Source organism: Chroicocephalus ridibundus, chromosome 21 (genome assembly GCF_963924245.1).
Source record: "Chroicocephalus ridibundus chromosome 21, bChrRid1.1, whole genome shotgun sequence".
NCBI lineage: Eukaryota > Metazoa > Chordata > Aves > Charadriiformes > Laridae > Chroicocephalus > Chroicocephalus ridibundus.
Window position 1 is genome coordinate 1,845,899 of NC_086304.1, and position 68,730 is coordinate 1,914,628.

At 55.0% G+C, this 68,730-nt stretch overlaps 1 protein-coding gene and 1 long non-coding RNA gene across 7 annotated transcripts; one reads left to right on the forward strand and one right to left on the reverse strand.

The window, feature by feature from the left end:
- Window positions 1-3,388: 3,388 nt before the first annotated feature.
- Window positions 3,389-13,264, reverse strand: LOC134526108 (nuclear envelope pore membrane protein POM 121-like). The gene is made up of 4 exons (XM_063357612.1): window positions 13,139-13,264; window positions 12,335-12,889; window positions 6,330-8,765; window positions 3,389-5,809 (listed from the first exon to the last, which is right to left on the reverse strand). Exons 1-3 carry the CDS (start codon window positions 13,262-13,264, stop codon window positions 7,860-7,862), a joined length of 1,587 nt encoding a protein of 528 aa, XP_063213682.1. The 3' UTR covers window positions 3,389-5,809; window positions 6,330-7,859.
- Window positions 13,265-14,666: 1,402 nt separating this feature from the next.
- On the forward strand, window positions 14,667-39,693 carry LOC134525783 (uncharacterized). 6 transcript variants are annotated; one of them, XR_010073855.1, is made up of 7 exons: window positions 14,667-14,847; window positions 24,652-24,698; window positions 30,452-30,550; window positions 31,000-31,369; window positions 36,192-36,469; window positions 38,388-38,787; window positions 39,441-39,693. It is a non-coding gene; the product is annotated as an uncharacterized LOC134525783 (long non-coding RNA). The 6 variants fall into 6 exon arrangements; XR_010073850.1 differs by having other exon boundaries at window positions 36,192-38,787; XR_010073852.1 differs by having other exon boundaries at window positions 36,192-38,787; window positions 39,500-39,693.
- Window positions 39,694-68,730: the final 29,037 nt, after the last annotated feature.

The window sequence follows — 68,730 nt, forward strand, 5'->3', positions numbered from 1 at the left end:
CTCCTGGCTGCTCCCGAGCGTTTATTTTACCGCCCGCCCCACTCCAGCTTTGAAGCGGATTTAACCAACAGCAATAAAATGATATGCCCGGTATAAATCTTTAATCAGAACATGGGGGTTTGTTTTTTGTTTTTTTTTTTTTTTTCTCCCCCCGCCCTCCCTCCTCCCCGAGCTTTCGCTGCTGTGTACGACCAGGAGGCGAATCAAAAGCGAGCGGAGTAAATTATTCATGGGGCCGCTATTTCTGCTTTCCCTATACGTGGGGGGGACTCGGAGGCAGAGTTGGGGGGCGAGCGGCCGTTTCGGGGGCTGTTAATATTCGCCCCGAGAAATTGGGCCGCGGCCCCGGCGCCGAGGAGGTGGGCGAGACCGCCGGTAACTTTTCGGTTCTGCTCTCCCATCGGCGCGCTGGGAAAAGCTGGGACGAGCCGCTCCGTCTCCTGCCCAAAATCCAGGGGAAGATGCTCCAGCTCCGTCCCCGCCGAAAAGCATCTCCCCCGGATTTACACCCGCCGGGATGCGGGCGACAAACCGGCGCCTCTTCCCGTCCCCCACCGCATCCGCACCCACCCGCACGCGCTGTTTATCCGCATCCACCCCCTCTTCCACCCCCCCCCCGAAAAAAAAAAATCTCAACCAGGCGACTCAGAAGCCGCGCGTGGCGGGGCTCGGCGGGGGTTTCGCCGCGAAGGTGACGCGGAGGCGTCGGGAGGATCTAAACATTGCGGCAGAGCTGCCAAAGCTGGGGGGAGAAGGGCGTGGAGTCTGCTTTTGGAGGGGAGAATATTATTATTATTATTATTATTATTATTATTATTATTATTATTATTATTATTATTATTATTATTATTATTATTATTAATGTCAGCATCGGTATTATTGTCTGAGGAACGCTTGGGCCTACGTATCGATAAATGTCTGCCGCGGCGCATTGTTCTCAGTCCTTAGTGGAAGCAAAACAAAAAAACCCTCTTCCTTGGGGTTCCGTGGGTCATTTTGGGGTTTTTTTTTTGGTGTGTTTTTTTTGTTTGTTTTTTGTTTTAAATATATATTTTATTTTATTTCGGAGTTCACGCTCCACGGCACAAGCTGTAAAAAAACGACAACGACAAAAATAATAAAAAAAATACCTTTCAAACCGGCAAAAAACAGCCAGGCCGAGGCCTTTCTGTTCACAATCCTCCACCCCAGCCTTGAAACCTGAAGTAGTGAAGGATTTTGCCGAAAATAATGGATCATTTTCCCATTTACCCATGATTCAAGGATTAATAACTAATCCCATCAAAGGACATCTGCTTAGATTGTTCCTTGTCAGTGAAAGTAAATAGAGCCTTTTAGTCTTTAGACCTAAACTCCTCCGAGGTTATTATGCCGGGGGAACCTCCTACGAGCCGGTGCTTTCTCTTTCGCCCCCGCTGTGACTAACCCCGGAGGGAGAAAGCAAACTTTGCCGGTCCCTGGACATAAAGGTTATTTGCTAGAATGGAGGAGACTTTTATGAGAGGCCGGGTAAGCTGAGACCCTCACCCTGCCCGAGGCAGGGGGCTGCAGCCCCCCCCCCGGCCCCCCAAAGCCCTTTGAGTCCCATTGTCCTCCCTCTACCGCAGGTTTCCCCCTTTCAGGTCGGGGATGCCGCCGTTTCGCTCTCCTCCCCCCCCCCCCCCCCCTCAAAGCTTCTCCCCAATTCGCTCGGGATCAGCTCTTTTTGCGGGGGTCGAGCGGGGAGAAAGGAGAAATTGGTTGGGTCCGAAAGAAAAACCTCCGGAAAATGTCCTTAAGGACGCGGGGAGGGACGGATGGGCCTCGACACCCCACCGCGACCTTGGGGGCGATGGCCGTCCAGGGCTCGAGGGGCAAAAGGCCTGGGAAATAACGAACTTCTCGTGAAATAATGAACTTCTCGTTAAATAACGGGCCGTCGGTGGGTGGCTGGGTGTATCGACGGGGGGGCTCCCCGCGCTTCTTCACAAAAAGCTGCTTTTTGGGGGGGGGAGACTCGAGACTTTCACGAAGGAGCCCTGGGCCCAGGAGGGCCTAACCCCAAACGCGAGCGGATCGCCCCGGATAAGAAGAGCGCTGTCTCTTCCCCTGCCCGGGAGCTACTCGTTAGGGAATACTAACGAACGGGCCTTCCCGGGGCAGGACGACCCCCCCAGCGGAGGAGACGTCCCATGGGGAGAACCTGGAGAAGGTCCCGGTGGGACCAGCCCGGTGCCGGGTGGTTGGAGCCGCGCGTTGTAAGCGTTTCAGAACAGCTAAAATTAGACCTTTTTTTTTTTTTCTTTTTAATTATTATCTTCCCCCCCTCCCTTTTCCCATAGTGTCTCATCCATACGCACCAGCTGTGGGGTGTTTTTTGGTTTGGTTTTTTTTTTTTCTTTTGCTCTCGCTCCGGCAAAAGCTTCCTGGGAGATAGAGACAAAAAGGAAACGCTGCTCCACCCTCTCCCCGGCGCACGCGAAATACGAGAGTAATTACAAATCGGGGCCCCAAACCCAGACCCTGCTCCGGTGCTATTGAGGGAAATCTCTTTTCAAAAATCCGAAGGGAAACCATGCCCCGTCGGCCTTTTGCCGTGCGGGGGAAACCGGGTCCCGCGCTGCCTTCGCCCTCCGGACCCGTAGATCCGATGCTTCTGGCCATCGCGACTCGGTTCCCAGCTCCGGACCCGTAGATCCGATGCTTCTGGCCATCGCGACTCGGTTCCCAGCTCCGGCGAAGGGAACAATTGCAGGCAGAGCCAGCGGGAGTTCAAAAGGAGCAATACTGAATTAAACGATGGCAATTTCCCTTATTTTCTGCCGCTTAAAGGTGCACGCTGGGAGTGTTTAAATATCCTTGTTATCCCCTTCAATACCTAGAGAAGGGGTTGGGGTTTTTTTGGTGTGTGTTTTTTTTTTTTTTTTTTAACGAGCAGGGCTGTAATCAGGCCGCGGCCGTGCCAGGCACCTCTTGCTAACAAACGCCAATTCTCCAAAAGAGCCGTCCAGATCCCATCCAAAGCCCTTTGAAGCAGAAGAAAAGGCACCTGCTGGACTAGAGTGCGTCGGGCAGCTGTGCGAGCCGGGGGGGGGGGGTGCCGGGGGGCGTGGGGGGGGTGGTGGTGGTGAGGGGGGGGGGACACGACGCACTTTACCCCGTTTTACCCAGACGAGACAGAGCCCCCCTCCAGAGGAGGGAATTTTTGTGTTTGATTTGGGTTGGAAGTTTGGTTTATTTATTATTTTTTTTTTTAAATTTTTTTTTTTTATATTTTTTTCCGACTGGTGTGGGGACGAGCTGAAAGTGAGGACATCCCCCCCCCAGCCCCCATCTCAGGCCAAGATACATCGATACACAATGAATTTCCTTCTTTTCTCCAGCCCCCCCCCTGCCGCCCCCACACCTCCGTTCCCCTGTGACGCTCCCCAGGTTATCGGGGCGCTTTTGAAGGCGGTTTAACCTTTTGGGCGAACTATTAAAAATCTCCGCCTGGGGTAGGAAATATTTGCTGGGGGGAGGCAGGAGGAAGGCAGGAGGTTTTCCAGCCCGGAGCTGGCTCCGGGTTTATCTCTCCATGGTTGCAGGTGGACGCTTTGGTTGAGGATGGAGCAGAGGATGCCCAGGACAGGCAGCAGCCAGGGAGGGGGGACGCGGAACGACCCCGCGGCTTCTCTGCCACAACACGCAACCGCTTGCTTCAAAAAAATGCAGCTTTTGTTGCAATTTTTCTTTGTCTGGGGGATGCTGGAGGGGTGGCACCGGGCGGCCCAGGCGGCGGCAGCAGAGATGCCCAGCGAACGCAGGCGCTTGCGGTAGAGAGCGGTACCCAGAATTGGGCTTTTTTAGCGCCGAGACAAAGATTTCTTTAGAAATCGCCCAGCTCCAGGCCTCCCCCAAATCTCCGAGCTGCCAACCAGACACCCGGACCCCAAATTTTGACACCACTGGGCGCCACCAAGGAGAATGGCAGACAAAACCCCCGTATCTGGACGTCACACCCCGTCAGCCGTCCGCGCTTCGAGAGGCAGCGGCCGCCGGGGGCTTCGAGGGGCCGCGGTTTATAGAAAATAAGCACGTGTTCGTCTGGAGTCACCGTGCAAATACTTAAAAAGCCCCAAAATCTTCTTTGAACCGTACGTGGCGGTTCTTCCCCAGCTCAACCCTCTCCCGAATGGAGCCTTTCTGAGCTGGTGGGCCTAAAAAAAAAAAAAAAAAAAAAAAAAGAGGGAATTTCCCTTAAAAAATCCCACCGGAGGAACACGCGGGCTGCAAACCCTGGGAGGTGCTCACCGGGGTCCAGCACCCGTCTGTGAGCAAAAGCATCACCCGTTTCTTTGCCCCGAGGGGGGCAAACCTGCGGGCAGAGCGTTCTGGGGGTGGGTATTTTGCCCCTCCGCCTGCACGGGGGGCAGGGAGAACATCTCCCCGCGGGGGTGTCCTGCGCCGGGGGGGGGGAGCCCAGAGCTGCTGGGGGGGGTGGGGGGGGAATGGAGCCGGTGTGTGCGCGCGTGCAGCTGTATGGAAATCACGCACCCATGCGTGCCATGGGTACGGGCATGGGGCACACACGGATAAGGGTTATATGCACCCCCCGCCCCGCCAAGGGTTTCTGAGCAATTTGGGGGGAAGGGAGGGGGGGTGTGCTGGTGAATCGGCCCCCCCTTTGCAGCCAGGCATCCCCCTCTTTGCAGCTCCCTGGGTCTGACCTGGGCTGGGGGCTGCAGGTGGGGAAGGGTCTGGGGGTCGGGGGGGGGGGGCATAAAGCCCAGACCCCACAGGGCTGCAGGACCTTGCAGGGACTCCTCAAAATAAAATCCGGGAGGGGGGGACGGACACACACACTGCACACCAGTCCCCGGGGGGGGTGTGTGCCCGGGGTGGGGGACACACCTCACACACCCCCCCGCCTTGTGCTCCGTACACCGTTGCTGGGCAGAATTAGGGGTTTGCTTTAGGTTTGGGGGGGGGGAGGGGTTGTACTAAATATTGTTGTAAAAAATACAAGTATTTTTTAATCGGTGCGGGGGCTCCGTGCGGGGGGCGGGGGGGGCGCTGCGCGCAACTACCGCGGGGCTGGGCGGCCCCCGCGGGTCCCCTGCCTCCCCCCCCCACCCCGGGGACACCGACGGCCGAAACTCCCGTTTTTCCGAGGTGAAAAATCCTCCTGGATCATCTGAGATTAAGTACCGACCCCCCCCGCCCCGCCCGCCGCAACCCGCAACTTGCCTTCCATGGGGAGAGCTCGCTTAAAAAAATAAGTTTCAAACGCCCGTTGCCCTGAAATAACGCCCCTTTTCACGGCAAATGACGGGCGCTGGGGAAAAGAGATTAAAAAAAGATAATAAATAAGTGGGAGCCGAGACGGGTAGGAAACTCCTGGGCTGCGGCAGAGGCTGCGAGCCTTCAAGCGGAGGAGCCAGCCCTTGCTCCCTCAGTCCAGAGGGAATTCCGACAAAAACCCGAAACAAACCCAAAACAAACTGGGGGGAATTTACGGCTCTCTGCCCCCTTTAAGGTTCGCTATAAGAGAAAATCAAGCCCAGCTTTGCCAGCCAAAAAAACAAAAAAAAACCAAAAAAAAACAAAAAAGAAATGAAGGTGCGGGCACCCAGCGCGGAGCGGAGCGGCACCCGAGCCTCCTCTGAAGGCAAAAGTCGCCAATTTCTTTAACTGCTGCTTTGGGGTAAGGAGGGGAAAATAAAAGAATGCACTTTTTTTAAGCGTAATGCGATGGGCGAAGCCGCCGTCCTCGCTCGCCGAAGCCTCTCGGGTCTGGAATGAGGATTTTTTTGCTGGGAAAACGCTTCATCTCGTTGGTCGTCGGTAACTGCGAATTTACCAAGAGAGGGGGGGAACCGAAAGGGATTTATTTATTAATTATTTTTTTCCACACACACACCCCCCTCCCTTTCCAAACAGCGTTCCCTGCGTTTCGAAACTCACTGGAGATTTGTAGAAACCGGCGGGTTTAATTCCCCGAATATAAATAATAACCAAATCCAAATATAAAATGCCAGGGGAAAGGAGGTGCCCAGGGTAAAAGAAGGTCCCTCAGCCTGTCGCCGTGCAGGCTATTTTCCATTTCTGGCCACTCACGGTAAATAAACGAGTGAAAAATAATTAATAATAATAATAAGGAGAAATCCTGGTAGCTCAGGAATTAATGAGGGCTGGGGCAGAGGAATGCGGGGAGAGCAGCGACCCGCACGGGGCTGGGAAAAGCGGCTCAGTTGCCGAGCTGCGAACGCGGGCGCTGAAAAGGGCTTTTCCCAATTAAAAAAAAAAAAAAAAAAAAAAAGAAAAAAAGAGAGAGAGAAAGAAAGAAGGAAAGAAACCCCTGCAATTACCTCTTTCCCCACGTCTGTTGCGCTTGCCTGCGGCTGGCAGCGGAGAGGAGCAGGAATATCCCGGCCGCACGGTACCGGCCGGGTTTGCCACCTCCCGGGAGCTTTTGGGGCGGTTTTGCTGACTTTGGATATTTTTTTTTTTTAATATACTTTTATTATTCCAAGCAACCCCCAAAACACGCTTAGCGGAAGGAATCGATTGCGGATTACATTTCCGTGTCGTTATTTTGAGGTTTGGGTAGCCGGCGAAATAGAGAAAATGTTATTCACTGGAGGGGCGGAGGGAAAAAACAAACCAAAATAAATACAAAATAGGGAAGAAAATTGGAGAATAACTTGAAATGGGCATTATTCGTCTTTAATAAGCCCTGATCAGGGTTTGTGGAAGGAGGAAAACAAAGTCATTTCCCAAATAGAGGGGGGGTAAAGCAGAGAGCCAGGTATAACTTCATAAAACGCCACGGTGGGAGACGATGCCAATGTGTGTCCCCCCCCCCGCCTCCGACCGCCGCCGTGGGGGAAATCCGCTTCCCGTGGGGACACCCCCAGCTTTGCTCAGCATTCAGTAAATTCCAGGGGGGACTTTGCTCCTAATCTGTGTTTATTAAGGCAAAAAAAACCCCAAAAAACCAAAAAAAAACCCCGAAACCCCAAACCCCACCGCCGACGCTTATAAAAACCGCAGGTAACTCTTGATTGCAACAAGGGGAAGGCGCGATCGAGCGTGAGCGCCGGAAAAAATCGCCGGTTTACGGCGGATTTCTTTAAAAAATAAAATAGAAAAAGTCAGCAAGTTACCTTTAAAATACTCCCCGCAGCTTGTGTGCGGGGCCGGCCCGGTCCCAGGAGGGGCTCCGGTGCCCGGCCCCCGCCGTTCCCCCCCGTTCCCGGGTTATTTCCCAGGCTGCAGCCCGCAGCGATGCCCGGGGCACCGCCTGGGCTTTGCCGGGGGGTGGGGGGGGGCTCCTCGGAGTCCGCGGGGTTGGGGGCACGACGGTTGGGCCGTGCGTTTATTTCGAAAAGAGAGAATTTGATTTTAATGAAGGAGCAAATTCGGAGCAACCACGCGCGTGTCTGTCTTCCCCCCCCCCCCGCCCCCGAGAGCTCTTTGTGCACCCCCTTCTTTTAAACACCCCCCAAATAACCTTTTCCTTCGCCCCCTTTCCCCGCCCGCCTCACCCCAATTTCCAGCCCCAAACCCCGCTGCCGTTTCCTCGCCCGCCGCCTCCCAGCCCTCCCCGGCTGCCCAGAGAGGTTGCCATATTTGCATATATGGTAATGAGCCCCTAATTGCCGGGCTCGCTGTGCTTTGCCCATCGATTTCGAGCAATCCATAGGTTAAGGAAGCTTGGAAATAGCGCGGCTCCCCCCACCCCACCCCCCGTAGCCACCCCCCCCTCCCCACCCGCCGCTTTTGCGATGGAGCTGGCCCCGCATTTGCATCGCAACTTTTTTTTTTCTTTTTTTTTTCCTTCTTCTTTTTTTTTTTTTTTTATTATTTAAATATAACACGTATACTTTACGTATAGGCTACGTGGAGGCTCCTCGGCCGCTCCTATATATCCTTACGCCCGGCACGGCCCCCGCTCCTCCGGCTCGGGGCCGCCGCCGAGACCCGCGGGCTGCGGAGGCTGGGGGGGAGCCCCGGGGGGGTTGAGGGGGGGTGTGTGTGCAGGTAAGGGCACGGAAGGCAGCAAAGGGCAGGGGAGGCAGGCGGGCATGGAAGGCGAACCGGAGAGGGCAGGCAGCGCAGGCAGGGAGGGCAGAGCAGGCAGGTGAGCAGGGTCGGGAGGGCAGCGCAGGCAGAGAGGGCAGGGCAGGCAGGGAGGGCTCTGTAGGCAGGGCAGGGAAGGCAGCGCAGGCAGGGAGAGAAGTGCAGGCAGGGAGGGCAGCGCAGGCAGGGAGGGCAACGCAGGCAGGGAGAGAAGTGCAGGCAGGGAGGGCAGCGCAGGCAGGGAGGGCAGCGCAGGCAACACAGGCAGTGCAGGCAGCGCAGGCAGGGAGGGCAGCGCAGGCAGGGAGGGCAGCGCAGGCAGCACAGGCAGGGAGGGCAGTGCAGGCAGCGCAGGCAGGGAGGGCAGTGCAGGCAGCGCAGGCAGCGCAGGCAGCACAGGCAGGACCGGCCGGCCTTAGGGGCGCATCCCCCGCCGCGGGCTGAAGATCCCCGGGGGTCACCCCGGGGGAAAGAGGGGCGGCCGGGACGGGTTTCCCCCCGCCGACGCCGGGCTTAACCGCGGCTGCCCCCCCCGCCCCCTCCCTCCAACCGCCCCCCACCCCCGGCCGTGCCCCGCCGCGGAGCCCCCGCGGAGCCCCCGCGTTCCGCGCCGGGCCGGCCCCGCAGCCGGACAAAACAATGTGAGACTTGGCGGAACAAAAGCGGCGGGGCTTGGGTTGCTGAACACGTCTGAGGCCAGACGAGCCGCGCGATTTATTGGACTCGGTGAGAAAATCATAATAAAAAAAAAAAAAAAAAAATAAAATAAGGGGGGGTGGGGGGCGGGAAAGCCGGCGGAGGGCGGTGGGGGGAGCGAGGGGCTGGAGGGATCCATCTCTCAAAGCATCTTTATTCCGGGGAGGCGGGTTGGGGGTGCCACGGGAGCGGAGGGGGGGGGGGGATGGATCTCCGGGGCTGGGGGTGCGGGAGTGTCGTGTCGTGTCCCATTCCGCCCCCCCCCCCCACCCAGGACCGGCTGCGGGGTCGGCGTGTCCCCCAAAGCCCTGGGGGCAGGTGGGAGCCTTCCTCCCTCTTCCCCCCCCCGCGTCCAGGCATCCCTTCATCTGAGCTAAGAAAGTTTGGGGATGGCCCGGATCGCCCCCCCCCCCTCCCCCCCGCCCCGTCCCGGACTTTCCACGGCGCCGGGTGGGGACCCCAGCTCCGGGTGTGTGGGGGGTGCACTGTCCCGTTCCGTCTCCCCCCCCCCCCCGGCTTGGGGACCGAGTTTTGGGGTGCGGAATCCCCCCCCCTCTCGCCGCCGCTTCGGGAGAGCCTGGCAGGATACGGCCATTCCCGGTGTCGTCCTGTGTCGTGTGTGTCCCCCCCCCCCCCCAACGCGTGTCCGTGGACTCATTGTTGCTCTCTGCACCCGTGGGGCTGGCGGGGGTGGGGGCTCCCCCAAATCCCCCCTCCTGCAAGCGGCTGCCCCGCGGGAGGGGCCGGGCGTTGCGTGGGGACACGGACACGAGTGGGGGGCCGGGCCACCCGCCAACCCCCCCCCATCCCGGCTGGGCTTTGCTGCTCTGTGCTGGGACGGGGGGAGGATTGTATTTTTTGGGGGGGTGAAAGTGATGCTGTGGGATCCTCGTTATCGAATAAGCAAATCCTGATGGATGGGGCTGAAAAACAAATTAAATCCGCGTTACAACAGACCCAGCGCGGAGGTTACGCGTCTCCTGAGCGCGGCCGGGTGCGGAGCGGAGGAGCAAAGAGGGGGTTTCCCCCCACCTCGCGAACTTCTCTTTAATTTCTGTCGTCCCCCCCCCGCCCCCTCCGCCCCAGCAGGTCCGAGCTGCTCCCCTCAATTCAACCCCCCCCTCCCGTGGATATCTCTGCCTTCGGGCGGCCCCGCCGAGCCTCCCCCGCGGCAGGCCGGGAAGGGCACCCAAAATAAGCGGGTTTTGGGTTTTTTTGGTTTTGTTTTTTTTTAAGTAGTAATTCGAGGGCAGACGTGAACCTCGGAGGTTGGCCAGAACCCACCTCCCGGGCTGCAGCGGGCCCGGCCACCGCTGGAAAATCCCGCACGGCTTTTTTTTTTTTTACATATATATATATATATATATATATTTTAATCTGCCAAAGAACATTTTAATTTTCCCTATTTTTTTTTTTTTACATTTTTCTTAAAAAATACGCATCCCTGCGGTCTGTCCTTAATTCTCCCCGTCGGTGCGGGGAAGGGAGGGCGGGTTGTGCTAAAACGGGGGAAAAATAAAATCAGCCAGCGATTTCTTTTTCGGTCGGTGCGTGGATTCCCGTCTCTGCAAAAAAAAAACAAAAACAAAACAAACCCACTTGCTGCCCACCAGGTCAGGTCCTGCCCAGCTCAGCTCCGATTTAACACCCCCCCCGACCAAAAAAAAAAAAAAAAAAAAGCTTTGCTTTATGGTGTGGGCGCAAATTTTCGGGCTGGAAAAAAAAAAAAATCTCTTCAAATCTGCCGTTAAAACGGTGCGATCCCGCGATCGCGGCGGCGGCTCCTGGGATTTATTTGGGGGTTTTGTCTGGGCTTCGCTTTGCCGAAAGCGACTTTATAGAAAAGCAGCAAAGCGTGGAGCGGGTTTTTATTCGCTCATGAAACTCCAAAATACACCCCGGCGTCTTCTGCAAATCGCTCGTGTCCTTCCCGAAATCCTCCCGGATCGGGACGTGTCTAACGCGATGTTAAAATATGTATATATTTAATAAATAAATAAATAAATAATGCAATGTCATCGGGATAATCCCAGGGAGAATATAAATTTGAAAGCTGAATCCGTGTCTTTGCGGCGGGGTCTCGGGATAAATAGCGATATTCGTCCTGTTTCTTCAATAGGCGGGTTAAAAAAAAAAAAAAAAAAAAAAGCAGCTATAATTTCTGGAGGACCCTAAAATACAAATTTAGGTTTTTAATTTTTCTTTTTCTTTTTCTTTTTTTTTTTTTTTTTTTTAAGGGGAAACAAAAGGAGAATAAAAAGAGGGCAAAGCGTGCGGTGGTGTCGCCGAAATCCCGTTTCGGCGCGGGTGGGGAATGGTTAAAGCCGGGCCCGCCGGGCCCCCGCGGAGCCGCTGCGCGACCGGCCACGGGTGGGGGCTGACTGGCCACCCCCCCCGGCTCTGTAACCGTCCCCCTCCGTCCCTTCTCTTCCAGGACACCCCCGCGGCTCCGGCTCCGCTTCGCCCCGGGCTGGCCCCCGCCCGGCGGCTCTGCCCACGCGTGGGGACAGCGCGGCCCAGGTGGGTCACGGGGGACCGCGGGGGGACAAACCACGGGGCGGGGGGGGCACCGTCCCGGGGGGGGAGGGCGACCGGCTCTGGGAAGGGCCTAAGAGAGGGGCTGCGATTCGGGGGGCGGTTTGGAGGCAAGGGGGTGCCTACCCGATGCACCTGCAATCCCCCCTCCCTGCGAGCACCTGGCAGAACGTTCCCAAAATCCATGTTTTTTCCCCCCAAACAGGGCTGGAAGTGTGGGGGGAGTGGGGGGAAGGTGCAACACCCCCCAACCCCCGCAAGCCCTTTGGTGCGGGCGGGGGCTTGCAGAAAAGCCAGGCAGGAGGGCTGCTGGATGGTCCTGGGGGGGTAGAGACAAGGTGCCGGGGACCCCCCCGGGCAGGTTCGGGCCCCCCCAGGGCTGAGATGGTCCCCAGGACCCTCCCTGCTCGCCCCCCATCAGTGTTATTCCCCTCACATCCCCTGTGCTCGACTCCCTGCTCCCAGTCAAGTTCTGGGCCTGATGGGAGCCAGACCAGTGGGCTCCCACTTTCCCACTGGGAGCAACTGGGAGTGAGGGCCCCGATGGGGGAACGTGCGGCTGGTGGTGGCAGAGGGAGAATCAGGCTCCGGGAAGGAGGCAAAACTCAGGAACAACTTCCCACCCCAACCCCACAGCCCCAAACCCGGCTGGTTTTACACTCGGAAAAAAAATTCCGAGGCAAAGAAGAATTTTAAGAGAAGAGAAAAGAAAAAACCCAAACAAACGACTGTTCTTTTTTGAGGAAAAATCGGTGTTATTAGTTTTGATGCTGTCTGTATTATAAAAGGGGAAATAAAAGGGTAATTAATAGAGAGGTTGTGGGGTTAAAAACACAGAAATAAAATAGAATTTGGTTCCCGTCTGGGGTCTGCACAGTGTGGCCGGGCCCCGGCACCGGTCGGACACCAGCACCGAGTGCTGGTCGGACACCGGCAGCCATGGGTTGCAGGTGGGGGGCTTCCTCTTCCCCAGGAGGGGCTGAGCCCCCTGGGAGGCCAAAGAGGTGGAGGAAGGCTGGAGAGATGGTGATGGTCATGGTGGTCATGGTGATGGTGATACTTGTGGTGGGGACGGATGGCGGCCGGTGGTGATGAGGGTGGTGACGAAGATGATGGTGCTGAGGGTGGTGGTGCGGAGGGTGGTGCGGAGGGTGGTGGTGCTGGTGAGGAGGATGGTGGTGGTGCTGATGGTGCTGAGGGTGACGGTGGTGGTGTTGAGGGTGATGGTGGTGTTGAGGGCGGCGGTGGTGATGAGGGTGGTGGTGATGAGGGTGATGGTGATGAGGATGGTAGTGATGGTGATGAGGGTGATGGCGGTGATGAGGGTGACGGTGGTGTTGAAGGTGGTGGTGGTGATGAGGATGATGAGGATGGTGGTGCTGAGGGTGATGGTGGTGCTGAGGGCGGCGGTCGTAATGACAGTGGTGATGGTGGTGATGGTGCAGATGGGGGTGCTGGGTGGCGGCGATGGGTGGCGGAGGGGGGGTGATGATGGGGAGGACGATGGTGGTGGTGGGGGGTGACAGGGAGGGGCGGGGGTGTGCTGGGTGGCGGCGATGCGCGTGTGCGCGCCCGCTCGGGGCCCCTCCCCCGCCCATTGATGAACTGATAGGCGCTGCAGAGGGGTGGGAGTCAGGGCAGGTGACGTCAGGCGGGGCCGAGCCAATGAGGGGCGGCGGCGAGGGCCGGGAGTGTGAAAGCATGAATGAAAAGTGCCGCGCGTCGCTCCCCCCGGCGCAGAGGCTGCGGGCAGCGGCGGGCAGCAGGTAGGAGCCGTGCCGTGCCGTGCCGTGCCGTGCCGTGCCGTGCCGTGCCGTGCCGTGCCGTGCCGTGCCGTGCCGTGCCGTGCCGTGCCGTGCCGTGCCGTGCCGTGCCGAGCGGCGGGCCCCGGCAACCCGGCCCTGCGGTTCTCCGCTCCGCGGGAGAAACGCGGCGCGGTGCGGTGCCGGGTGGGGGGGCGGTGTTTCGGAGGAGCGGGGGCTCCGAGCATCCCCGCAGCGTGGAGGTGGCGGCCCGGAGGAAGGAGGGATGCAGGTGAAAGAGGGATGGATGGATGGATGGATGGATGGAAGAGCTCCTTTGGCGAAGGGAGGGAGGCAGGTGGAGGCAGGAAGGAGGGATGCGGGGCTCCCGGAGGAAGGAGAGGGATGCGGGTTCCTCCCCTGAAGAATGGAGGGATGCGGGTTGCCCTGAAGGGGAGGAAGGGTGGAGGGATGCGGGTTCCTCCCCGGAGGAAGGAAGGGTGGAGGGACGCAGGTCACCCCGAGGAAGGAGGAGAGGGATGCAGGTGCGTGCGTGTGTCCCCCACCCGGCGGAAGGAAGGATGGAGGGATGCAGAGCCCCCGAAGGAAGGATGGAGGGATGCGGGTTCCCCGCAAAAGAAGAAAGGACGGAGGGATGCGGGGAAAGGCAGGCGGGGGATGCGGGGAAAGGCAGGCGAGGGCTGCGGGGCCCCGCCGGAGAAAGCGGCAGGTCCCCCCCCTCCTCTCCCCGCAGAAGAAGAGGGATGCGGGGCCCCGCCGGAGGAAGCTGCGGGTCCCCCCCCGGCAGAAGAGGAGGGATGCGGGTCCCTGCCGGGCTGCGCGGTCCCTGCGCGCAGGGCCGGGGTCCTGAGCCGCGAGCGGGAGTCGCTCCCTTCCTTCTTCCCTCCCTTTCATCATTTCCTCTGTGTTTTCTGTGTTTATTCATCGCTTCTGTTCCCCCAGATCTTGGCTGAATCCAAAGCATCACAAGTTATTATTTATTTTACCCGGCAGGGTTGTTTGGTTTTTTTGGTGTGGTTTTTTTTTTTTTTTTTTCGCAGTCATTTTGTTTAGCGAGCCTTAAATGCATTTATGGGTGGGGAAATGTCCTTTTGGTCTTTCATGCATATTTTAAGTTGCGGGCGCAAATTATATTTGCTTTGATTATTACCCGTTTGAACGCATTAATTTGCTAGTTATTAAAAATAACGCGGGGCTTAATTCTCGGCACCTGCAGAATATCATTTGGTTTGCAAATGAAACAAATTTAACCTCGGCAGAAAATAGGCTGCTCCTGGTGCGGTTATCCTGAAAATTCTGCTGCAAAATTGCATTTGGCGAGGGGCCTGATCCTGCCCGTCCCATTGATGCTCAGGAGAGCTTTGCCCTGGGTGGCAGGAACAGGGCCAGGGATGTAGCTGCGTGCGGATATTATGGATCTGGCTGCTAATATTTGCATCTCTTTTTATTCGTTTTCCTCCCTCGTTCCTTCCTTAAAAGCCCCCCCGACCCCCCTGGAGAAGAAGAGGTTGGCTTTTTCCTGCTAATGCTGTAGACTTCAGGGGTTGGTTGTTATCTTTGGTTATCTAGCTGTATGAGTGGTGTCAATTCTTCATAAAGCTAGATAACCGAAAGTAAAAATAACCCCATTACACGCCTGAGGAGGATGTGGAGAAGAAAGGAAATTCATCAAAAGGAAGAGGAGGAAAAGAGAAAAAAAAAAAAAAAGAAATGGAGAAAAAAAAAAAAGGAAGAGAAAGGAAATGAGAGGCGGAAAAAAAAAACTGGGGGAAAAAAAGACAACTTTTTGAGACTGGAATTAAAACCCGAGGTAGGATTTTTTTTTTTTTTTTAAAAAAAAAAAGAACCTATTTGCCTCCTTTGATTTTAAGAAAGAGTTTTCTGGTTCTGTGCATGCGAAGAAAACGTCTGTCTTGAGAAAGACAAGGATGTTGCCGCTCTCTCCTCGGCTGTTAACTGTAATTGAATTAACAAAGTAAAACTTCCAATCAGATTATGAATTAGTTAAGTCCAGGACACAGACCACAGCTCAAGGATGAACTTCCATTGCGTAACCAGTCGTATAGCATCAGAGAATCCATAAATCAATACAGATTACGGTGTTGGATTATCTGTTTAATAAAGCAGCAACAGAGCAATGTTTATTAATGCTTGTTTTGCAAATACGAGCGCTGGATTCCTTTTCTTTTTCTTTTTTCTTTTTTTTTTCCCTCTTCCCCCCACCCCCCTTCCTATCTGTTATACGGTCGATTTTCTTCCCTGACAGCTATAACTTGGTATCAGGATTAGAAAGAAGGTTATGGTGATTTGGAAAATGGTTTCTTGCAGTTTTCTTTGTTTTTCTGCCCTAGCACCTCTATCCAAACGCTTTCTTTCTTCTTTTAACCCTTTGTCTGTGAACATTCCTTTGAACGGACTCAAGATTCCAAGATCGGGGATTTACAAAAAAAAATACATAGATCTAACTTGGGTGTGAAACCGCGTGAGACTAATCGGGGAACTTGTTTTTTTGCCTAATTTATTCTCTCTGCAAATTCATCCTTACCCCTTTCACTGGATTATATGTCAACCTCTTTCTTACGGAAACTGAGATTTTTTTTTATTTTTTTTTTTTTACCTGCTCTACTGTTGAAGGGAATTTTGGGTCAAAGAGGTGAACTGGGTGCTTCCCACTGGCTTTTAATGGTTAGACTGGTTGCCTTAGACGCCCCCCGCAAAACGCAGCCACCTATTTGGACAGGTGTCTCGATGTTGCTTAGAAGAACACAAAGATCTTGTGCCGGATTAAGGTTATACGTTATCTCGGAATGGGGATTCCAAGGGGGGGGGCAGAATATATATATATATTTCATAATAATAAAGAACAAATACGGGTGGCAGCAGCTGAACTGATTTGGGGAAGGAGCATTTATGGCATTGCAACTTTATGAAAACCGTCTTGTGAGAGATGTAGAAAAAGAGCTGACTTTTGACCTGTGCTGGACCCGCTCGTTTCGCTCGTGTGCTCATCAGGATTATTTTTTTTTTTAAAAAAAAAAGGGGGAAAAAAAATGAAAAAAGAAAAACAAAAAAAAAAAGGAGCAGAAGAAACTGTCCCTGGTCCCTTGTCCAGGGAAAGGCTGTAGTTCTGGGTGTAACGCGAAAGATTTCTCCTGCTCATACGATTACTTTAAATTAATAAACAAGATATTTTTTCCCTCCCGCACCCCTGGCCCTGTAATTCAGCGTGATTTAGTGCATGCGTTAACTCCCTGGAATGACCTGCGGGGGGAAAGCTTCAGGAAAACCTCCTTCCTGCCTTCCCTTCGGGGTTCACCTGGGTGCTGCTATTGTTCCTGGCGCTGCTCCTGCAGCCCGCGCCGCCGGCGGCAGGGGAATAGGGAAGATTTTTCCATGCCCTTTTATTCCCTCTTCTCTGTTGCCTTGGGCAAGCGCAAAGTGCCGCTCTCCTGGCCTGGTGGCCTGTCCCCAGCTGGAGGGGGACATTGCGGAGGACAGGGCAACAGAGAACAAGCTCCAGAAAACATCTGAGCCTTGGTCCATGGAAGGGGAGAGAGCTTGGTCCATGGAAAGGAAGAAAACACCCTCCATGGAAGAGGGGAGAGCATCTTCCATGGAAGAGGGGAGAGAGCTTGGTCCATGGAAGGGAGGAGAGCATCCTCCATGGAAGGGAGGAGAGCATCCTCCATGGAAGGGGAGAGAGCATCCTCCATGGAAGAGGGGAGAGAGCTTGGTCCATGGAAGGGAGGAGAGCTTGGTCCATGGAAGATGGAAGAGAGCATCCTCCATGGAAGGGAGGAGTGCATCCTCCATGGAAAGGGGGAGAGCTTGGTCCATGGAAGGGGAGGGAGCGTCCTCCATGGATGCTCGCACCCTGAGCCTCTTATGGAATGAAGGTGGACACTCTTGGCTTTGGTGGCAGCAGGATGTCACCGCATGGGGCTCTCCTCCTTCCTCCCGAGCCGGGAGGAGAATGGTTGCCGGTCAAGCCGGTGCCCGCCAGTCTCCTGGGCTGGGATGTGTCTGCGGGCAGACACCGGCATTGAGCAGTGGCCCGTAAGTCCTCGTGCGAAAGGGTGCGGTGACTCGCCCGGGGACGAGGGACTTTTATCGCTGGGTGAGCACTGGTGAGCTGCCATGTGCCATCCACCATTGGCCGGTGGCTTCGTTCAAGGGGGAGAAAAAAAGCGCCTTTTGTCCAATCAGGGGCTGGAAGCGACGCTGCGTGATCAGCTTTTGGTGTTCCTGGGTGACCAATCCTGGTGTGTGCGGGGCCAAGGCGGCACCGCCATAGGCTGGTGTTTGATGGTGTCACTTGCTTGGGTATAACAAAGGCACGAGAAGGAAACCGGGGGGATGCGAACTGGGATGAGGGCGAAACTCGGAATTTAGCAACCCGGGGCGTAGGGAGCCCGTGCGTGGTGGGCCAGATGCAGGGGCAGGAGGTGCCCGCGCTGGTCGGTGATGGAGGGGACGGGTTTAAAGCCCGTCATGCCCAATCTGGCTCTCTGGAGCTCTTTCATCTCATTCCCCCTTGCGAAAAGCGCCCTTTAAAATGGGTGTGAACCCCCCGTTCTGCTTGGGGACGAGGTGACACCGTGGGGCTGAAGCATCTCCAGGTCTTCGCCCGTCCCTCGGTGCTCCCAGTCTGGCAGGGCGAATGGGAACCAGTTCCACCTGCTCCCCGGCTTTCTGGGCGCCACGAGCTTTGCCGTGGGTCCTCAGACCGGGTCGCTCCCCGGGTGGGTGGAGATTTTCTTTTCGGTTGGGATTTTTGTTGCGGTGGGCGACCGTTCCCAGCGGCGGGGCTGGCGTTCTCGAAGGCCTTTGGGAACAGGGATTGGAACGGTCTTACAAACAGCTGATTTATTCATTTTTCTGCCCCCCGCCCCGGCCTTTTCTCCCCGATTTGCTGCAAGCGCACTAGCAGTAAGAAAGCCCGGTGGGTTGGCGTGACGTTGATCCAAATTGCAGCTTACATGTGGCCGTTTAAGCTTGCTTGGACACTCTGATTTGACTGGTTAACGCTCCGCACTGTCTGCTCCGCTCTCCCTTACGGCGACATAACCGCGGGAGACGTTAACGGCAGACGCGCTTGCACGTTCCGTATCGAGAGATTAGCCCTCCACGTTCTTTTTCGGGCTTAGAAGCAGCGTGTTCAGAGGAAAAAAATAAAAAAAAAAAAAACAAAACCAAACCCAACCCGACGAGCAAATGCAATACTAATTTTTCTACGGTTCGGCGAGTCGTTGAGAAGAACTAGCCAAGCCTAATATAATTATTGAAAATTGTGAATTTCGTGCCGTCTATTGCTTTCACGTAGGAAAGGGCTCGCGACCGCGTCGCCTTGAGCTCCCGGGGCTTTAACGCTTAAGGCCGGGGACGCGGAAAGGCAGCGCGGCGGTTTGTCGTCGTGTCCTGAAGCCCCTTCGCGCCCCTCGCGTCGTCTGCGCGGGGTCGGGGGGCCGGCGAACGCGCGGGAACGCTCGCGCCTCTCGACGCTGCCGGGGGCGGGGGGGGATAATCCACTTTTTCTTCGCGAAGGAGAAAACGTTTCTGGTTTTGGTAAATAACGTTAGCACGTTCTCAGCCCCAAACCGTGAAAAATAGTTGAATTTAAAAAAAAAATTAAAATGAATTTTTGCGGCGGAGGAAAACAGGCATTTCCCGACTGAAGGAATTTTCTGCTGGCCATTTAGAATTTGAAATGGGAAACAAAAGGCGGCCCTGATGGCTCAAGCCCTTCGAGGTCTCCGCAGAGCACGAATCGCCCCTTTCCCTTCGCCCTGGGAATTTCCCTCCCGTGGGCCCGGCGCGCTCCGGCGCGCTGTGGGCTGGGCAGGTGTGGCACGGCGCCGCCGCTGCCACAAAGAAATGCTGGAGATACGCTATGGACGTGTCTGTCTAGCCATATATTTTTGAAATATATAGATATATTTCCTTCCTCCAACCATTCGCAGCCGGATTGGGGTGGGAGACGGGATGGTTTTAAAGCTGCTCTCCAGGCAGGGCTGGCGGATCGCTCCTGGTGTCACTCCGGGCTGGTTTTGGGGTATCGCATCCGTGCAATATGGGATGCGGGACATGCCGTCAGGCTGGATTTGGGGGTGATCTCTGAGAAAGCGATGAGATTTCTACCTCCAAGGGGTCAAACCCCCTTATTGAAGCCTCCAGACCGGGGCTGGGAGGGGAGAGGGGTCTTTGTGGCGAGAGCGGAGTCTTTCCTCTTTCAAACAATCGGGGCTTCAAAACCCCGGAGCGTTTTCAAGGGAGCGATTTTTTTTTTTTTTGTTGTGGTTTTTTTTTTTTTTTATGTCGGGATTATGATAAAGCGGCTGAGTGGGCGCGCTAAGCCGCCATCGGCATCAGATCAGGCCCTGCTTGAATTTCAGCAAGTGGCTGGTGCGTGGGAACGGGGGCTTTGGTTCGGCGCAGGGGAGGGGGGGGATCCTCGGAATTCACCGGCTGAGCTCTGCGCCCCCAGTTTGGGGCACGGACCGGAGTTGGGGTGTGGGGGAGGCTTCCCGGTCCCTCTCCCCACCGTGGGGGGTCTGGTCGCCAACGTAGGGTGGTTTCCACCACCCTGCGATGGGTTTGGGATGTCCGGTGCCGGTCAGGAGCAAAAAGGAGAGGGGATTTTTCAAATCTCACCCCCGCCGTCCCAGGGTGCGAACGCGACGCTGGGTGTCCCACAAACCCTGCCCCCGGGGAAGGAGGATGCGGGGGGAAGGAAGGGCTGGAAGGGAAAATGCTGAGCTCTGTGGTCTCTCGGCCGTCGGGCGGGTGGCTGAGATGCCGCCGGGGTGATGGGATGTGAAAGCGGAGCCGCGGCGCTCGCCGCCCGCGCTGGCAGCTTCCCCGTCACCGCGGGAGGCTTTGCTGGCCCAAGCTCCTCTGACAGCGTTCCCGGCGCAGGGGGTGGGTGGGCTAAAAATAGTCCTGGGGCCGCCTTTTGGTTTGCCTTGCGGGGTTTTCGGGGATGGCGATAGGAAGGGACGTGTGCGTGTGAGTCCCGACACCTCCCCGCTTGCTGCCTTCCCCCCGCCGCCGTGAGACGCCGGGGGAAAAGGCTGAGAGACGATGGGTTTGGAGCGGGAGCCGGCCACCGGCAAAGTTGTGGCAGCCATGGCTAGTTTTGCAGAAGTCTTGGCTCGGGAGCCCCCAGCCAGGTGTGGCGAAGGAAGCCCTGGATCCTGGGATAGGGCCGGGGGGGTGTCCCCATGTACCGAGCTGTGCCAGGCTAACGGGGAGGTCTCGGATGGGTGCTCCAGGCTGAATCCAGCTCCGGTTATCAGTGGATCACGATCTTGTGCTGGCGAATAACTCCGGGATTTATCCTGCTGGGAGCAGACCCGGACCCGGCGCCTGTAACCGTAGAGCTAAGCCGTGTAATCCTCCCCCAGCGGTGACGGCCGCGGCCTGAGCCTCAGCTTTGGCAGCCCAGGCTGGGTGTAAAAATCACTTTAATTCCGGTTTTAGTAGTGCTGGAGCAGGGGCAAAGCGGGGCAGTGCCAGGAGCTGGGGCAGGAGGAGGGAGCATCCGCGTCGGGTGCATCTGCCGGGTTCCGCGCCTCGGGCTCCTGCCACGGAATTTTAGGTGGAGGGCACGAAGTGGAGCTTGCTTTGGGACGGGGGGGGAAAATGCAGGGTCTGGGAAGAGGGGGAAAAAAAACCCCAAAAAGCTGATTAATAAGTGCGGGGAACGAAAAAGCTTGAGTTTTCGCCGGTGGGGGATGGGGCTGGGGCTCGGCCTGCGGCTCCTTGGGGGGCCGTTGGCTCGTCCCGTGGCTTTGCGTCGCGTCTGTCCAGGTAAAGCAGGTTTGATGTGACCTTCGGCAGATTCCCGCCTGCCGGCAGCTCAAAATTCAGCCCTTTAGGTGTAAAAAAGAAAAAAAAAAAAGGTTTCCTCGTTCAGTGTGGGAGCTACGGGGATCCCCCCAGATCCGCGTCTTTGGAAAGGAGGGAGAGCTCTCCCCGAGGATCCTGCTTTCTTTCATCCCTTCCTTTTAGTAAATACCTACTGTTTTAGGTCAGGGCGAAATATTCAGCTTTTAGGGCCTTTCCTAGAGCGGAGCGTTTCAGGGATTCCCGGCCTGAAGCGGGCAGGGAGGCATCTGGGCCAAATAACCTTCCTCTGGCATCAGCAGGCACCAGCTGCTGGGGAGGAAAGTGCTTGAAACCCTACAATTATGGGATAATATATTCCGAGAGAGTTTCTCGGCTTTCCGTCCCCGAGCTGGAGAGTTTATATCCCCTCCCCGATCCTTGTAAAACGTCGCTGAACTTGGATGTTCTTGTCACCCGCCCCTCGACGGTGCCGGGAACGGGGGCATCCCGCAGCAGGAGGATAAAAAAAAAAAACAACCCCAAACCCCTAAATTTTCTAATAGTTGCTTTGAATTTGCCTCTGTGGCCCCTGTTTTGGGAGGGGGATCGCGTCTTTGAAAAGAGCTGGAAGTGCAGCCGCACAGGGAGTCACCGGAGAAGCCGTGGGGAATTGGGAATATGACTCGGATTGGTCAAGGGAATTGGGCACGTAATTCATTTGGGAACTTTGATTAATCCTGCCGGGCGCTGCCCGTATCCAGAGGTGTCTTCTACCCGCTGGGGCTTGGCCGGGGGGGTGCAGGTTTGACCCCCCAGCGCCCCCCGGCTGCGGGGAGGTTTGAGGATGCTTCGTCGGACGGGTACCACGAGGACGGGGTGTCCCAGGGCCACCACCCCGCTTTGGGGTTTTGTCTGCAAAATCACGTTCTCGGGAGAATTTTCTCCCTTTTTCCCCTTCGTTTTGGCTCTGTAGAAGAGAAACACACCCCCCCATCCCCACCCCCCCCTCCCCAGGCATTTTTATTTTCTTTCTGTTTGCCTCATGAAAAACAAAAGTTCTTTTTCATCTTAAACCCGCCCGTCTCGCGCAGCACCGGCCGGGTTGGGTGGGTTTTTGGAGGGAGAGCTTTCCCACCTTCTCCGCCGCTCCCCGCTCCGCTTCAACCGCTTCTTTTCAGAGAAGACGGGAGGGAGAAGCGGCCTCGGCCCAGGCTTTTGCCGGCACCGGGGGCAAGGCCGGGGCGAAGGCAGGTTGCCCCCTTCCTCCCCAGCGCCAGGGATGTCCGCGGAGCACGTTGCCATGGAGAGCCGGGATCATTCCGCGCGCGTGTGCGCGCGCCGGGGCGGAAATATGGCAATTTATTTTTTTTTTTTATTCTTTAACATTTTTTTATTAATTTTTTTCTTTCTCCAAAAAAAAAAAAGGACCAAAAAACCCAACCCAAAACCCACCCCACCCCCCCCCAAAAAAAAAAAAAAACAACCCGTTTGCCGACGGAGTGCCGTGCCCGCCGGCTTCCCCCCGCGCCCGACCTTGGGGGACCTGCAACCACCTCCCGATCCCGGCCGTTCCCCCTCCTCCCTTCCTTCTCCGGCTTCTGCACCAGCTCCTCCACCGGGCTCTTATCTCCAATAATCCCCCCCCCCGTAAGAGGGCTTTCTGCTTGTTATGACACCCGGTGAAAGCGTGGGAGAAAGATCCTTTCTTCGCCCTTGTCCTCCACAGCCAGCCACTAGCCTGAATGGGGAGGCTTTTTTTGTGTCTCTGTGTGCCTGACTAATTGAGCTGAAGGACTTGCGTCTGGAAGGGCTTGAAAGGGACTTTTGTTGCCGCTGCGGAGTTTGTGGAAGGCGAATGAGCCCTGCTTTCTTAGGGGACGCGGGTCCTGGGCAAATTTGACTCTCGAGAGTGCTCACGCCTCTCGGTTCTTTGGGAAAATTAGAGGCGGGGAGGGGGGAGAGAGAAGAAGGAGAAGAAGGAGGGGGAAAAAAAAAAAAAAAAAAAAAAAGGAGCGGTGGGATGGGGGTTTTGTGGGGGTTTTTTTGTTGGTTTTTTTTTTTTCTTCTCCCGGAGCGTCCCTCGGAAAATTAATTCTAGCTAAAAAAAAAAAAAATAATAATAAAAATGCGGCCTTGGGAAGGTTGGTGAGGCGGCTTGGAAAAAAGGGGCCCGGGGAGAAAAGTTGAAGCTAGTTAAAAATAACAGCATCGGGAGCCTCCGCCTCCAAAAATACCCGCGTGGCGAGCCTTCGCCTCCTGCTTTTTGAAGGCTCGATAATCAAAACGCAGCCCCCCCCCTCCGCCATCCCAAGGGAAAGTGTCTCGCGGTCCAAGGGCGCTTCCGCGTCCTGTTGGATCCCGACAAGCCGTCGCCTGTCACGGGGCGGTTCGAGTCACCGCTGCAAAATCCCCCTGTCCCCTCTTGCCCTTGACGGGAACAGGGAAAAGTCAGGATTCGCCCTGAAAGTGCTTTAATTAGCGCTCGGCACGGGGTCGTCCCCGGGCGACTCCTGGCACCGGTGACCGCACCAGTGTGCAGGAGGGAAGCCTTCTGCTACCTCTAAAAGCCCCAACCCCCAGATTTTTCTTAAAAAAAACCCCAAAAAGACACCAAAAAAACCCACAAAGGTCCTGCTTGGTAGGAAAACCAAGAGTTTTGGGGACTTTCAAGGCTCTTTTCCATTGGGAACCCTGGTTTGGGGCAGCCGGAGCCTTTGGGGAATTTCACCCCCGGCGGTGGCTCCTGCTGCTCCGTGTCCCATCCCGAAGACTCGGCGTTTCCATGCGTCTCTGCCCGGGATATTTTCTTCCTGCCCTCGCTAATTTTTCACGATCTGACGCTGGATTCGCTCAAAACCCATCAGCGCCTTCTCCCAGCCCGTTTTTTTCCCCCTTAGGAAAAGCCCCGTGCAAAGGCCAGTGCTGAGCATCCCCTCTGGAAATCTTGCAAAGGAAGGGAAAAACGGGGGGGGGGGGGGGGGCTTTTTTTGGGGGGAAAAAACAGGGCTTTTTGGCAGAAAACAGGCCGGCACGTGGCGAAGGCCGGTGGTAGAAATAGGGAAGAAAGTGGCTGTAACGGGGGGGACGCTTGGCCACCCAGCACCGGTCCCTTCTTTTGGGGCCTAGTTGTGGAAACCGCTTGAAATTATGGTTAAGAAATAGGTTTTCTTTGTCTTCCCCCCCCCCCCCCTTTATTTTTCCTTCTTCCCAGCGATATCGCAGAGGAACCGCCATCAAAGCTGCCAGGCTCCATCCCACCCCCTGTGCGGATCAACGCTCCCAGCGCGTTGCGATTCGGCAGGCGGTTTCTAATGCCAAGTGATTAAAACATTTAGAAAGTTGCATTTTTTTGATGGGGGGGGGGAGGGGAGGGGGATGCAGGGGCTGCTAAATGTCCACGGCACCCATTTCCTTCCCCCCACCCCCCGCCTTTTCCCGCCCCCGGCGCCCAAAGGCCGGGGTGCCTTCAGGCCGCAAAAATGGCAGAGTTTTCCGTGGCCAAAGAGTTGCATCAAAAATGGGGGGGGAAAGGGAGCAAACGGGTTCGAAGCGGAGGCGAAGAGTGGGATTTGATAGAGAAGGGAGGTGAAGGAAAAGAGCGGGGAAGGAACAGGAGCCCTTTAAAAAAGAGGGGGGAAAAAAAATTAAAAAAAAAAAATAAAAAATTAAAAATCACTTTCGAAAATGGTGCCTAACCCCTTTCCACGTGACTCCGCGAGGGAGGTTTTAAGAAATCGAGCGATTTCCTGCGACAAACTTTACCCCAACTTGGTTTTCTTTCCCGCAGCCCGAAGCCCGGCCGGCCGCAGCTCCGGGGATGCCTTTTGACGCCAGGTATTTGCTAAGTGAATCCTAACTAGTTCCCGTCGCGGGTAAACGACGATTGACGCGTTATTTGTGTGCTGGTAAGAAAGCGTTGGAGAAGTTTGCTTTCTCGGCACCGCGCTGCGATAACGTAACGGCGTTGCGTGTTCAGTCGTCGGCAATAAGCAGCTCGCGGGCGCCGGCCTCGTCGACCGAGCGCAGCACCCACTGGCATCCCTCCCGCCCTCCTCCTTTCCTTCTCCGCCTGCGTTGAGTGCCATTTAAAATAATAATAAAAAAAAAATGTTCCAATGATTATTCTAAAAAAAAAAAAAATCAAAAAAAAAAAAAAATCGCCCGATGCCAGTTTGGGGATGGCGTGCGAGCTCGGAAATCGGGGCTGGGAATCCGAAGCAGACGAAGGGAGCAGAGCAAGGCTCGCAGACGCCAACTGCCAGAAGACAAAGAAACCCAAATTACTGGGCGGGGGGGGGATTGGAGCTTTTAAAAATTACTATTTTATTTATTTCTTTATCCTCCTCCCCCCCCATATCTTTTTTTTCAGTAGGGAAGGGGCCGACTCGCTTTATTTTATTTCACTTCATTTTTTTTGGGGACGCTTAAGGTTCGCCAAAGCGCCGAATATTTCGCACCCTGCAGAGGCCTCACCGGGCCGGGACTTGCTGAGATCAGATTAATGAAATAAAAGGGTTTATTTTTATTTTTTTATTATTTCTTTTTTTTTTTAATAACTGGCCAGTAGTTCCGGGTTCCCGCAGTTCGGAGCGGGCCAGGCCGCCTGCGAAACAGTTATTTTATATGGCGTCTCTCCCCAAACACCTAAAATTTGGGAAATTCTTGCCCTGGCGCAGATTATTGCCCCTGCCCCCAACCGCTTCTGGCTTAAATAATAAGAGTTTTTGAGCAGATGGGGGAAAAAGAAATAAATCAAATGGGGGGTATTGGAAGGAGATATAGGAAATAACAGCGAAATCGGGTGGTTTTAGTGCAGGTGAGGCATAATTCTTAGGCAAAGCACAGCAATAATATTAAAACGCGTTATTATTGCTAATCGATACCAGCGTCGCTCTAAAATATTTAGAATTACGCAGTGCATCTATTTCTCCGCTTTACAGCTCCATTGTAATAGTCGTCATTCCCTACATTTGGCGAGCGCCAGGTTTCGCACCCGGGAGTTTCGGTTCCCGGCACCGACAACCTTGGTGTATTTTTGGGGCCGGGATGGAGAATGGGGATTATTCTGGAGTTTTCGGAGGCGCGGGGACGGCGGCGGTGCCAGCAGTGGCGTTCGCTGCCGATGCCGGGCACGTTTCCGACGCCTTCGGAGCATCCCGGGGGCGGGTGACGGGGATGCGGATGGTGCCACGGCTGTTCTTCCCTCCCTCCCTCCCTCCCTGGAGGGTACCGCGCTCATCCAGCGCCGGGCGAAATGGTGCCATTTTATTTTATTTTTGCCTCAATGCAAAAGCTGGGGGAAAAAAACCAAAACCAAACCAAACGAAACACCCAAAGAACGGGATTTCGATGTGTTTCATGACGTTTTTTTTCCCAGCAGCAGAAGAGCCAGTGGCTCCGTGCCCATCCCGGCGAGAGGGTTGGGTGGGTGTAAAGAGCCGAACCCTCGTGGCTGCCATAACCCTCTGCCGATGCATCGCGGGGAGGGTTTCACCTTCCGCCGAGCGCGGCCTGCTTTTCCCTTCCCTTTCTTTATTGTTTGTTTGGGGTTTTTTTTGATTTTTTCTTTCTTAATTAATATTTTTCTTTTTTCCTTTTTTTTTTTTTGGTATACTTTCTCTTGTTTGCTTTCCTTTTCCTTTTTCCTTTTTTCCTTTTTTTTTTTTTGATTTTCCTTTTCCTTTTTCTTTCTTTTTTTTTTCCTTTTTCTTGTTTCCCTTTTCCTTTTGCTTTTTTCTTCTTTTGCCCTTTTTCTTTCCTTTTCCTTTTCCTTTCACTTTTTTCCTGTTTTCCTTTTGCTTTTGCTTTTTTCTTCTTTTGCCCTTTTTTTTCGTTTTCCTTTTCCTTTCGCTTTTTTCCCGTTTTCCTTTTCCTTTTCCTTTTCCTTTCCTTTCTTTTTTTTTGGGTTTTTTTTTTTTTTGCCTTTCCTTTCCTTTCTTTTTTTCTCTTTTTTTTTTCTGTTTTTGTTTTTCCAATTCTGCATTTAAGCCTGCTTTGTCTCCTCTCCTGCCGGCCCGCTTAACGAAGGGGCAGCCGCTCCCGCGCCAATGGGTTGGCGTGGAGGTTTTTTTTGTTGTTGTTGTTGTTTTTGTTGTTTTATTTTCTTTTTCTGGTGCTTTGTTCCACCCGACGCCCTCCCCGGGGGACCGCGGGGTGCGGGTCAGGGTGCCCAGGGATGGACACGGGGAAACACAAAGCCCCGAGGAAGACACGGGGCTCTTGTTATCCGGGTTGTGCGCGAAAGAGTTAACCCATTAGAAATTCCGAGCCCTTCTTCCGATAGTTAAACCTGATTTGCATGCATTTGCATAATGAATGTCATTTGCATTCTTGGAGGTTGGCTACTTCTGTGGGAAAAGTCAAAGCGGGATTGCGGGGAGGGTGAAGGGGGGTCGGCGGAGAAAGAAGGGAAGATTTTTTTTCCCCGCACCCCACGCGTATCCCTGCCCCTCGCCATCCTCGCCCAAAATGCTCTTTTTTTTTTCTTTTCTGGCCTTTTCCCCCCATTTTTTCCCCCCCCTCGATGCCTTCCTGCCTCTCCCTTCCGCGGGGCGCACACAAAAGCCAACGGCGGATGGGCCGCGGCGAGGCGAAGCGCATCCTTTTCCCTCTCCCCCCCTTTTCCCCTCCTTTAATTTCCCCCTCTAATTCCATCTTGGCTCCCGTTCCCCGGCGCCCTCGCGTGCGGGGGGCCGCGGCCCCTCTCCCTCCCCTCCCCGCGGGTGCATGCGTGCTGAAACGGTAGCAGAAAGGGGAAGGAAAAAAGGTGGGAGCCACCATTTTAGGCAGCCGACGTGTAAAATGGCCGATTCTCTTGGTCCTCGCCATGCGGCCGGCTGCATCCCCGCCGCAGCCCAGGGGACGGGGATGGATCCCGCCCGCATCCCCCCGCCCCGGGTACCGCGTCCTCGCCGCGGGGGCGTTCGGCTCCGTGGGGCGACAGCCCCGGCCTCGGCCGCGAGGATTTTCCTTTTCCCGCCGGCAACGGGGCGTCGTGGCCACGAAACACACCCCACCCCCCCCACCCCCCAAGCCCCGGCCACGCGCAAAACACCAACCCACACCCCAAAAATCAACCGGCTTTTGTTTCACCTTCAGTTTTTGCGGCGGGGATGGCTCCAGAGGCGACGTACGTTCTTTTTTTGGTTTTGTTTTTGGGTTTTTTTTGGTTTTAATTATCGTTTCAAAGGGCCTCCCCGCCGCATGGGGACATTGTGGGCCTTGAGGCTCGGCTGCGGAATTTTTTCCTAGTCGCAATCGATGACGTTTCATCCTTTGCGTGTTGCGACAGCATCAGAGGAACAGCCGGTTGACTTTCCATTTTTGGTTGGTTTGTTTGGGTTTTTTTCCCCCTTTTTTGGACTAGAAAAATCCAACAGACTCATTTGTCTGTTGTTGAGCCCATTCTGCGGCTGTTTGGGAGACGGGGGGGGAGGGGGGAAGAAATCAATGTGAAACACGAGGGAATTCATCCCCTCCTTGTGCGTGACGGGCAGAGGCGTGAGAGGCTTCCCCTGGTCCGGGTGATTTGTGGGTACACAAAGTTTTACGAGAAGGTTAATATGAGGGGGGGGGAAAAAAAAATAAAAAAAAAAAAAATTCACTTTACACAACATACAACCCGGCGGGGCGGTGCGAGCCCATTAATTTTACTAACAGCGCCTGAAATATTTGGCGGGGGGGTGGTGGGGGGGGTGGTTTTACCCGAAGACCCCGTTGCGGGAGGCTCGTGGTTTAGGTGAAAAATCTTGGGGTTACACGAGGCCGGGTTTGGTGTTCTTTGGGATTTCTCCCCAATCCCTCCGTTGCCACGAGACCCGCAAACTTAAAAAGCCTAAAGACGCCGAGGCAGTTTAACCCCGGCGCGACGGGAGTTTTGAAAGCAGGTTAAAAATAACCGGAAATTCGTCCTTAGAAGAAAAAGAAATAATTTTTTTGTTGTTTATTATTATGATGATTATTTTTTTGCCCGGTGGGCTGATGCCGCTGCCCCAAACGTGCCCGGTTGGGGTGGTTCCCGCCGGGAAACGCTGCTCGGCTCAGCCCCGGTGGGGGTCTCTAAGGTGGGAAGGGAGCGGGGAAGTGGCGACCGTCACCCTCGTGTCCCTTTTGGTGGCCTTGGCTGCTCTTTCCCGGAGATGGCGATGCTCCGAACCCGAAGGAGAGCGGGCTTCCCCCCGGCCCAGGCGGATCCAGCTCCCCGCGCTGCCAAACCGCCTCCTTGAGGAATGGGAAATACTTCCCCAAAGCTCGCGAAAAATGCGCTAAGGCTCTGAGCTATTTGGCTAAGCTGCAGCCGCTTAGTTGATTTCTCACTGCTTTTATTTATAACCTTTGGTCCGTGCTGGAGGATTTATTTTTTTATTTTTTTTTTTCCCCTCATTCTTACCCCGGGATGGGGCACGTCGGTGGCTCGGGAGTGGGGCTGGAAGGAGGGGACGGGTCTGGGCATCACTCGCTCGCCGTCGCTTCATTTCCACCGGATCGGATCGCCTCTCTGATTTCTGTAGCGTTATCAATGATTTATGGGACTAATGGGCAGGAGAAAAGGCGCTTTCTCTGGCCCGAGCGCCTGCCTTTATTAAACAAGCCAAGTAAATCCCGCACCGGGCCTTTCAATCCATGTGTATCCTGCGAATAGCCGCGGATGAAAGCAGAGTTCATACAGACGAAAATTCTACGGAGTGAATATTAATGTAATATTAAAATAAAAAATAATTCTGTAAGGATGCTCCAAAGCCATCCGGAGCAGCGGCTGGTGGCAGGAGGGTCGCGGCTGTTCGGTTTGGGTTATTTTTAGGCATTTAGGGATGCTGCCGGCGCTGGAGCTTTCCCGCTGGGTTCCTGCTGCAATCAGGGAGGGGAAAACCCCGCGGCGTCGGGCCTGAGGTCACAGGGATGCAGCGCGGCGGGATCCTCACTCGACGTTCCATCCGAGCCTTTTCCCTCGGCACCGCTCCGCTCCCACCGGCGACGGGGCGATGGGTCCCAGCTCCCAGCTTGGGGCAGCCCGGCCGGATAAATCCCCCCCTCCGACCCTGAGTCACAACCTTGGCGGGGGGGAAGCCTGGAGAACACGGCTCCCCAGAGGGCAAATGAGGGAAAAAAGGACAAAAAAAAAAAAAAAAAAAAAAAAAAAAGAAAGAAAAAAGTGGTTTTTTTTGACTTAGATTTATAGTTTTTGGTCCTGCCTCGTAATTCTCGAACACTCGGGGTTGGCAGGATTGACACCGCCACCACGGCAGGAGGCTGGCTGGCACCACGCTCGGCGGGGGACAAGGGACGGTGACGGGGCAATGAGAGATTTCCCCTATTTCAAATCCCCCCCGGAGCAGATTCCGGCTCCTTTTGCTCCCCACGGAGCTGAAGACCCCCCCTGGGGCATCTCCTCAGGTCTCGGGTTTGGAAACCAGCACAGCTGGGAGGAGGCCGAGAGTTTTCCAGCTGACTTTTTTCTCATCCTCCTTCCCTTTTCCTGCCAGAAATGTGGCTGTAATCTCCCTGTTCCGATGTAATCCCGCCACGGAGGGATGGGGCTGACATCGAACGCGTTCCCATCCTCTTTTCTCTCTCTCTCTCCCTGCCAGGGAGGCGCCGGGGGTTCACCCGACGTGATGCTCCGCGCGTTTTCTGGGTGGAGGATCATGGGTCCCCGACCTCCATGAAAGCTCGCAGGGAATTTCCCGGTAAGTGGATTTATGTTGTTGTTTTCTTTTTTGTTTTGTTTTTTTTTTTAAAGGCTTTCCATAAGCTCTTCTGCCGGACAGTCTCTAGCACCAGCACGGCGCCGGGATGGGCTGCGCGTCCCTTGAGCAAGCGCTCAGGGACTGGCGTGACACCACAGCGACCGACATCATGGGGAAAAGGAAGGGCCAAAAGCTCCGCCGTTGCCAGCGCCTTCCTCGCCGTCTGCTTGGCCCAAAGTCTCGAACGACCGCGGATTCGGTTCTGTGTTTAACTCCTCTTGCCGCTGTTTTAACTCATAATCCTCAAACCCCGCGAGAAATGTCTTTCCCACCCGATCAACAAAGGGCTCCTTTGGGGTTCTTCGGGGTGGGTTGGGTTTTTTTTGTGTGTCTTTTACACGGCAAAAGGGTAATAAAGGTGTTTCTGTTGCTTTTGTTTTTTGACTCAGGTGGGCTCACTCTAACGCCAACCCGGGAGTGGGGGCTGTATGGAAAAAATCCAAAAGCCACGAGCCCCCGGCCGTGTGGGAGCTGCCAGCAGGACCTGTCTTGCAGGACCCTCAGCAGAAGCCCCTCACCATGGCTCATCCCGTGTGCACCCTCCTCCTCCTCCTCCTCCTGCCAGCAGACCCTGGCCCGGAGCACGGCGTAGATCCCGATTTTCACCAGCATCCACCCAGGCTGCTCGGGGCCAGCACCGGCCTTCGCCGTTGGGGACACCAGCACCGGTTTGGGGATGGATGGGATGGAGAGGACACCGGGACATCCCCATCCCGTCGCCGCTCATCACCCCGTGGGCCGCACGCCGCAGCCTGGCCGGTGAGAGGGGGGTGGGACGCGGGTGGGACGCGGGTACCGCTGCGGCGGGTGGCATCGGGGCGCAGGGATGCTGCGTCCCTCGGGAGACGGGGACCGCAGGTAGAGCCCGAGGCGGAGGTGACGGGCAGGGGGAGAGGGGCTGGGAAGGGACAGTGCGTTTATTAACGAGGCGCAGCTGAAGCGGGTCCTTTGCCAGTGGTCAAGTCTGAATCACAAACTCCGCATTGTTTCCGAGTGGGTTCAGCACATTTCCCTTTTTCTCCCCCTCCCTTCCCCTTTCCTCTCCTCTCGCCCTCGCACAAAGATGTCATTGTGCCGGGGACTTGGTGATGGCAGCGTTGTTATTTGGTCAAAAAAAAAAAATAAAAGAGAAAAGAAAGAAGTGGGGAGGCGGGGGGGACGGTGACGGGGGGGACCCAACAAGGTGAAGAGGTTTAAATCAGCTTAGCCCAAATGCCAATTAAAAACCAAAGAGGATTAGGCTTGTGATCAGCAGAATAGACCATCATTGTACCCGGACGAGGGGGTTTCCCCCCCAGGCCCGACGCGATCGTGCCGCAGGTCTCGCTGCCCATCGGCACCGCTCTCCTCGCCGTGGGACGGAGCCGGGCAGGGGTTGCCCGCACCCCCCCGGAGCAGTGGCACGGGGCAGCCAAAGCCCCTCGGGTTTCCAGTGCAAAAACCTTTTTCTTGCGTTTTTCTTGAAGCCTATGCAAGGACTCTTGCCTTGGCTTGGGTTCAGCCGAGCGAGGGGACGTCTTGATCTTTCTGCCACGGGGAAGGTCTTCCCCGAAACAGGCTCTTGGCATGACTGTGTCCCTTGGCTGTGAGCTGGTGGAGGGCCCCTGGGGTGAGGTCCTGTCCCTGCGCCCGGGCAGACGTTGTCCCCACCTCGCTGGACCTCCATGTGCTGAGAGCTCTCACCATCTGTGGGCCCAGGCTGTGGGGGCCATCGGTCGGATCTCCGCACCCGAAGCAGCCAGCACATCACCTTTGGTCCTGGAGCAGCGGTGGAGAAACCGTCGGAGCATTGCATGGTTGTCCTCCAGCCAGTGGAGATCCAGAGAAGACTTTGCACTTCTCTCCACCACGGCCTGGAGACGACATCTTGGTGCTTTCTGTCTGGTTGAGTCCTCCCGTGCCATCCACTCGCTGGCCGCTTCCGTGGTTTGAGGTCTCATGTAGCCAGAGACCGTGGTCCTCGTAGCATCCTCGCCTGCGGGAGAGGAACCTGGGGTGGGCGAGGTGGGTCTTGGTGCTTGCTTGGACGTCTGCCCACCCTCAGACCCCCGTGGCTCACTCGGCTCTAAGCATCTCTCCCGGTACGCCAGTAAAACCAGTAAAACCCCAGGAACAGAAAGATGCTCTGTACCAACGTAGCCGCTGCTGACGGGGATCGGAGTCAGTGGCCGTGGCGGTTTCATTCCTGGCTCTACCAACAGAGTGGTTGGTGAATCCCCCTGCGGCCAAAACGGCTCCACGGGTGTCGCCCCACCAGGGGTGTCTTTATACCACACTGGCGTCTTAAAAAGGGTCTTCACTTGGGCAGAAAGTGTAATTATGCACTAATTTTAAGGCTTTTTTTTTTTCGGAAAGGAAAGGTGCCAAGCGTAGGTGGGAGCCAGGCCAAGCGGGGAGACGTTTAAGGGACATCAGCAGCAAATTCTGCTGGAGCTTCGGCCTCTCCGTGTCTGGGTCCGGGCGGGCTCAGCCCGAGCCCCGCTTCTCTTCCAGCTGGATGCTGCCTGATGGCTGTGGGCGCGAAGGGACCCCTGCACCTCTGTCCCCCCGTCTTCTCGGGGGCTCCGCGGGGCGAATCCTCTCCGTTAAGGGGGACCGTGGCCTGGCTGAGGTGGCCCCGGTGCTCGGTGGACCCCGTTGTCCTGCCTCGGATGGGAACGCAGGGACGGCTGCCATGGAGCCTGGTCCGGCCCCCGCCATCAAAAAAAGCTCCTAGAGTGGTCTGGGTTGGAAGGGACCTTTAAGATCATCCAGTCCAACCGTTAACCCAACGCTGCCAAAACCTCCACTAACCCGCGTCTTCCATGGGAGAAGCTGAGCTGAGACGTTGCCACCATCGGTTCAAGATGCAAAATACCCGCGGCCTTGAGCCACGGAGAGGAAAAAAGGAGCAAAAGGGCCTTTTCTCTGAAGAGCAGAAGAAGGAGAAATCATCCCAGCTCCGGGCCAGGAGCCGTTTCTCCCCGATCCTGGGGACAATTAGCATCAGCTGAGGGACCACAGGGATGGACAACCCCGGCGCCCAGGCGGCGGGTGCTCAGGCGGGATGTCGGGGCAGCAAGCAGGGATGCTGTGGAGCGAGGGAGACGTGCTTTAGGGGACCGGGGAAAGGTGAAGGCTGTCACGGGCTGGGAGGCGCCACGCCACCTCCCCTCCCCTCGTGCCACCACCGTCCCCATGCCCAAGGGACGCAGGATGTGCAGGCAGGCTGCGGGGAGCGGGGAAGAGGGCAGCATCCCTCATCCCCTTTTGTCGCTGCCGTGTAATTTATGATATGAGAGGGGGCCATTGTCTGGACCCATCCTGTATTTTTCCGAGGGCTTTGCCTCTCTTCCCAGACCCCCGCTGTGCTCCTGCTACTGTACGGTTGCTATGGGACGTGCTCCCCGCGCCGCGGCTATGCGGGGCAGTGGCGGGGAGGGCTGCCCGCCGCGGACGGACCCATCTGGAGCCCCGAGCCCCGCTGCCGGCAGCCCAGCCGTTCGGCGGCCCCACTGACGTGCCGAGGGCCTGGGAATGGGGCTTTCGGCCCTTCCAAGTTCACGGCCACCGGAGGCATTCAGCTGCCAGAGTGGGAAGGAGGCGGGGAGGGGGGGAAAGAGGGGAGGCGGGGGGGGGGGGGGGGGCAGCGGGATCTGGGGCGTTTGGCTCCATTCTCCCTTCCCTTTCAGTGTCCTCGGCGCATACAGATCCCCCGTCCCTTTCTCCTCCTGACAAGTGCGCACATAAATAAATTACCCCACCGGGCGAGTGTGGAACAATCTGTCCCCTAAATTCTATTCACGGCCAGACAGGACCCATTATTCCCCCGATTAAAGCCGCTGGAGTAGCTTGCAAGGGTTACAGTTACTCTGTCAAACTGTAAATAAGACACTAAAAATAAAGGGCGCTGGCGAGGGAAGGGGGAAAGGGAAGCCAGACTAATGCCTGCTGCTAGGGAAACCGAATGAATCCCTAATGACGCCTGTGTACAAACTGCAAATAATGAAGGAAAAGTGACAAACAGACCTCGGCCGGGCGGCGGCGAGGTCCTCGCTGGGCGGCGGGGACCTGCTCGGCCCTTCCTCCAGGGAGAGCCCACGGGGAGCGGGACCCCCTTCTTAAAAGCAGAGGCTTGAAGCGCTGGCGCTTCGCTTCGGGAAAGGTTTAGGTCTCGCGGAGGTGTTTTATTGTTCAGGCGCCCAAATCGCCTCCCCTCCGGCCCGCTTTCGGAGGCGGCGCGGGGTGGGAGGGAAAACGCCCGTCGCCTGCGGCCTCAGGGCGGCGCGCGAAGAAGCGGGCGCCCAAAACTTTAGTTAGTTTGTGCTCTGCTTTTAGGACCATCGCAGGGAGCTCTGAGGTAGGACAGGGCGAGAATGGAGTGGGGGGGTTTTATATCCATCTTCTGCCCAGAGCCCGTCCCCTGGGCAAGGGGGCATGCAGCCCGGGCTCCTTCCCACCCGCAGCGGGTCGTCCATCGCCGAGACGGAGACCTGGAGCCCAGACCCGGCTCCCGCTGCCTGTGGCCGTGATAGATGGCGGGGAAGGACGTCTCCAGCCTTAGAAAGCCACTTTGGATAAAATCCAACTCTTTTCTTGCCGCTCTCTTACCAGCCAGCAGAGCTGGGGGTGGTCACCTCGCAGCGGGTCCTTCTTTTCCTCCTCGATACCTTAGAGCCGAAGAGGCAAAAAAATTATCAGCCCTAGGCTCACCTTGGGTTTTTCTCGGTTCCGGGGGGACTGAGATGTGAGAGTTTTATTTCAGGCCCAGCTCGAACTCTTCCCGTTGCCCGCAAGTGGCTAAATGCTGGAAGGCTCCCCGGTGTTGCTCAGGGAAATGTTGTTTTGGTCCATGGGACGAAGGGCGTAAAAGATGGGGCAAAGGCAGCTCCCAGCCTGTGCCTCTCCGGGTGGACGGATGCTCTCGAAAGGAGAACCCCAAGCAGAGAAAGTCTCGTTGAAGTACTGGGGACCCGGAGCAGGTGTGTTGACGGGGCTGGAAACACCTCTCATACTTCAGGTCCGTGCGGATGCCACACTGCACGTGGAATCATAGAATGGCTGGGGGTGGAAGGGACCTGGAAGACCATCTCGTCCATGGGCAGGGACACCTCCCACCAGCCCAGGTGGCTCCAAGCCCCGTCCAACCTGGCCTTGAACCCCTCCAGGGATGGGGCAGCCACAGCTTCTCTGGGCAACCTGGGCCAGGGGCTCACCGCCCTCGGAAGAAGGAATTTCTCCCCCACATCTCATCTCAATCTCCCCTCTTTCAGCTCTGGGAGGTTTCTGGGACCTTATCTGCAAAAAGGACCAGGGAAGGGCATGAGTTGTGAGCAGGGGGGAGCGGTGAGACGCCAAGCCCCGGGGTGTGGATGCCGCGTGGGCACCGCGCTCGCCCGTTCTCCCACCGACAGCAAAATCACAAGGCTCTTCGTGCAGGTAGAGGGGTTTTTATAGAGGTGTGTTCCCACTTGGTGTTTTCACGAAGCTCAGGCATCTTAAAAAGGATTTTTCAGGCCAGCACAACCAGTGCGGAGCCCAGTTTGCATTTCCCAGTCAGGTCAAACCCGGGCTTAGCAGATTTCTTCTCTTTCTGTCTTAGGAAAAAAAAAAAAACAACAGCAAAAAACCAACCAACAAACCACCCTTTTCACCCCCAATTGCTGGTTGCGGAGCCTCATGACTCCACGGCAGCATTCCTGGGACGTTCCCGACGCGGGGTGGTATGTGCAGAATTCCGAAGAGCGGCACGTGGCTCCACGTCTCTCATCCGCTCCCCCAGCTGGACTCAAGTGATTTGGGAGAAACTCCAGGACGGAGCAGTGAGATTTATTATTGCTACCAGTAACGATGATCTCCGGGTAGCACCCGCAGGCCCAGGTAGGTGTGTGGGCTTGGTGATGAAGGAAGAGGTGTCCTCCTGTCTCTCCCTTCCAAAATTTACTGGCTTTGTTGGTAAAAAAGAGAGCAATTTTGGGGAAAAGTCTCATTGACCAGCCAAGGTTGAGCGAGTCAAACCCAAACCTGGCTTGTCCCGGTGCTCCCCAGCCATGGAAATGGGCAGATCTTCACAAAACCGGCTCCCCGGAGGTTTTCGCTAGAAGGGTGATGGGCTTCGAGAGTCTAAACTCAGCCTGGGAGAGGGTTTGGGTCCTGTGGGCTTCGCTCCCTCGGCAGGGATGGCTTTGCCTGAGGACTCGGGTCCCGGGAGCAGCTTCGGTGCCAGGGATGCGCTCGGGAGCGTTCAGCTCCCCTTGAGACCGCATGGAGAAGGGCAAGACTTCATAAAAATTAACTTCCTCGCCTCTCCCTGCCCGAATCCTTTGGGCCGTGTTTTTCAAGGTTTCAACCTGTAAAAATACGGTTATTGCTTTTTTTTTTTTTTTTTTAAATGTGATTTCTCCTCCGTGTTTATCACCCGCCTCTGGAATCTCGGGCTTTAGCGCGGTGCTTTATGAGACTGGCAGTTGTTGGCCCTGGAGCAAAGCACGTCCATCACCGGGTTGGCCCCACGGCCACCTGGAGAGACGAGGGAAATCGGAGAGTCCTCAATATTGAACGTCTTTACACCAGTTCTGGGAAGATCCCCTGCCTACCTGCCACTCTTTCTTTTCCTCAAAATACCCGAATGTATTTTTTTTTTTATTTATTTAATTTTTTCTACCTATGGACGTCAGCTAGATGTGGCCACGGACCGAAAGCTGGCAGCTCGTTTTTCTCTTGGCTCGGGCATCCCGAGGTTGCTCAGCCTGCGGAGGCCGCGTTTCAGTAAACGCCGCTGCCAGCCCCCTTCCCTTTCCCGGGATTAAGACAAGGCAAACGCCTTCCCTTTGGGTTTAATTCCAAATACCTGATTTTTGACGGCGTTTGCCGGCACGGTGCGCGCACAGTGCACACGCGCTTGCAACAATGGCCAGGTAGCTTGCACGGCTAAATCACTCTGGATATTTTTTTTTTTTTTTTATTTTTTTTACATTATAACCTCCTTTTAAAGCAGGTTTAAATGCTTCCCCGCGGGCTCGCGCGAGGGCCGTTAAGGGCTTCATTTGAATAAATAAGTGCATAGGTACAGGAGGAACATCACCATAACCCCCCGGAAACCCCAGCGACGGCATCAGAGGACGGGCGAGCGGGAGAAGGGGCCCGACGTTATGTATTCCATAAAGTAGAGTAATTAAGTAGTACTAGTTTTGATGACTTCAAACGGAGTGACTCCAGGAAATAAGCCCCTTCTTTATAATTAGCGGGATTTCCTCCGCATCAAACGGAGAGATTGATTCTTTAATCTGCTCACATGCTTTTGATTTGGTCTTTCAGCTGCTTGTACCAACTGCTTCCACTCCCGGCTCTTGCCGATAAAACCTTGCAAAGGAGATTTTAGGGAGGCATGACCCGAGTTGAGGTCCGGGATTTTCTTGGTGTGTGGCTGTTTTTGCCAGAGGTGATGATCCTGATGATAGCAATAATAAAAAAATAACATAGACCCCGATTTTTAACATCCGCGTACTTTTAGGTCAAATAATGGGGGTTTGGGGTTTCTTTTTGTTGTTGTTTTCTCTTCCCGGCGCGTTTATTAGCTCTTTAAGCTCATTTTGGCTGCCTGTCCACTGTCCCAAGCGGGGCTTACTGCAAAATCTTCCTCTTTTAAGAGATCCCAGACCTAACGCCGGGGTCTGGCCGGGCTTTCAGCATTTCAAGGCCCCGGTTGAAGTAAGGACTCAATTTCTTAAGGATTCGGGACGCGCAGAGGGAAGAGGCCCCTTTTCTTGACTATTTTAATTGCTTGGTCCTGATTTAGGACTAATCCCAGGAACTTTGGAAGCTCCGTCGGAAATAAAATCCCCCCGAAATGTTGCCGCTTTCCAAATGAGGAGTTCGGGGGCGCGGGGGGCGGGGGGGGAAGCAAGAACTTGCCCCCCCTGGATGCGTGAGAAGCCAATTGTGAGCAACCAGCTCCGTCCTGGGCATCTCCGTGGGGTTGGTGGCACCGTACCAGTCGTACGGGAAACGCAGATCTGGGGGCTGTGCTGCTCCCAGGCATGAACTGGACCTTCCCCACGCTGACCCCCCTCCAGAACAGCTGGGCTCTGGCGTCATCAAATCACAGAATCTTTTAGGTTGGGAAAGATCTTTGAGATCATCGCGTCCAACCGTCAACCCAGCGCAGCCAACTCCGCCACCAAACTTCTTTCTGGCATGTGAGGTTCTTCCGGGACCACCGAGGAGGGGGCGGGGGGGGGGGGGGAAAAGCGGGGGGAAGTGGTGGAAATTTGGGATTAGGTTGTTTTTTCCGCCCGCCTTTCGGTCCTGTTGGAAACGTTCAGCGCAGGCAAGACAGAGAGGCTGGTGGTGCTGCACCTTTGGGTGCAAATTGGAGGACGGGGGCTCTGCAGGGGGTCGTTTTGGTGGCTGGAGAGCAGGGAGTGCCATCCCACCCGCAACCCTTCTTTTTTTTTTTGGGGGGGGGGGGTAGGGGGGGGAGGCTGGCATCACTCTGGGTGCCCGCCTCACAAAAATACAAGGTGGGGAGGACGGGCAAGCACGGGGCTGTCCCCACCGCCGTTTGGTGGCCAAGCACGGGGTTGTCCCCATCGCCGTGGGGTGGTCCCAAGCCCTGCAGGGAGGAGCTGGGGGCGGGGGGGGGGGGGGGACACGGTCATATTGGAGCCCACCTGGAGGCAGGAGCGGGCCCGGGGGGGGCGGGGGGAGGACCACGGAGCAGTTTAATATGCCCCTCGCAAACCTCCCCTCGTCTGGAGCGGTGTCGAACACGGCTCGTATAATTAGGGAGCCGGTGAATACGGAACTGTACAATTATGCAAATAGTGATCAAAATCACTGTTTTCAGCAGAAATGCCTGAAGATCAAGACAGAAGCTTCATGCAACCTTAATTTAATCTGGTCCTGCAGGAGCGGGGAAGGTCTGATGGATGACCCAACCTCGCGCCCGCCCGTGTTCAGCAAGGCTTGAGGCGGAGGGGAGCGGAGCGCCGGAGCGTGCCAAGCGGGAGGGAAAACCGGCGCCCGGGATCATCTGAACAGCAGGAAAAAATAAAAAAAAAAAAAAAAAACCAAAACAAAAAAACCCCACGAAAATAGAAAAAGGAAGCACCGATGTTTAGAGTGATTTTTTTTTTTTTTTCTTTTGATGTCAGGTGAAAGAACACAAGGCTGGGAAGGGGGGGAGGAAGAAAAAAAAAAAAAAAGAAAGAAAGAAGAAAAGAAAGGAAAAAAGTCTCCAAAGCCAGGAAATCTGTGTTAATTGCTTATGAATGTCTCTGTCTCAAAAATTATCGAATTGATGTTGTCGTGCTTTTTTTTTGACAGCCTGTCTGTTAGATTTTTTTTAAAATATTCATGCACCGAAATCTAATTACTAGGCAAATTTAATGATAATGAAATGAAGGCACTTTAGCAGAAAGCACGGGGCCTTGTTAATGTTTTCCCAGCCTCTGTCTTGTTCGCATTTTTAAAACATATATATTTATTTTTTTTTTACAACCGCCTTTCTTGCGTATGAAGGATTAAAAAAAAAAAAAAAAAAAAAAAAGGGATCGCTGAAAATAAAACTTAGATTGCCGAAAATGTTTGTGGTGGCTCCGTTTATAATGATGGGGAATTTGCAAGGTGATTAAAGGTGTTTTGCAAAAATCAAATGAGCCTAACCTAATCAGATCAGGCAGATGAAATATTATTATTAGCGAGGTAACATTAAGAGCGTGCCTGGAGGCTTTAACGAAGATGAAGACTCTGGTGCGTTGTGCAGGGGCAGCAACACCCTCCCCATCCTCCGGACCTCTCCAGCACCTTCTCAGGGCATTGGTCGTGTCGCGCCCTCCCGAAGCCAGGCCTGGCTGGACGGAGCGTGGACGTGGTGGCTGTGATTAACGGAGCGCGCGTGTGACGGATGGAGCGTGCGCGTGATGGGTGGAGCACGCCTGTGATGGGTGGAGCACGCGTGCGACAGACGGAGAATGCACATGGTGGTTGGAGCACGCACGTGATGGTTGGAGCAGGCACGTGATGGGTGGAGCATGCATGTGATGGTTGGAGCACGGATGTGATGGTTGGAGCACGCATGAGATAGATGGAGCATGCACGTGATGGCTGGAGCACGCACGTGGTGGTTGGAGCACACATGAGATAGATGGACCATGCACGTGATGGTTGGAGCAGGCATGTGATGGCTGGAGCATGCATGTAATGGATGGAGCATGGATGTGACGATTGAAGCATGCACGTGATGGCTGGAGCATGCACATGGTGGTTGGAGCATGCACGTGATGGAGCATGCACGTGATGGTTGGAGCACTAATGTGATGGTTGGAGCACTAATGTGATGGTTGGAGTACACACCTGATGGTTGGAGCACACACGTGATGGTTGGAGCACACACATGATGGTTGGAGCACGCACGTGATGGTTGGAGCATGGATGTGATGGTTGGAGCATGCACCTGGTGGTCAGATCATGCACCACGCTCCCACCACCCCATCTCCACCTGCTCTAGGTCCCTCCTGCATCCCAGCCGGGTGGGTGTCAAACAGAGCGCTAGCGGTTGGGTGCTGGAAATAAGCTGTGGTCCCACCCCTGAGGAGATGACACCTGAGAGCCGTGAGCAATCAGGGCAGGGGCCAGCCTGGGGCTGTTGGTCTATTTAAAGGAGGGCATGGGGGGGCTCTGGTTTTCCTCTACCTTCATCTCGTCTTCTGACCTTGGTGCACCTGTGTCAGCGCTGGTCCTCCTGCTCCTCGTCTCTCAGGTTGGCCTTTGTTCTTTGTATGTTCTTAAGGGTCTGGCTGGTTTTTTTTGTTGACGTTGAAGGATTTACTGGGGGTGTTGGTGATCCCCATCATCTCTGTAGGCTCTGCTCTTCTGGAAGACCTTCATGAACTTGTTTTCGCAGTGGTTGGAGTGCCCTGGGGAAGGTGGGAAGGGGTGCACAGCTGGACTTGCTGGCTGGAGGATGGGACCCCCCGCGGCATGGGGTGACTGGAGGCCTGGCTGGTACCATGGGTCTCATGCCCCTTAGGTGTCCGCAGCAGGGCTCAAAGCGTGAAGTCTCTGTGGTCCTTGTTCCTGCGTACCTTGTAGGAATGAAGTGAGATGGGAACGTGGGAATTTGCAGACCTGGCTGTGAACGCGGGTAGGCGGAACTGGCTTTTTCTCCCCACAAATGCTGCTCTTTGTGTCCTGGGAGGGCACTAGCGACAGCTCAGTGGGTTTGCACAGCTGTGGGAGGACCACAAAAAGCCAGGTCCATTTTTGGACCTCTCTCGACTCGCAAACTCCCTGCTCCCTTGGCAAAGGTCCCCGCTTGGCCCTCCTTGCCCTGCAGACCAGCCTCCTTGGCTGTGGCCAACCTCTTAGAAGTAGCTCCTGGACCACGTTAATCCCCTTAATCCTTCCTGCAGCCCTTCCCTGCTGGTGATGGGCAGCCAAGAGGCTTCCTGACCCCATCTCCGAGCTGCTGCGTTCAACTGCGGAGGGGACTGGTCTTCCCCAGGGGTTGAGGGAAGAGCCTTGACCCTCTTCGTGCCTCTGGGTTCCACGTCTCCCGCAGCGAAACACTTGTAGGGCTGAGGGGAGGATGGGGAGAGCTCCCTGCCTGCCCCTACGTCTGCCGCCGCGCAGGTTTGGGGGCTGGATTTCCAGGCTTGGAGGGGGGACGTGTTCCTTCTGGGCTCAAGATCTTCTCCGTCCTGCCAGAGGAGCCCGTCGCCACCATCAGTGATGCTTCTACCCCCTGCCCTGCCCAAACGCTGCGGCAAGAGGGGGTTCAGTGGGACGGGAAGGGGCTGCGGACTCTGTTCTCCAGCTCCCAGACACCCACCCACCCACACCCCCCCCCCCCCGGTGCTTTTAGTAAGGGCTTTTTGCACCCCTTTTCTGTGCTTCTCCACCCCTCGTCTCCCAAAGCCCTTCAAGCGGTTGGTCCCTGCCCTACAGCTCGTCTCTCGGGGTTTCCATGGGGGGAGCGGAGCCGTCCCTGGGCTCCCCGCAGGTGGGGGAGCAGCGCGGTGCTCAGCTCTGTGCTGGAGGGGAGGGGAAAAAAAACAAACAAACAAAAAAATAAATCCCAAACCCCTTTTCCGAGCGGACTCGGGCGCGATCCCGATCTCGCCCATTCGCGCGCATCCGTGTTTGTTTTACAGCGCTGCCCGAGCCGCATTTATCCTGCCAAAATGACAGTTTTCTATTAGAGAGCCGCAGCCCGGCGCCGTGATTATAATTGTCACTAATTTCTTTCTCTTGCAATCAGGTTCGTACCTTGACACACTGGCATAAAATGAGGCAGATTTCCCCCCTCCCGCCCCCCCCAACGCACCCCGTCAGGGCAAGGCTGGCTCTCAAAAAAAAAAAAAAAAAAAAAAAAAAATGTTTGTGGAGCCCTGATTTCCGCCGGGGGAAGGGGGTGCAAGCGCTGCGGGGCCTCTGCAGAGACGCTCGGTTTCAGTTTATGGTGGGGAAGGGGCAATATTTGAGACACCCCCCACCCCCCCCACCCCGAAAGGAGCAGAGCCTCCCGCCCGTGTCCTCGGTGAGGGGAACCTGCTCCGCCGCTTGAATTTTTCCCCCCCACCACCCCCTAAAACCCCTTTTAAATCAACGTAAATGGGATGTAGCGGGTGGGAGGGGAGAGAAGAGGCTTTGGGGCTCGGTGTGGGGGGGTGTGCGGAGAGGGGGGGTGGGGGGGTGGTGAGAAACGCTTCTGAATGGCTCCTGCGTTTGGGGCTGGGGTCACGAGAGGCGAATTTGGCCCTCTTTATTTATTTATTTCTCCAGCTAAAAGGCCCCGAAGGGCGTGCTGCTGAGATTCCCGGGGGCTATTGGTTGGCAGAAGTCCCGTGACACCCTCAAAAATATCCATCTCGCACCCCCCCACCCCACCCGGCGATAACCCTGTAAAACAAAGCGGCGGATTGTGCTCGGCCAACTAAAAATTACCAGCGTGGCGGATAAAATATGTGCGGCCTTAAAATAAAATGTGCATCGCGATAATGCTTTATTAAGCACATTAGGAGATTAAAAGAATCAACCCGTTTGTTCCCATTCACGTTGCGTCAGGATTTGCATTCCTCCCCCCCCCCCCAACAACAACAACAACTAGCCCCTTTCCCCCGGCTTGTTTGGCGAGTGATTTTTATTTGTATTTTTTTCTCAAGGAACCTTGCAAAGGTCCTTCCCCTCCCTCCCCAAAAAAAAAAAAAAAGGTGTGTGTGTATATGCCGAGGGGGCTTTTTTTTATTTTTAAATCAAAGCACTTGACTCGGTTGCGGGTTTTTCTGCCTGAGTGTGCGGCAGAGGAGGGGTGGAACGGAGAAGAAAAGATTTGTCTGCTCCCATTGCAGCTAAAATGGTTAATTAAGACAATAGAGGCTATATAACAATTGGGGCCGGGGCCGTGAATGGTTGTCTAGACTCTATAGTTCAGCTGCAACTTCTCCGTCGGAATTTTAACTTGGCCGGGCTCGTTTCCCCTCCCCTCTTTCCCCGCCTCTCAGCTCATGTCCATAAATTCCCTTTTCTCTTTTGTTTGTTTTTTGGGGGTTTTTTTTTGTTGGTTTTTTTTTTTTTTTTTTTGTCCTTAATCAATCTTTTGAGTGACGGACGGGGGCCGGATTGACAGCTCTGCCTGTCTGAGGGCTTGTGTTTGCCACCCCGACGCCTGATCCCGGCGCGGGGAGAGGGGCTGAGACCAGGTCTTGGGGCTCAGTGGAGCGGGGGGGACGAGGGACAATGGCATAAACGAGAAAGAATTATTATTTTTAATGCTGGAAGCCTTGGAGGGGGTTGGGAAGGAAGGGGGGGAGCCGGTGCTCGGTGGTTTTGGGGTGCAGCCCCAGTGACCCGAGTTGCGTTGCTCTGAGCCCAGGGCCAGTCCAGGCTCTTGGGGTCACCGCGGGGCAGGTCGATGATGAGGACGGACGGTGGGAAACCAAGCGCTACCGGATGGCTCCACTGGGCGAGGTGTCCCCTGCCTTCCCGCTGCGCACCCGGAACGGGAATTGGGGTTGGGGGTGTTGCCAAGAGCTGCTCTGGTCCCGGTAACACCAGCCTCCCCCAGTCAGGCTCGTAGCGCCTCCCGGGGCTGGTTGAAGCAGCTCTGAGATACCTCCAGGCTTTGAGGAGAAGGAACGTGAGCAGGGAAAGACCTCAGCCGGCACCCGGATTTTCCCCTTCTGACACTTTCAACCTGCCCTTTGGGAATTGCTTCAAAAATTACCCTCAAAGCGCCTAAGAAAGGGCATCCCGGGGCTCTGGCTCGTGGCACGGGGATCTGGCAAAACACTTGGGCTCCGTAAACCTGACATCAACCTAAAACCTTGGTCCTCAGAGGAGGATGGGGGTTGTTACCAGAGTAGCCCCCCCTCCCCGTCCCCCAAAACCCAGGGATGCTCCCCATAGCTGGCGCAGGGGCGTTGCCGTCAGGGTCTCGCAGCTCGGGGTGTCCCCCCACCCTGCCCCGGGGCCGTGTCGCGACGTCTCAGTTTTGTCACACGTGGGGCCTCAAAGTTCTCCTTTCTCTCGCGTGGGGAGAGCCCTCCCGTCGGGTTGGAGGAGGCCCCGGCTGGCGTCTAGGTGGCTTTAAAGGCGGTCTGAAGTGGCGGCGCTATTATAATGGCAGGCGCGGCGGGAGGGAACCTCGCCGGAGGAGGACGCGGGGATGCAGCCGCGCGCTTGAAATATGGGCGAGATTATTCCAACTGCACACATGCAAATGAGGCCCGTCTGCAGACAGGAGAGACAAAAGGTCATTAGCTTCCCATGTAGAGCCCTTCGTGCGGGGCCTAATTTACTGTCTTCCTAACCCTTTTCTACGGATCTCGCAGTTTTAGCCTTAATATGGTGGGATTTTGGCAGTTTTGAGAGGTGGTTGAGCAACTTGGGGTTTATTAGGCGTGGCGGGAGGCGCAGCGAGCGGGAGTTCGGCTTCTCCTCGAAAGCCGAGGCTTGCGACTCGTTACGTCCCGCAGGTTGGCTCGTAGATTGAAGCGCGCTTCAGGGCCTCCTGAAAGATGAGTTTTCCCCCCGCCATGTTTTCCCCCAAAAGCCTGGGTTTCTGCCTGCCCGAAGGCTTGCTCTCGGCCCTTCCCAACTTTTTTGATCCCCCTGATGGTGCTGGGGTTTCTTAGGTGAAGCCGGGGGTGGGTGGTGCGGCCGCTTCTGAGCTGGATGTGGCCACTGGACAGGAGCGAGCCAGGAGCATCCTTGGGACAAGGGACAGCCCCGTTGTCCCCACCGCACCCGTCCCTCCTTCGGGCGAGTGGTGCTGGCTGCCTGTTGTCACAAAGGCAGGGCTGAGCTTCCCGTGGATCCCGTGTGCTCAGGAAATCCTGCCCTGGGCTGGGGTTGCCCTCGCCGCCCTTTCCCTGTGCGATTTGGGAAGGGTCAGATGGTTTGGAGGTTCCTGCAGCCCTTTGTGAACCCCTTCGGGGGCTGAAGGGACCCGGACTGGGACAGGTCTGCTCAGACGGTGCTCATCGCAGCGGGGTTTGGCACAGGGAGCTTCCCCCTCGATGCTGTCGTTTGAGTTTTGGGCATTGAAGTGATGAGGGAGACTGGCAGCACTTCCCTGGGGGTCCTTAAACGTTTCATTTTGGCTGCTCTGCTCGCCGTCAAGGTCCCACGGGGAGGTGGCAGCGGTGGGAAGGGCTTGGGGTCCCCCCCCCAAGCACCCAGGTGGGATTGGGTGCCACCTTGCACGCAGGGCGGTGGGTTACGTGGTCTGGTTTGGCTGGCGGAGGGGGCGAGGGTGCTCTGGGTGGTGGCGTCCCTGCGGCCATCCCGGGGTGTGGGACTGAGCACCTGGGAGGACAGGCTGAGAGAGCTGGGGGGGGTCAGCCTGGAGAAGAGAAGGCTCCGCGGAGACCTTGGAGCCCCTTCCAGTCCCTCAAGGGGCTCCGGGAAAGCTGGGGAGGGACTCTGGAGCAGGGAGGGGAGCCACGGGACGTTGGGAATGGGTTGAAACCAAAAGAGGGGAGATTGAGATGAGATGTGGGGAAGAAATTCCTTCTTCCGAGGGCGGTGAGCCCCTGGCGCAGGTTGCCCAGAGAAGCTGTGGCTGCCCCATCCCTGGAGGGGTTCAAGGCCAGGTTGGACGGGGCTTGGAGCCACCTGGGCTGGTGGGAGGTGTCCCTGCCCAGGGCAGGGGGTGGGACGGGATGGTCTTCCAGGTCCCTTCCCACCCAAACCATTCCATGGTTCTATGGCCGAGGGTGCCGTCCCCGCGGCCGGGGCTGGGAGCCAGCGCGGCTCCCGCCAGCCCTGCCTCCCCCAGCCCGGGATTGAGAGTTTATTCACGCACTAATCAAAGTGACATGATGGTCGTGGCAGACTAAAGCCATTCACTCCCCGAGCTGGCGAGGTCGGGAGGTCGCCCAAGTTCGCAAGAATGGGGCTTTTGTGATGCAGATGGGCAGAGAGCGGCCAGACGTGGCAGGGTCCCCCCAACCGCCGTGACGTCGAGTGGGACCGATGTGCCGGCATGGACCCGAGCCGGGGGCTCCTCCGCTCCCCGGGGTGGCTGGGGACGCGGCTGGTGACACCGCTGGCTGCCCTGTGCCGGTTCCCGGGGTGGGTTTGGAGGGGTTTTTGGGGGGGCACCTGCAGGAGGAGGAGGTTTGCAAACCGTTTTTTGGGTGCGTGCGTCCCCGCAGCAAGGCTGGAGGGTGCTGTGGGGCCACGGGATGCTCGGCCCTGGTGTGGGGCAGACACCCAGCTCCCCCCGCCCCAACCCCGAACCCGCCACCGCCGCCTGCATGCGGGGCTGGGAAGGGGATGGCTTTTGGGTCATTCTTCCCAGCCCTGCTGCACCTGGGTCAGCTTGGTCCTGCTGCTGGGACTCGGGGGGCTGCATGGGACCCCCCCTCTGAGACTCGCAGGGCATCTGTGGGGCTCAGCCGAGCTAGTGGGGGCAAGTAAACCCCACGTTGTGCAGCACCCGGGACCTGCTGCGGCAAAACGCTGCTGTGCAGGAGGGCTGAGGAGCGATGGGCTCCTTCCTGAGCTGAGAAACTGCTTTTTTCTTCCCCCCCCCCCCCACCCCGGCCTTTAAGCAACGAAACGTCCCCCTCCATCCCTGTTCCCTCGGCCCAGGCAAAGGCAGACTCCACCCGGCGCATCACCGTTTGGTGGCTGCACTGACGGGATGACAATTTTACACCCCTAAAGCTCAGCAAAGCCCCCACCCAATTTTTATAATTGGCTCTAGACCAAAATGAGAGTTTCTTTGAGGGCGTTTCGAACAAAGCCCACTGATGGCGGGGGCACCCCGAGCCACAAAAGGGCTCGGCTTTGATCCTTTCTGCTTTTCTTGTGGGTGGAGGTAAAATAAATGGTTTAAAAAAATAAAAAAAAAATTAAATTGGCGAGAGGTTTTTGGGTTTTTTTTGGAAATTTAAGAAATACTTTCAGGGCAGATTTGAGGTAGCGGCTGCTTTCAGCCACCTCTGCGGGTCCAATGTGGGCAATAAGGAGTAAGTTCGGTTTGGATTCGGGGATTGTTCTGCGGAGGCCAATAAATTTAGGCAAAACTGGTTCGTTTTTGCTGAGATAGGAAGCTCTGGGAGGAAATGCCCAAGGAAACTAAATCTTCTTTGCGGGGCGGGGGTGTAAAAGTTGCAGGAGAACTTGTCACAAACCGCGCGCCAATTCTGCAAGAAACAGAAAGGTTTCCCCTTTCTGGCAGCGAAAAAAGCAGATTGTAACCCCAAAATGCTGGGGTTTGTTGGTTGGTATTTTTGTTTGGTTTTGGGTTTGGTTTTTTTTTTTTTTTGACTCAAATGGTTGGACTTTTGACTCGGTGGTGTAAATCTGGAGTGTCCCGTGGCCGCTTGGGTCTTTGCCGTGGTGGGACGAGGGCTGGGCTGAGCGGAGCAGGCTGGAGGTGGGTCAGACCTCCGCCGGCCGCCCTGATAGAGAGATACGGCCGGTGGCAGGGCATGAAATCCGCTTGAATCGGTGACTCCCAGCTCGCGCCTCCAGTGACTAAATTACCTCTTCGCTGCCCCCGGGGCTGGCGAGGGGACGGCCGAGCCGCTCTGCTCAGCCCCGGGAGGTTTCGGGGCCGGGTTCTCGCGGGCGTTGGGATGAGCTCGCTCGGCAGCTGGGGGGGAAAAAGACGGGTTTATACCTCTTCAAATCGTTACCTTGTCTGTATTGGAGGTGCGTTCCGTTGCGGTTTTGCTGCTGTTCAAGCTGGAAACTTCCTATTTAACCCGGTTCTGTGAGGGAAGGGAAGCGCGCGACCAAATTCGCCTCTGCCCCCTTCTCCCTGCTTCCCAAAAAACCCCCCTTGGGACCCGTCGGCTGCAACTCCGGCTTTAGTCTGGGGTGCTGGGGTGGAGAAGAGAAGGATGGGGGAGCAGAGAGGGATTTACCCCCCCCCCCCCAATTTTTTCATATATCCTCTTTTTTTTTTTTTATTATTCCAAGGAGCCTTTTGGTGTTTCCTTGGTGGTGGGTGGGGAGATGGAGAGAGAGGAGGCCAGAAGGTGAGGGCTGGTGGGACGCAGTGGTTCCTTCCCAGGGTTGGAGATGGCGGGGAGGGCGGGGGGGGAAATGCAATTGCGGGTACAAAATGAACCGGAGAACGACCATCTCCCTTGGACAGAGAAAGCGCAGGCAGAGGCACAAAGGGGTGGGCTTTCTTCTTCTTCTTCTTTTTTTTTTTTCCTTTTTTTTTTTTTTTCTGGGGGAATACAATGTGATGAATTCAGCGCGAGGGCCAGCGCCACCCTTTAATATACTTTCAGCTAAACAGGGGTTTCTATGGCAGCCGGGAGAACCAGGCGAGCCCTGAAAAGCTGTTTGTGCAGAGCTTTGCCAATGGCATTCGTGGCGAGGGGCACCGGTGCCAGACGGGTAACGCCGCGCAGCCACTCATCAGGCGCTGACAGCCTCTCCCCGCGTCCCCCCCCCCCGCCACCGCCACCACCCCAACGTTTCTGGGGTTTTAATGCCCTCAGACAAAAGGGGCGGCGGTGTTAGCGCGGGATGCGGCTGGCATCGGCCCGGCACCCTTGCCCGTGCCATTGTGGGGGCTAAAAATCTGCCGGGGGGGTGGGGAGAAAGAGGCAGTGCTGCCCCCAGGCAGGTGCCGGAGGGTGGGATGGAGAGGAGGAGCAGGGGTTGAGTTTGGTCATCCCTCCCGCTCCGTCCTGTTTTATTTCCCGTGGTTGAAAGCGTTTTCCAAAATAACGAACAAAAAAAGACAAACCGAAAGGATTAGCGTGGATTTTTATTTCCACCACCCCCCCACCCCCCCTTTCCAGTTGCACCGCTCCCCTCGGGCACTGGTCTGCCTGGTACCAACTGCGTGTTGAGTGGTTGGGACGGGGGACCAAGAGCGTCCCTCGTCCCCGGTACGTTCTCCCGGCGGGCGCTTTGACGCGGGAAAAGGTGGGAATGGTGGCGCTTTGCACGGAAAGGGAGAGCGAGGCCCGGCTCTGCCCTCGGGGATGCGGCCGTGAGCGGCGGCAGGGCTCCGCATCACCCAATTTATCGCAGGTTTGCAGTAAATCTCCACTATTTCATGGCATCTTCCCGCGAGGGAGTGGGCTGGGAGCAGACCCTACGTGGCCACTGCCTCTCCAGCAGCTTCAGGTTGGCTCTGCCTCATCCACAGGCCCGTTGCCGCTGCGTTTCCTCTAGATAATTGAATTTTTTTTTTTTTTTGGCACAGAAAGGCTCTGAATTTGCTTTTCTTCAGAGCAAAGCTGCCTATTCTGGCACCCGGATCGACGGTCCGGAGCCTGCGTCTCCCCCTGATGTGGCTGGGGAGAGAAGCGTTGGCCGTTGGGGTAAATCCTGGGATGGTTTTTGGTGGGGTAAATCAGGACTGGTCCCGCTGGAAGGGAGGTTCAGTGCAACCTCAACACCCTTCGCCTGGCGCTGCTCCCTGCGACGACGTCGCGTCGGCTACAACAAGTAGTTCCAGATGGTCCCTTCCCCCATCCCGCGGGACCTTCTCGTGCTCGTCCTCACCAAAAGCTCCCTCTTCCCCCACCAAAAAACCCCCAGCCTTCTCCAACTCCCTCCTTTCCCATGGGCATTTCCATTCCTAATCTTTTTGTTGTCGTTGAGAAAACATTTCGAATGAGATTTTTTTTTCTTTCTTTATTTATTTTTCCTGAGCGGGGTTCCTCTAGATTCAAGACGGATCTCATTAAGACAGCCGGGAGGGGAACGGGATGCTTTAAATTCATGGGCAATACTCGAGGTTTCTCTTCCCTTCTCCTTCTCCCTTTCTCCCACTTCTGAGGAAGAACAAGAGCTGAAACTTCAATGTTTTTCCCAGAGTGAAATTGCAAAGCAAATTACTTTCGGCTCTATAATGTGAAATATTAAAATGAAAAGTGATTTTTTTTTTTTGTTTTTAAATTTTATTTTATTTTTTTTCGACAAGCTCAGGGTTCCTTCTTGAAAAGCCCAAAGCCAAAAACGTGTTGATCTCGTTTCGGTGCTTCTCCCCTCCCGATTTCTCTCTTCCGCAACAAACTCTTTGTAGAAACCGGCCTGCCCTTAGGCGTGACATCTTGCTTTTGATGAATTGTCGTTTGCCATCAGAAAAACGTCCAGCCAGCTCCCCCCCCACCCAGCCGTGTGCTGGGGATACCCCCCACTGCTTCAGTTTTGGGCACAACCAGAGGGAAGAGCTTTTCAGCCCCCGGCGAAGGATTCCTTCCAGAGAGTCAAAATCCCCCCGTTGACACCAGCGAAAGCCGAGGTGACGCTGGGACAGCTCTTGGGCGCCGAGGTTCGGCCAGATTTGGGGTGTCTGTGTGCAAACCCAGCTATTTTCACCCCTGAACTCCAGGTTGTCCCTCGCCACCTCTCTCCTCCGTCCCACCGGAGCAGCCTGGGATGCTCGGATCGCCCCAGGGGTGCGGGACACCGCGTTCCCCCCCCTGCTTATTTTTTTTGGGCAGGGGAGGAAAACTGAGCAGCTCCAGGCTCAGGGAAGGTGATTCCTGAAGGTTTTGGTGTTGTTGCTCGTTCTCCGACGGGTAAATGTCGTTACCCGGGTCCCTCTGAAGAGCCACCCTCTGGTGTCCCCGCTGTGGCCTGGGGGAGCTCCCCTGGGGTGAGCAATACTTTTGGGGTAAGAAGGGCTGAGATAAGGGCTGCGCCCATTTTCTGCTTGTTCCGCCGGCCCTGAGCACCCAAGGCGTGCAGAGGAGGCTCCAGCAAGAGACGGCCTGCGCTGGCGTGTCCTCTTCCACCCCAGGAAGAAAAAAAAAAAAAAAAAAAAACTAAAAAAAACCACCCCCAAAACCAAAACAACCCCGAACCATGGAGGGGGGTAAAAGCTGCGAATAAATCCCACCAGCACGCGCCAAAATCAAACAGCAGCTCTTGGGGGGGAAGGCCCCGCGCTGTTTGAGCTATTCTTGCTTGACTTGGCGCGGAGAGCGGGTTATTTTTATTTTTTTTTTTTTAAAAGCATAATTGTCTGGGTTTGCAGTTGTGGGGGGGTTTTTTTTTGGTTTGTGGTTCCCCCCCCTACCCCCAGGAAAATCAGGTGGGGAACAGATGGGGTTGTGCAATCTGCCCTAATACCTGAGCCCGCGAACCCAGAGGTTTATGAAGAGAGAGGGGGGAGAAGAGCAGCAGCGGTAGCTTTGTCCCGCCGAGGAAGAGGAAGGGGGATGCTCGTGCTGTGCTTAGACAGCAGCAAATCCCCCATGTGCACCCCCAGAGCCGAACCCGCGGGTTCTAACCACGGGTTAGAAGCCAAGCAGGGAGCTGCGCGGGCAGGCGGCCCCCATGCCCGGCTCCCCGTCAACCCCTGGAGGATTTTGGGGATGGGGAAGGTGACGGAACCAGGAGCGCTTTGCGGGACCGGGAAGGTGATGGAGCATCAGGCAGGGCTGAAAGCAGCTCCGGGAGCCTCTACCGGCGTCGGCGCTGGAACTGCACTGCAGCCCCACGGCCCCGGAGCTGCGGAAAGGCGGAAAATGCAAGGAGGAGGAGAGGGGGGATGGGAAAAAAAAAAAAAAACCAACAAAAAAACCACAACCCAAACTCAAAACCCAAATGCCAGCCCTGCATGGCGATGGGCCAAGGTTGTGGCAGGGACGGACACGGTGACGTGGGGCGGGACGGGCAGTGAGGCCCTTTGGGAGAGCCACGGGCTGGGGGCCAGATCCTGCCCTCGCTGCCCATCTCCTGGGTGCCCCAGGAGCACTGAAAGGGTTAAAGAAGACACTATTTTAATGGTTTAAAGCTGGATTTGCTTTGGGGTTGCGGTGCCCAGGTGGGAAATGGGGATGCGCTGGCTCTGGGACGGGCATCCCCCGGGCAGGGGGTGCAAATCTTGTCGTCCCCCCCCCCCCACCCCATCCCCGTATGTCACCAGCTGCTTTTGCAAAAGCAGCAAAACCACCCCAAGCTGCTCCCACAGAAGAAGGAGTGGGGGGGGGGGTCTGCTAAAGGCCTTTTTAATGGAACACGGGGATTCTTCTCAACTTTTGTCCAGCAAAAATCAGTATTTTCTTGTATTTAAACCGGAAAAAGCGCTCATTCAGTAAACCGGATTTTATTTTATTTTTTTTTTTGGTCATGAAACATCCATACGGTCACAGTTAGCGTCTGACAAAAATATTGCAAACCCGTTGCCCAAAAAAAAAAAAAAAAGCTAAAAAATATTTGGACCAGATCTGAGCTGAGCCCATTGCTAGGCGACTCCCTCTGCTCTAGAGGTAGGATAATAAAAAAAAAAAAAAATTAAAATCAACTTTTAGGTACGAGGAAATGTCCATAAATTGCCGAATCGTGGCAGGGAGCAGCGACGCCTTGTCGCGATAATCCTGGCGCCCGTGTCGGCGGCGCATGCTGCTGCGCGCGGCCGTGGCTCGAACACCACCTCTCACAAACGCGCCGTTGCAGGAGGAACAACATTTATTAAAGCAAAAAATGTACCCACCTCCCTTAAATGAAAACAAATCCCTCTTCAACTCCGCTGGCGTTTATTTAAAGGGAATATTTGTCAGAGCGGCTCAACGTTGTATTAATGGGGGGTGTGGGTGAGGGGGAATGTGGTGGTTCAGCTGTGAAGAGATTGTTTATTTTCCATTTATTTTCTGGACGTTAATGGCAATAAAAGGCCGGGCATCCCCGCGAAGGGGCCGGGAGACAAAGGGCTGTTGTGAGGAGCAGGTACGGCAAGTCGGGATGGGAAGAGGGGATGTGGGGCCACCGACCATCCCGGGCATCGCCCTGCCGACGAGCCGGGATTTGAGGGGTTTACAGGGCATTTCCCAACACTTTCAGGTGGAAACCGGTCCCTGTCCAAACCTCAAACCGGGCGGGAGGGTGGTGGCGGCGGCTGCGGGCAGGTGGATGGGGTTTGGGAAGGGGCTGGTGTGGGGGTGACCCCAGAGACGCGGCTCCTGTTCGCTGCGTGAGGGGGGGAAAAAACTAAAACCAAACCTCATTCCTATAAAACCCCGGTTGGGTAAATCTTTAGGTAAAAATCCCAAATAACACCCCGCGGCCTCCACAGGCTCGGATCAGCTTGGAAAAGAGACTTCCACGCCTAAATAGATGTGGATTCCTCTTTTTTTTTTTTTTTTTTTTTTTTTTTTAAAGCTCTTTTTTCTGTGCATGGCTGCGGCGCGTCCTGCGCCCGCGTCTTTCCTCTCTGAAACCTGTTCCAGGCGAGTGCTTTGTGAATTGGAACAATCTTATTTAAAGGAAGATGAGTAAAAAAAAAAAAGTAGTAATAATAATAATCAGCTGCCAGCTGCCCCCATCGACACCCCCCCCCCCACCGCCCCCCCCCCCCCCCAATAAATGTCATTGCTTCGGCGCAGCCTGGCAGCTGCTGCCCTCTTTTCTCCGTGGTGCGTGCCAGGGCGCGAGCGCTCCGTTGGCACTGGGAAGCACTGGTGGGGTTTTTTTGGGGAAAAAAATGGGATTTCAGGGTGGGGGCCTTCACCTGTGTGTCATGTCCCCCCCCCCCAGCCCCGTCGGGCTTTTAGGGTTTTCCTGGGGTGGGTGGCAGGGGATGGCCTGTTGTACGGACGGGACCTTGGTGTCCTCGAGGGGAGGAGGGTGCTGGTCCCCGGGGTGGGGGCGATGGGGAGGCCGGTGTGGCTCAGGCTCCTCGGTGTCCCCCTGTCCCTGCCTGGTGGTGGTGGAGCCGTGGGGAGGAGGGATGGGGACTGACCCCGGGGTTTTGGGGGTACAACCCTCCATCCCACCCCCGCGACCCATAGGCACCTTGGGGCGAACCTGCACCCGTGTCCCAGCCCGCGGGAGCCAGTTTTGGGGCAGATTGTCACGGAGATGGGGAAGCACAAAGAAGGCTCCTCCCAGCTTAGTCCCCAGGCGCCTCGTCTTTCCCGAGGATTCGGGGTCATTGCCATCGTGCGTGTCCCCCTCTCCACGGCCCTGGGCGGCCGACGGCTCTTACCCTGCCTGTTTGCAGAAGTTTAATAGGATTAGTCATCTTAGAAGCCCTTGTGCGCTAAATCCCGTAACTACTGCTGGAACCCGAGCGCTAAAGGGGGGGAAAAAAGCCCACGGAGAAAACGCTAAACCCATCCCGATGAAATATCAGGTTAAACACACCCCCCCCTGGGCTCAGGGCTGTGTTTGGTGTAAATTGTCATAGATTTGGCTTCAGCCATTACCCGGCCGAGGTTTTGGCGCTGCAGCCGGAGCGATGGCGTTGACGGAGTCGTCCCTGCGATGCCGGAGCGAGGGCGGGCGCAGGAATCCCCTCTGCCGCGTCGCTTAACTGTGCGTGCACCAAAAAAGCACTTTTTTTTTTTTTTTTTTTTTTTTTTTTTTTTTTGCCCGGGTTACTCGCGGAGAAAGAAGGATCAGGGGCTTGGCTCTTCCCGTGGCGGAAGGCGATGCCGGAGATAAAGGTTGAATAAAAAGTGATCAGGATTCGAAAGAAATGAAAAGCCGCCCCAATGTGATCAGAAATTGTCGATATAGAATTAAAGGATATGTACGTACGGCTTTATCATTCCAATGGTATTCCAAATGAATATTCCGGTTGACTCCCGGTATCATTCCAAATGATTTTTTTTTTTTTATTTTATTTTATTTCTAATGGGGGATTAGGAAGAAAAGGGGGGATGGCAGCCGTAAAAGAAGGATCAGCAGAGAAATGGTCCTGTCTGCTTTATAAGAGGGAACAATGACAGCGCGTTGTGCCGTTTGGGTTTCAAAGGGAATAGATGTTGTCCTGAATTTTTCCTCCTCGTGGAAATACGGTGGAGGGCTGGAATGCACGGGTTTTGCACAGGGGGAACCGTTATCCCCCACGAGGCTGGGATGTTTTCCTCGGAAAACAGCATTTTATAGAGTGGGGGGCGGGAAAAAAGGGTTCAAATGAAGGCAGGCACTGGGCACACCTGAGTCTGGTTTTGTTTTTTTCACACTTTGGGGGTCTTTTTAGGGGAAAATGTGGGGCCTGCTTTGGGGGGAAGCACTCAGCTTCCCCCCACCCCCCGGCCACGTCCCCAACCTGTCTGAGTGACACCTGGCTTTGAAATCCACTTTGGGGTTGCATTAAGTTACCGAAAGTTTGAAACCTCCCGAAGGAAATATTAAAACGCGGGTTTAAATTGCTGGAGATTTTGGAGATACGTCCTTTCCTAAATGCCACCTGCTGATTTTGCCAGTTCCGGCGCGACCCTCTTCTTCTGTAGACAAATACTAAGTTGTAATTTATGGGGGCTTTAAGGCTCGTTATAAATTCACCCCTCCGCGAGAGCGGTCTCCCCATCCTGCTGCTGGGAAGCCCCTGGCAGCGCAGGACCTGGGATATCTGATTTATTCATTATTCTTTTTCTCCTAAAATGCGTCTGTCGGTGACAATAGAAGCTGGGTGACGACTGAAGGGTCCTGCTTTGGGGACCAGGATGCTGGAGCAAAGGTTGGGCGAGGGCAAAGGGGACAAACACCTCTCGCGAGACTCGCGGTGGCTGCTGGCGGTGCCCAGGGGTGGCCCGGTGGCAGCGGTGCCCAGGCTGTGGGTAGCCCAAGGGGGTAGGGAGCAAGCCCAGGTGCTGGGTCACCTCTTATCGTGTCTCGGAGCGGAGATTTCTGGGGACGAATCTTCCCTTTTCCCTATTTGCAAGAGAAGAGTGAAAACCCTAGTTCTTGCCCCCGGCTCCTGGGGGAAGCAGCAGCAATAAAACGTATTTATGAAGTGATTTTCCACCCTGGGACACCTTGATTTTTGGTGAAAACTCGGAGTTGAAGACGAAAAGCTGTCGGCAAATGGCACGAGTGCGGGACAAATACGAAATACTGTAAAACCTGCGGGCGTGGGAGCGTCTGTGTACGCATCCACGAGGCGATGCATCAGCTCGAGTGAGGGTTAACAAGAGGAATAACTTTTTGCCGCATGTAAAAATTATTTACGTGATATGAAACGTGTTGGTTTTGCGCCCTTTTTACAAGAAACGTCATCAAATAGTGACTGAAGGTGCCAGCAGGCAAAAAGGACAAATCTCAAGTTTTAAAAAAAAAAAAAAAAAAAAAAAAATCTAGTTGCTTTCTAACAGAACTGTGCTGTAAATTAAAAAAAATAATACACTAGTTAATCTCTACGGCTCTAAAGGCAGGAGCTGTGTTTAGGTATGAAAAAAAAATAAATAAAATCATTAAAACCGATGAAAAGAATATTAGAGGATCAAGTGGAAAGCTTAAACTACACAAATCATTTATTTATTATTTCCCAGGATTTCCAGTGCTGCTATAGTTTGACGGGGCAATGGTGCGTTCTTCGCCAGATGAGTGCGTTTCATTTTATTTTATAATTTATTTTATTTAGGCTAAGTTTTTTGGGTTTTTTTTTTTGTGTGTGTTTTTCTTTTCCCGGGGGCTGGGACCCAGCGTCCGTGGGGACGGCTGGACGCGGCGTGGGAAGGACCGAGCGGCCGCGTTCGCTGCTGCGGGACCCCTCGGCATCCGCATCGGCTGCGGGTGGCAGAGTCACCTCGGGGTGGGGGGGGGAAGGTGTCCCAGCTTTTGGGGGACACTTTTTTTTTTTTAAGCTGCTGCTGCTCCCTTTTCCTATACAATCAGCCAAAATCAGTGGGTTTGTATTTTTTTTTATTTTTAAAACAAACTGACTCCTTTTTCATCTCCCAGCCATTCAAACCTCTCTTTTGTTCGGTGGGGTGGGGGTTTTTTTGGTTTTTTTTTTTTGTTTGGTTGGGTTTTTTTTTGCTGGTTTTCCCCCAGAATTGATGGGGAGGGAAACTGGAAGCAGAAGCGGGGGGGAGGACCTGTGGGGCGAGTGAGCCCTGGCAGAGGGGGCCCCAACGGGACCCTCCACGCTGGGTTCTCTCCGCTTTTTGCACAGAGATGCCCCAAAACAGCCCTTTCCCCCCCACCCCCCCCCCGGAAAGCACAACGCGACCCCACCCCCAGTTGCTCTCTTTGGATATTTGCAAATTTATTTACGATTAGCCCCAAATTTCACAAAGATGACAGATTGAAGGGGGGAAAGCAATTCAATTAATTTGTAATCTTACATTTCATTAGAAAAATGCAAGAATAATGATCGCATCCAGCAGGCAAGGTGGGGGGGTGGGGGGAAATAATAAAAATCAGAAACGGAGATTTCCCTCCCCCTCCCCGGTCAGATTATAAAATAAGCTTTTTTTAATTAAATTAGTTGATGCGCAGTTGATCAGAGTAACCCCAGATTAGTGGGGGGAAGTAAACAGAACTAACAAACAAATAGAAATGACAAAGGACGCGAAGTTAACTCCTCTTCCCCTCTTTTTTTCTTTTTCTTTCTTTTTTTTATTTTCGTTGCAGCCTCCGGGGCTGCCGGCGGTGGGGGGGGGGGGGGGGGGGTGGTATCCCAAAAAGCGGGGGCACAGCCGGGAATGGGGGTGCCGGGATGGGGGGGGAAGCAACCGGCTCCCATCGCTCGACCTGGGAGAAATAATTGGGTTTTTAAAGAGGGTTCTGCCGGCAGTTCCGTGTGGAATTCGGGATTTAACCCGAGTTTTAAACCCAAAACTCGCAGGGGGGGAAAAAAAAAAAAAAAAAAAAAAAAGAAAAAGGATTTAAGGGGGGGGGTGGAGTTGGAGAGCGCAGAAATGCTCCCCTCCCGCCCCCCCCCCCCCCCCGGGTTTTAAGTACCGCGGTCTAAAAGTGCGGAGCCCGAATCATACCGCTGTCCGTCGTTTTAAAATATTAATTGTTTGGGGTTTTTTTCCCCGTCTCTCGTTTGTTTTTCTTCCCCCCCCCCCCCCTCCTTGGGGAAACGCTCCCCTCCAGCCTCCCCCGCGGAGGAGGAGGGGGGGGGAGCGGGGGGGGAACGACGACGACGTGGGAAAGTCCCCCCAAAACCCCCCAATTCCCCCCATTTCTTCCCCGCCAAACTTCAGCTTCGTTTTCTGCCGTTTCCCCCAGCGTTTTTCCACGGCAGCAAATCGGCAAAAAAAAAAAAAACAAACAACAAAACCAAAAAAACCAAAACCCCAAACCAAAAAAAACCCCACAAACCCGAAAACCCACAACCCTCTTTAAATGGACTCAACCGATTTATTTTTTTTTTCTTTCCTCTAAAAATCGTTTTCTTTCCCCTAAAAGTCGAATTATCTCCTTTTAAAAAAAAAAAAAAAAAAAACAAAAACCAAAAAAACCCAAAAACAAAACCCCCCAAAAAAACCCCAAAAAGAACCCAGGAAGGGGAAGTTTGGGGTAATATCGTGTGTTTTTGGGGTCTGGGCTTGGCTGTGTGCGGGGGGGGGGAAGTGTGAAATCTCGCCTGCCGCACGTTGAGACAAAGCCGTCTTGTTACCCGGGATTTGTCGGGTCAAGCAGGATTCCCGTTTTAAGCCAGTTACTAAATGTAATTCTCCCACTTTGTGCCTCTCGATTTAGCCAACGAAAAAAGACTTTTCTGCCGGGGGCATAAATCGTAACGATCGTTTGCCCCCAGAACGCCAAAAAAAGGGGGATTTTAGCTTGATATTATTGTTAGCCACTAACGTTTGTTCGTTGACGGAATGAACAATAGTCAAGAAATGTTAGAACGCGCTAAACTCCTTTTAGTAAAAATTACTCTCATAAAACGTTGCATTTTAAATGACAGATTTAAACGTCCGCATTTTAAAAAAAAAAAAAAAAAAAAAAAGTAAAATCTTAACAAGGCTTTTACAGGGTCCTGAGCTGGTGGGAACCAATTTAGCTCCATTGTGTAAGCATCATCCCAGGGTATTTCCTATTATTCTTAGGAATTTGGATTGATTCTTTATTGTGAACTAAACATTTTCTTAGCGCTCCCTTTAAAAAGAAAATAATAAAAAAAAAAAATTAAAAAATATTGAAAACCCTGAAGGAAAATGTATCAAAATAAGTGTGCGTTTTGAGACAGATTCAAGCAATACGCAGAAAGACGAAATCCCAGGTGTGTGGCTGAACAGGAGTTTTTAAACTTGGCTCAGTCCTGCTCAAAACTGGTTTCGATTGAAAAACAATCCTTGAAACTACCGGGCGCCGAAGCTTAATGAGTTTAGGAAGCTGGTCGAAATTTTAAGAACATGATTAAAGCAAAAGATTAACCAGTGCGGTGAGTTTTCACTTTTTAAAGATAAATAGTGTCTTTTTCCCCCCACCCCACCCTGCTCGGAGGCATTCGGAGCCCCGTGCGGAGCCGTTTAAATCACAAATACTTTTGTTTCTCCTTAAGACAAGGGGGGGAGAACAAAAAAAAAAAAAAAACAAAAACAAACAAACCAAAAAAACCCAAACAACCAAATGCGTTTTGAGAAATTTTCTTAAAAAAAAAAAAAAAAAAAAAAAAGGCAAGTATTCCTAGGGATTCATCCCTGCTCCAGCTGGAATTAGCTGCCTAGAATGAGAAAAATATGTGGGTTTTATCACACATCCCTAGCACTGTGGAGGGATGTTTGAAGGGATCTGGGACTTTTGAAGGGACGGGTGGCTTTTGAAAGGACGGGCAGGGCAAGGTGACGGTCTTGGACACCGCAGCCCCTTCCAAAGTGGAGCTCAGATGCCCTCTGCTCCACAATTTTAACCAAATTTCAGGCTACTCTCCTGGTTGTTTCACGGTTTTGGGGTTTCGGCACTGTTTGGGTTTTACCCTTGCGGGGGGTTATAAAAGCTTCAGGGGGCTTTGGGCAGAGGATGGTGGCTCCCAGTTGTCTCCGGAGACGTCTTCCACCTGGCACAAATGCTCCTGGTATCGGCTGCGGCCATGGGACGGGCAGCGAAATTCTCGTTGCCACCGCTGAGGGTGAGGATGTTGGTTAAAAAAAGTCTCTCCAGCTAGGTGCAAACGCCCCCGTTTTGCACAAAAACAAGGCTGAAGGATCTTCTTTAGCGTTAATTTTTAGGGTTGGTTTTTTTTTTTTTTTTTTTTTTTTTAAATGTGGAAGGCAGAGGTGTCCTTAAAAGCCACCCCGCTTCCCCCTGCCTCCCTCGATCCCCTACCCTTGCGCGTGGTACCGGCGCCCGGCATTGTGCACCGCTCTCCAGCCCCGCTCGGCCTTTTGTCAGCCCCCTTTTCTGTGTCAATCAGATGGCTTTTGTCAGGTCCCAGACATGTTGTGTCCACACGCACACAAATATCCCCGCGCAGAGCGCGGGGGGACGCGGCGCACATTCAGATCGTGCGCCCAACAGCCGCCATGTCCTCCCCGGGGCGGCCGGAATTGGGGCTCGGGGGTGGCAGGAGCGGGAAGGGGTGAGGCTGCCGTTCTCCGGTGGGTGTCCGTGCGTCCTCGGGGGCTGGCTGCCCCCCTGGATGGAGCCTGGAGGCTGCTGGTGCTTCTCTCCCTCGCTTTTGAGGATTTTTCCCCTGTTGCTTTTCTCCATCCGCTGCTTTGAGCTGGTTTTCTTCAGTTTTTCCCCACGTTTCTCAAGCACGGGGTGATGTTCGGCTCACTCCCCAAGTTGTTCCTAAGGAAATATGTATTTTACAGTGGCAGGTTTTTTGGTGAGTTCTTGTGTAATTAGTGACGCCAGACGACAGAGAAACCAGAGCTTAGGTTCAGGGTGGGGGGACACCATGAACACCCATCCCACGCCTCTTCCCAGATTCCTGGGCTCCTTGCCATCCTCAGTTGCTGCTGGGACCCCGGCTTGCTGCAGCTCAGAGGGCAATTTTGGGCTAAAACCCATCCCTCTGGGGACTTTGACAGCCTCTACAGGGCAGGGCTGGGGACCTGCACGGAGGGGTAGCAGCTCTTCTCAGCTGCTGAGATGGGGATGTTTCCCACCCAGCCCCTCATAGCATGGTCCCTATCAACTCCCCAGCTGAGAGGAGGCTTTTCACCCATCCCCATGGTGCTGCCAGGCTGGACTGGGTCTGGTGCGGCCATAACTGACCCCAGGCTGGACTGGGCCCGGCCAGGCCACATGGTCTCCTAGCAACCACTCAGGCCTTGATGGCAGCCGCAGGCCTCGGTGGCACGTGCAGGCCCTGATGGCCCCTCCGTCCTGGCCAGGGTAGCGAGGGACGGAGAGGAGGCAGGAGGACAGCATGGCGACAGGCTTGAAATGTGGCAGAGCCCGCAGCAGCCGCTGCCCTCCCTGGGCATCAACAAAATGGCGGCAGGGGCTCCCAAATGGCGGCGCCCGCCCTGCAGGGAAGGCGCCGGCGTGGTGCCAGGGCCTCTCCGGAGGGCACAATGACTGGCACATAACGGCCCCTCGCCGCGGCCGCCCCTCCGCCACGGCGGTGCCAGCTGTAGCCCCCCTCCCTCCGCCTTGGCACGGGCAGGCGGCCCCGCCATGGCCGCCTCTGAGGAGGATTAAGGCCGCAGTTGTGTCTCCCTCTTTCTTTCCCCCTCAGTGGCTGAGAACAGGAAACATGAACCTATCTGAGACTAATTGACTTGCAAATTAATCGTTTGTCCCTGCGCCTGATAATTAGTGCTAACGATTTTTACACCCCCCCCCCTTTTGCGCCCTCCTCCTCTTTATTTTACAGGGGGCTGTTTTCCCTTTCTTTTTCTTCCCCCTCTCCTCTTTCTTTTTTTTTTTTTTTCCTTCTTTTTTTCCTGATCCAGCCCCCCGCCCCAGTCCTTCCTTACGCCTCCCCAGCTGCCCCCGACCGTGGGGTGGGGATGGCACCAGGTTTGGGGGCGAAGGGGCCTGGCAGGGCAGCCGCCCCGCGCGCCGGCACCCACAGCTGCTTGTTTGCTTCCCACGACTCCGGTGCCAGCCTCCATGTCTGCCCGCCAAGGGACAATAAACGGGGCTGGGAGAAAGGGGGTCAGGGCTTTGGGGGGGCTTCGGAGGGGGCGTGGGGCTGCCCGGGGACGTGGCATCGCTTCGGAGGTGGCTCCGGCCGAATCTGCCTTTCCACACTTCCCAAATACCCAGCAAGCGGGTTTAAAAAGAAATCAAAAATCAATTCAAAAGGAAGCAAAGGTTGGGGGTTGTTTTTGCCGCCCTCCCCATCTCCCTCTGTCTTTATTCCAGGGAGAAATCTTGGTTTTTACGATTCGGAAGAGGTGTTTCTCCTAAAGGAGGGCGGCTCAACACGGGTGTTTGAGGCTGGTGGTCGAAATCCCTGGCGTTGGCTGTTGTGGCTTTGTCCAAAAGCCTCACCTGAAACCAGGGCGCTGCAGGGGATGGAGACTCCTGCTGCCGGAGCAGGAGGTTAACGTGGAGATGGTGGGGGGAAAAGGAGGTTTTCTGGCCGTTTTTGTGGTCTGGGCCCTCTGGGCACAGCCCAAGGGGGCTGGGAGCAGGTCAGGGCTGCCGGGGGAAGGACGTGTTAAGTTCGTTAGCAATATATCAATGGGAAAATGCAGTTTTGTTGAAATCGACACATTTTACAGGAATAATTAACCCACTAATAGGTTATTCTGATGCTTTTATTGAGGGCTGGTAACATAAAACACCATAAAGTACCTTTACCTTGGTTGTTTTCGTTTCAGTAAACTTTTGCTGTGTATCATGGCTCTAGTGAGACTGTGCTATGTAAATAATTGTAAATCCTGCACGTAATTATCATGTTTCGACACAATTCAAACCAAAGCGCTTTGACGCTCCTACAGTGGAATTCTTGAGAAATTCCACATGGCAAATTTGACTTTTTTTTTTTTTTTTTTTTTTTTTTTTTTCCCCTTCCCTGTTTTTTAGGAGGAAAAGATGTCGTTTGAGGGGGGAGGGATGACGACGCTCTTTGTGGTGCTGAGCTCTCCTTTCCCCCCTGACTGGCTGGGGTCTGCATCCTTCCAGCGCCAGTGAGGCAGGAGGTAAAACAGCCCCTTTGCGCCAGTGCTCGGGACCCCCTCGGCCCGTGGCAGAGCCGGGGTTTGTCCACCCTCCCCGTTCCTGATGGCGAGCGGGAGCCCTGTGTCCAGCCGTCCTCCCGCTCCCCTCCAGCCACGAGGTGCTTCTTCCTCTGGTGCCCAACCGTTGATAATTAAAGGGATCCTTTTCTTTCCAGCTCTCCTCCCCAAATGCTCCTGGTGCCTGACACAATTTGTCAGCCGTTCCCCTGCTGTAATCCTATTTTTGCCCCCCTCCCTGCCTTGCTTTGTGTCCATGGCTCTCTTCGCCTCTCGTTTTGCGGCTCCCGTCGCTCAGGCGTTGCCGGTCACCCTTCCCTCGGAGCCGGGAGTCTATAAACCCCGACGATGCTCTTAGACTCCACGCTCATGAACTCGGTCTGTTTGGTTTGACCAGAGTTAATTGCACACAAACTCCGGCCCGGCGGCACACAGGGGCTCTTTGTTCCCGCAAGAATCACTTGCCCTTCGGGGTCACTGCAGACGCGACCTGCCGTCCCCGAGGGTCACCCCGCTGACATGCACTGTCAATTTGATCCCGGCACCCTGGCGGAGGGCTGCAGGTTGCTGTGGGGAGAAAGCCGAAATGGGGAGCGGGATGGGCAGGGAGGAGGCAGTGGAGGAGCTTTTTGGGTCGGGCTCATTGAAGTAATGTGATGATTAGCAATGATCGTTGAGCTTTATGGCTGGGGAGGGGGAGAGAGGGTGAAAGAGATGTTAGGGGTGGATTAACCCCCGTCAGACCTGTACAAGAGGTTTCCCGGCTTAAGTACAAGTTCAGTGGTCTGTAAACGTTCCCCTTTCGCCGGGGTGCTTCGCCAGAGCGACTCCGGAGTTAATGAAAGCTCTGCGGCTTGCCTTCAGCGACCAGACTTTCACTGCATCTCAATTCCCCTTGGCTCTCCCGGGCCCTCATCCTTTCAAAGGGAGGTCAGGCATAACTCCCCTCAATTAACACCCCTGTGTCTTTAGAGACCTGAGCCCCCAGCTGCCAGACTAACCTGGGTGCTTGGTTCCTGTTAGCTTTCCGAGCTGCTCGGAAGCACCCAGAGAAGCTTTATTGGACTCGTGGTCCCTCCAACAGGCTTTGGGTGATGGTCGCGTCTGTATGGCGCTGGCACTATAGGGGGATGGTCTGCACCGGACACGGGATCCAGGGTGAAATTTGGTGCTGCCCAGAGCCAAGGAAATCAGCTGGGGACAAGTGGCCTTGCTCTCCTGCCAGCTCGGCTTTACGGAGGGGCAGGGGTGTCTGTGGTGGAGGTACCTATGCTGGGAGCAGCGATCCTGGTGGAGGGCTGGAGGTAGCCTTGCGGGCTCGGTGGCCCCTGGGCAGGTCCATAAAGACCCTTTCTGACCTGCTTCCCCACCCAACCATGTCCTTGTCTGCTGCTGCTGGGGAATGCAATCCCTTTCCTCTCCAGCATCCTTCAGGCTCCATCTGAGTGAGAGCAAGAGATGAGTTACAACTCATTTCAAGAGGGCGAAGGGGCTGATATCTGGCATCAGCAGTGGGAACGATGCCCTTCAAAGCTCTCCAGGGTGGCAGAGGTGCTCAGCAGTGATGGAGGGGATGTTCCCACTGCCCATCTCAGCCTGGGGTCCAGACGGCAGCTCGGGCAGGTGGGAACCATCCTGGAGGTGGCCGGCCCTGTGCAGACCCCTCTGTGCTGAGCAGGGCGGGCTGGCGAGACGCTGCCTGGAGGCGGTTTCCCAATCCTGCGCACCTGGTCCTCTGTCAATGCAGCCACTTGGCTAAATGTGGGTCATTGTAGGAGGGTGCAGCCACTCGAGCAAACAAGCCTCAATTGCCCACTGATTGGGGTGGCTGAGAGCACCATCACTGAAATTTCTGAGGGGGGAGGCATTAATAATCCCCATTCTGTCTCTGCAGCCCTTGCCCCCTTGTTATTTCCCTCTTTGTGTCTTAATTTGGCCCATTATTATTATTTTATAAAAGGGCCTTTTCTCCACCCCCTCCCTCTTGAAGACACTCCTTAGACCGATGGGAAAATGGCAAGGAATAATTATGAAAAACATCAGTGGAGAGAGGGCCATCTGAGAGGGATTAAAGGATTACAATTAAAACTCATTTTAGGGAGGTGATGTGACATTAGCGTTTTCATTCTTCCCCCCTCCCCTTGCCCCCCTTCCCCAAACACCCTCCAGGCTATCTGGGTCTAAGTTGATTAAATGACAAACTCCAGCTCAGAGGGAAACAACAACAAATTAAAAAAAAAAATAAAATAGAGTAAAATGAAAAACAGCAACCCAAAAAATGATTTACAAAATTAAGGGAAAATGAGGTCACTGAGAATTACTGAACGTCTAGCAGCAGCTGGAAATGGGGCGGACAAAGCACCTGCTGCTAATAGCAGGTTTCTGATGGTGGGAGCATCTCCCCTCTGGTCCAGCAGGCAGGTGAAGATGTCTGAGGTCTCTCCTCCAGGAAAGAGCTGAGTTTCAGTCGGGCTGTGGCGATGCCAGCTTTTGGCAAGGTGACGTTGCAGGGTTGGTGCTTGCCGTCGCGTTTGTCAGCCCTGTGCTCCGCCGAGGTGACACGGGGCTTGGCTTTGGGAACCGAGAGCAGACCCTGTGCTCGCTGTGCTCTTCCTCCAACCGCCTGGAGAGGATCTGGGGCGGGAGAACACAACCTGGGAGGCGAAGCCATGGAAAACCAGTGCTTGGAGCAGCAGAGCCATGCTAGCCCTCGTTTCTCCCTCGGCGCATCCCTTTCTGGCCCATTTTCTCAGCTCTTATTGCTGCTCAGAGTCACACTTTGCAGCTCCTACTAGTGGCTGGAGCCCACCCGTCCCTGCCCTGCTTGGACAGGCTTCGCGCTGGCTTCGGCTCGATTCCCAGGGCTGGAGGTGTGCTCCGGCTCTCCCTGAATGAAGCAAAGCAGAGGGTGATGCCTCTGAGACCTTCCCTCTCTCCTCCTCGTCCATCAGAGGTTTCTGCCCGTTCCTCCTCTGCCGTGCAGAATCCTGACGCGGATCCCGAGGATGAGAACTGCTTATCTCGTCGTTAAAATTCAGTGCCGCGGTAAATCAAGGGCGGTGGGAAAGGCAGTGGGCTGCTGCGCGGAGCTGACGTTTCCAAATGGAAACGCACACCGAGCCGGGACTTTTATTTTAGTACGGAAAACAAATTCTAGGATGGTTGTTGGCCATTTCAGCTAATGGTTATGAAGCCCGGGGTGGGGGATTTCCCTTTATAAAGCAAAAATGTCTGTAAATCAAATGGTTTGGATGACAGGGACACCTAAACCCGTGCTGAGAGTCTCGTTCAAAGCGGGGATGACGGGAAGAGGTGGCGGCAGAGATGTGCGGCTCAGACTCCGCCGTTCACGGTGCTTAGGAAGTTTCGGCTGCTGGAATCTGATCCATAGTGGCCCCAATAGCAACAGTGGGACCGAGTCCACGTCCTGCCCTGAAAGCGCAGATCTTCCTGCATAAACTAAACCACAAAAGCCTGCAAGCACACTGCCTGGGGACGCTTTTCCCCCAACACGTGGGTTTCAGCAGGGCTTTGGGCATGCAGGTTGGGAGCAGGGAGGAACTTCTCTCTTCTGTGTCCTCCCGTTTCTCCGGACGAAGGGATCCAGGCTGCAAACACAGCTTCTCCCCTTTCCCCTCCATCCCGCAGCCTGGCATAGCCGGGCATCGCATCACGTGGACGCACACGTGGGCGCCAGCGCTCGTCATGTGGGATGCCACAGATTGTCTCATATCGGGAGGCAGGGAGAGCTGCGAAAAGCTTAACGGAAGGGAAACTCCCCCTTCTCCCCCCCCCCCCCCCCCAACCAGATCCAGCCTATTTTCTTTCCTCTCCTTTTGTTTCTGATTTCCGGAACTATGCGGCAAAGCAAAGCGTGGGGAGAAGAAAAAGGCTGAAGAGAGCTGGCATCTGGCAGGGAAAAGAACAAAATAGCAGAGCAGGGTTTTGCTAGGCGGGAGAGGGGAAGGAGGAGGGTTCGCAGGGCCCTCTGCCTCCTCGGCACCCACCACCCAGGACCTGGGCAAACCCCAGGAAAATTCGGGGTGTGAACACGGGGCAGGCTCCCCGGCGGGTATAAATTGGCAGAGAGCTTGCAGCGGAGGAGTCAGCCTGGCAGCTTGAATTTTAGCCTGCTCATGGGCATCCTCCTGGCTCCCTTCAGTCACAGTCTCCCTTGGGCTCCCTCCTGCCATAAGCTTCATCCACCCGAGCAACCCCAGCGGTTAACTCCCCGAGGAGACGCACTGCACAGCCTCGAGAGGCTGGCGTGGGGTAAAACGGCCCCATCCTGTGCCCTGTTCGCAAAAAGGAGGAGGATGAGGTGGAGACGATTCCCCCTTGGCCGCTTTCTCCCAGGCTGGAATGATCGGGGCAGCGCATTTCTTTCTGCGATGTCCCTTTTACAGTCGGGGCTGGGCGATGCCTGAATATATTTTATTCCTGTTTTTTTCCCCTGTCCCGGCCAGTACAGAAAGAGTTCTTTGCATACAGACCCAATGAAGATAATGTTAATTAGGTAAATTAATTAGGACCAAGATGCAGTGTTTTCCCCCTGAGGAGGAAATACAGTAAACTCCATTTTTCTGAGCTGTTTATTCAGCCAGGGGGGTCGAAGGAGAATAGCGGTGTCAAAAAAGCTGCCATTTTCAAGGTCCTTGTGTCCCTTCTGCGCCGCCCTAGAAAGGGAACAAAACTCTGTTGACAGCAAAATCTCAGCAGGAGCCCCTGGGCGGAGGGGCACGGGGAAGCGAAGTGGAAAGGGTGCCAGGTTTCCAAGCGCCTGGAGGGAACAGGCTTTGGTCTCCGGCGTTTCAATGGGCCGGGGAAAGCAAATCAGCCCTTTCAAGGCCAATCACGCTGTTCTGGAAGGCACACACTGGA

Coding starts and splice junctions, on each gene's coding strand:
- LOC134526108 (XM_063357612.1), bottom strand. CDS start 13,264: ATGCTCGGAGCCCCCGCTCCTCCGAAACACCGCCCCCCCACCCGGCAC. Junction 12,890..13,138: donor CCGCCGCTCGGCACGGCACG/GCACGGCACGGC, acceptor ACCCCTCTGCAG/CGCCTATCAGTTCATCAATG. Junction 8,766..12,334: donor GCCATCCGTCCCCACCACAA/GTATCACCATCA, acceptor TTTCTCACCGAG/TCCAATAAATCGCGCGGCTC.